Genomic DNA, 51,486 nt, shown 5'->3' with positions numbered 1-51,486 from the left:
TCATTCTAATCGCTTCCTTGAGTCCCAGATAGTTCAGTTCTGCTCTGTTTAAACCCCATTTTCATCAGCTCTGGAAATTCTTTGTTCAGGTTCCCCGTTTCTAAGCTATGGAAACCCTAGACCAGCTCTTAGGAGCTTCTCTCCAGGATGAGAATGGCTCAGTCTCGGGGCCAGGAGAGGGCACACAGGGAGGGCGCTGGCCTTGCACGCGGCCGACCTGGGTTTGACCCCGGGCATCCTGAATGGCCCCCGAGCCTACCAGGAGTGATCCCTGAGTGCAGAGCCAGGAGTCAGCCCTGAGCACTGCCGGGTGTGACCCAAACAAACAAGACCTGTGTTGGCCCAAACAACAGCAAGCTCCGTCAGGGATGGGAGCTGCTTCCCGACAGCTGTGGGCAAGGTGGGGGCTGGCCGGAGGCAGTTCGGGTGCTGGGGTGCACGCCTCACATGTGCAGTCCCCAAGTTCAATCCCTGGCACACAAGTTTCTCCAGCACCCCCAAGACATGCGAGCCATTGGTCAGAATCTCCAGGGACCCCTAAAGTATTGTTTGGGGGCCCCTGAAAGCTCTAAAAGGTAGCTGGTAAATGTGGAGAATTCCTGAAGATTTGAAAAACACAAGAACCAGAATAGCCCTGAGTGTGGCCTGGCTCCGGGGTGTGGGGAGCTGGGAAGCATTTGGGGAAGCCCGTGCTGATGGCAGCTGAGGCCCAGACCCCGCACCTGCCCCACCCGCTCCCGCAGCCCCTCTCAGCTGCCACCACACCTGACTCGGGGGGCCCCAGCTGCGTCTGTGGGGACTGAGGGCCACACAGCAGAGGGGGCGCATTTGGGGTCTGCTCTGGGGGCGGCCAGGAGAATCCAGAGCTTGGAGACGTTTGACTGAAGAGGATGACGGTGTGTGGGGACCAACGCGAATGAGCCGCCAGCAGCGGAGAGAAGCTCCGTGCTGCCACGCAAGCTCAGCTCCAGCCTCTCGATGGCTCTCGATGACTCAGCGACCTCAAGACAGAGTTCCACGCCTTTGCTTTCTGGAGCACGCACGTCACCGTTGGCTGACGGTCATCTGAAGGGCACGAGCAGCTCGAGCTTTCAGTGGACAGAGATGGCAGTTTGCTCCATGGAAGCTTACACTGGAACTAAAGGTGACTATTTCATGGCAGAGAGGTGCTGGGGCCCTGCCTGGTGACTGACCCACATGGGAGGGTGTGAGCCCAGGTGACCATCCCTCTGAGCTATCCCCCTGAGCCCAGGTGACTGTCCCTCTGAGCTATCCCACTGAGTCAGGTGACCATCCCTCTGAGGTATCCCACTGAGCCAGGTGACCATCCCTCTGAGCTATCCCACTGAGCCAGGTGACCGTCCCTCTGAGCTATCCCACTGAGCCAGGTGACCGTCCCTCTGAGCTATCCCACCGAGCCATTAGGGCCAGCAGGACTAGCGAGAAGGATCCAGGACGCCTGGTCCCTCGGCCGTGTCTCCTCGGTCTCCCGGAGCTGCAGGGAGGAGAGTGAGTAAGAACTCAGTCACCACTGGCTTTATTTTTAGAAACTGCAGCTCGAGATGAAAAGCGAATTCTCTGCAGTCCCAGGCGGCGAATGATGACTCGGCGCCTCTGATTTCCATGAAAGAAAGAGAGGCCGTGGTCAGGGCCTGGGCGTGGGGAAGCGCTCAGCCCGCATGGCACAGGCCTGGACCACAGATGCCCAGGTTGGTCACACGCGTGCACACACATGCACAGCGCGTACACATGCACAGACACAGGTACATAGTACACACGCATGCACACACATACCCACAGTAACTACACATGCACACACAGACACACAGTACACACACACATACACACACATACCATACCCCAGTACACACACACACCCACACCCACTACACACGCACACATACACACAGGTACACAGTACACACACATGCATACACACACATATACACATACACACAGTACCTACACATGTACAGACACAGACACATGGTACACACATACACACATACCATGCCCCAGTACACACACACATACACACACATACTCCCAGTACACACGCACACATACACACAGGTACACAGTACACACACGCATACACACACATATACACATACACACAGTACCTACACATGTACAGACACATGGTACACACATACACACATACCATGCCCCAGTACACACACACATACACACACATACTCCCAGTACACACGCACACATACACACAGGTACACAGTACACACACGCATACACACACATACATTCACACAGTACCTACACATGCACAGACACAGACACACAGTACACACATACACACAGGTACACACACATACATACACACAGGCACACAGGGCCCCCCTGCCCATCTCCCACTCGCCCCGGCTCCCTGAGGAGGTGGCTGTGTCTCTGCAGACGCCTCGGGGGCCCTGGGGGAGGTGTCCACACCCCATTTCTCCGTGGGGACCTCAAGCCTCTTGCCCAGGCCCCAGAACAAGCTCACATGGGGCATTTCGTGGCCCAGGCCGGCCCTGCCCTGCTCCGGCCACGCCCCAGCCCACTGGGGCCGCCTCCAGCCGACTCCCTCACCATCAGGACAGTGAGGCAGTGCCCGGGAGAGCCCCGGGGGGGGGGGGGGCGAGCTCCGCCCCTCCAGCCAGCCCGGTGGGTTGGAACCGCCGTGGTCCTGAAGCCACGACAGGGGAACACGCCGCCACCCTCGGGCCTGGGGAGGAGCAGGCAGGAACGCAGGGCCCAGGCCTTGCCCCAGGACCCCGGCAGTGCGCCTGTGGGCAGGGGTGGGGGGCTGCCTACCCTAGGGGGTCTCCTGGGAGACTGGCCACGCCAGCCTGCGGGGCAGCACCAAGGAAACTCTCGCGTGGGATGACTGAGGGGACCGCGTGGGGAGGACGGAGGTTCAGGGAGCCTTCGGTTGCGTTGGGGGCAGCAACTACTGCCCCGCAGCTGTGACCCCCAAGGCGACCCCACAGGCACCAGGCCTGACCTCACCCTCCCCCCCCACCCCGCTCCAGCGCCTCCCCGGGACCCCGCAGATGCCCAGAGAGAAAGGGGCCCTGGGGGTGACTGTCTCGGCCAGGGCAGGGGAGGGATGCAGGGCAGGCCCGGCGAGGCCCCCACAGCCTCGTGTCCCGCCTCTGCCTGCAGCTGCAGCCCCCAGCGAGCCTGGGCCCTCACGCCCGACTGACGCTGCCCAGCTGCGATGCCCCGGGCCAGCGAATAGGCCCACATCTCCCTGAACCAAAGCAAGTATTTGATTTTCCTTTGGGGTTCTGGGCCACGACCAGCAGTGTTAGGGGAGGTGCACAGGTGCGGGGGATCAGACCAGGCTGGGACACCTGCAAGGCAAGCACCCTAGCCCCGTCCTCCCTCCAGTGCCAACGCAGACATGTGTCACTGATAGACGACACATCGATCCAGCCAGCTATCTGCCCACCCGACCCTGCACTTTCACCTATCCACCTGTACATGCACCCATCCACTCACATACCCACCCACCCACCCACCCATCCACCCACCCAACCACCCACCCATCCACCCACCCACCCATCCACCCACCCATCCACCCACCCACCCATCCACCCACCCATCCACCCATCCACCCACCCACCCATCCATCCATCCATCCATCCACCCACCCACCCACCCATCCACCCATCCACCCATACATCCACCCACCCACCCATCCACCCACCCATCCACCCACCCATCCCTACATCCACTCACCTACCCATCCATCCATCCACCCATCTACCAATCCACCTATCCCTCCATCCGTCCATCCATCCATTCGTCCATCCATCCATCCACCCACCCACCCACCCACCCAACCATCCATCCACTCATCCACCCACCCATCCCTACATCCATTCACCTACCCATCCATCCATCCACCCATCCACCAATCCACCTATCCCTTCATCCGTCCATCCGTCCATTTGTCCATCCATCCATCCATCCATCCACCCACCCACCCACCCATCCCTACATCCACTCACCTACCCATCTATCCATCCACCCATCCACCCAACCATCCACCCACCCATCCCTACATCCACTCACCTACCCATCCATCCATCCACCCATCCACCAATCCACCTTCCCTCAGTCCATCCATCCATCCATCCATCCATCCATCCACCCACCCACCCACCCATCTCTTCATGCATCAACTTATCCACTCAGCCACCCCTCCAAACTGTCCCTCCACCCATCCATTCATCTCTTTACTCACCCATCCACCCACATGACCATCAAGCCCCACGCAGGCAGGGGAGGGGAGGGGAGGGCAAGGGAAGGGAGAGGAGGGGAGGGGAGGGGACGGGGAGCCTCTCCATTCCCCCCCCATCTCAGGAGCATGCATTAACCTGGGGCTGCTTGAGCTGCTTCTCTCCGCGCAGTGTGTGCCCACCTAGGTGTATGAAGGCCGCGCCGAGTCAGACCCTCGGACCCCCGAACCATGACTCTATCCTGAAGCACATCTGCAGCCCCCCGCCATTTCTCCCAAGGCTCCGTCTCACTCGGTGGGTCCCAGGGCCCAGCTCAGCGCAGCGAGGGGCTCACACAGCAGGGGGCATCCTCACTGACCCTCGCAGGGTCCCCATCCCTCTGGGCGAGCCGGGCTCACGGACGCACCCCTGTCCTTGTGCGCAGAGGGGCCGCTCCACTGGCCAACGCCTCCCACCCCAGCCCGCCGGGCCAGCCGCGCCCTCACCTCTGCATCAGAGACCCGGGCCTGCGACCCTCCGGGCCCCTCACCCCTGCCCACGAGGCCCCTGTGAGGAGGCAGAGAGTGGCGGGGTCCTGAGGTCAGGGGTCGGGGGTCAGGCCTGCAGAGGGACCTGGGACGGCGTTTCCCTGCCATGAGGGTTGGATCTGTGTGAGCAGGTGGAGACGCTGCTCACAGAACTCCCGAGCACAGTTGGGTGCGACACTGAGCACTGACCTTCCCCGGGGAGGCCGGGGCGGGGAAGGCAGGCAGGGAGGCTCCTTATGAGAGGAACACGGTCCCTGGGGTCGCAGAGTCGAAGGACGCCGTCCCCCTCCAGGCCCCGGGCGAGGCAGAGCAACCCGGGCCGCAGAACGAAGCGTTGCTGAGGGGCGGCTGGGAAGACCAAGGCCCACGTCCATGGAACCACGACCGGCTGAGTAAACAGACCGAGCGTGGGAGCCGGGACGTTCCCAGGCGGAGGAATCCAGACGCTCTGTGGCAGGGGCGCCCCCTCCCCACCGGGCTGGACACCCTCCCCCAGAGGAGGGGCAGCTCCAGGGGAGGCCCTGGCGGATAGCTGGGCAGGCGTCGGGGTGCGAGAGCCCATGGGCCCGAGAAGCTACCGGCTCCCCAGAGCGTGTGGCCGGGGTCGGCGCTGCTGCAACCACACAGCTGAGGGTCTCCCGCCAGGGCCCAGACACATGGGTGCGCGAACAGGGCGACCCTCGGGGTCCCGGTGGGTGGGTCGGCTGTGCCAGTGCCCAGCAGCGAGCCAGCACCTGCCCCTGCAGCGGAGGGACCTGGGGGTTGAGGAGAGGGACACCCCCTCCCCCCCTCAGGACACCCACCCACCGACCAGGGGCTCCCAACTGCAGAGGCTCAAGAGGGGCCCAGCAGACCCCCAGGGCGGGGGCCGGACAAAGGCAGGGGTGGGGGAGGGGGGTTAGCAGACTCTGCCTGCGCCTGGCTCTGTGGGAGCCGCCCACCTCCCAAGAGGGCGCTGCGTCCCCCCCACGCACCCTCAGGAGCCCTGGGAGTGGGGCCCTTGGGAGGGGGCCCTGGGGAGCGGCTGGGACCTTCCAGCTCTGGGACAGGACAGGTGAGCACTTCAGAAATGACCACAAAGTGCCGGAAGGCGAGACCACGGGCAACACTGACCTTAGGGAAGCCACAAAACACTCGTCATCACTCAACCACTAACATTATAATCACCCAACCACTAACATACACAATCACTCAACCACTAACACGCACAATCGCCCAACCGCTAACATCCACAGTCACTCAGCCACTGAAACACACATAATCACTAACCACTAACGACACATAATCAGGTGAAGGTGAGTTTAAATTTAAACACACACATACACATAATCGCTAAACCACTAAAATACACAATCCCTTAACCACTAAAATACACAATCCCTTAACCACTAAAGTACACACAATCACGAAACTAAAATACACACCGTCAGAAAGCACTAAAATACACACAATCAGGCCGGGTGGGGCAGCAGGAGGGAAACTGGGGGTTTTGGTGGTGGGAAATGTGCCCTGGTGAGGGATGGGTGTTGGAGCATTGTGTGCCTGAAACCCCAATCATGAGCAACTTTGTATCTGTGTATCTCACTGGCATTCAAGTTTTAAATTTTTTTTTAAATAAACCAAAAACACATAATCACAAAAACAATCACTTAGCCACTGAAACACAGCAGGCTACTACAATATAAACTCATTAAAACACACATGGCCACGAATCTGCGAATACTCACTGAGCCACTGAAATCCCTAAAGCACGTCAGCCCCTGGGCTGGGCGGGAGCCCTAAGCCTGGCCTGGAAGCACGGGGGTCTGCCTAGGGCCCACCGCCAGGCTGAGAGTGGCCGGGAGCAGCCTCCACGCTGACTTGGAACCTGCAGCGACCCACAGGATACCCAGGGCACCTCGATCTTCCCCGCCCACTGCCCGGGCCCTCACCCCCGAGGGCCCGACGGCTCCCGTCCATCCCAGCTGACCACCGCTGGCTGCCGCAGACAGACGCTGAGGGTCCGGGGCCCACCAGGCGGGGTCCCAGGTCCAGTCTGGGCAGGTGACCTCAGGAAAGAGGCCGTCCAGGGAGCTGGGGGGAGCAGAGAGACCAGGAGGCCACCCCTGAAGGCAGAAGGAGGGGACGGGGACACTGGACAGGGACACACAGGTGGCCGCAGGGACCTGCTGAGGAGGCCTTGGAGGAAACTGCCCCCTCCGCTCTCCGTGTCCTGCCCTGGGCACAGAGCTGGGCCCTGAGCCCCTGGGCGCTGGCTCCAGACAGCGGGTGACTGGCAGGGGTCACCTCTGTCTCCTCCTGTCACGTCAAGGCCTCCCCTTGGAGCTGACCGCCAGGGACAGGGCCGAGAAGGGCCGCAGGCTGGCACAGAAAGAGCTTCTTGCGGCAGTCAGGAGGGGCGCCCAGGGCTGGGCAGAGTCACGGGAGGGCCCCTGAGCACAGAGCACGGAGCAGCACCCCCAGCACCGCCAACTGTGGCCCCAACAAGCTGGGCTGGAGAGACAGGGAGGGAGAGGGCACTTGCTCGGCCTCCAGCACTGCATGGGGTCTCCAGGGGCTTCCCGGAGTGACCCCCAGCTCGGAGCCAGCACGGTGTGGCCCAGAGACCCCAAATATAAGAGCAGTAGCCCCGGATGGGAGACGTGTGTCCCGGGGAGCTCGGGGCCCTGTCCCCCAGACACGGCCTCCGCAGAGCCCAGCACGGAACTGTCCAGTCCCCAGTACCAGGACTGACCCCCAGGCCCCCACGCAAACACACACGAACACACCAGTCGGACCAGAAGCCACCCCGGTTTAAAAAGGTCGTGCTCACACACACAGCCCTGCTAAACCGGGACCACACCCACCCACACACACACACACACACACACACACACACACACTCTCTCTCACACACACTCACACACTCAGGGCCACGGTTCAGAGCCGCAGGGGCCTGGTCCAGTGAGATCCCCGACCAAGGAAGGACACTCCTCCCCCCTCAGACACGCTCCTGCACTTCCCCTCCCCCCTGCTTCCTCCCTGATCGTCCCTTTGCTGGAACATTCTTCCCCCCATCCCTGGCAGCTCTTGGCTGTCCCTGGACAATGGCCCCTGCCCTGCCGGTTGATTTCGGGTCCGTCTCCCACTCCAGTGGCAGCGGTGCGTCTCCGTGTCCTCCAGCCTTGGCTCAGCCCCGGCACAGAGTGGCAGCCAGGGCAGCTGTGCGGGAGCTCTAGAGCCTGCGGGGGACTGGCTGTACACACTCGGGCACTCCCCGATGCTCTGGACGCAGCCTCCCTGGGACCCCGGCTAAGCTCTGGTCGCCCGGGGGCCACAGACCCCACCTCCCATCAGCCGCACAGCAGCAGGCAGCGGGGAGCCCCCAGGGGTGTGTCTGTGCCAGGGACCAGAGTGTCACCACCTTCCCAGTCACCCCCAAACGTCCAAGGCTGCTCCCGTGGAAGGGGCACCCGCAGGCCAAGACCTGGCACCCCAGGACACAGGCTGCCCGCGCTCCCGGGGCCAGCACCCTGGCCAGCAGGCGGGGAAGGGCGGCCCCCACCTGGGCAGGCTGGGGAGCGGGGCTGGCCCTCAGGGGCCACGAGCATCACTGTCCCCTAGGCAAGGACAGCGAGACCCCAGCTCAGGGCAGCCCCACCCCACCCCCAGCCCGGGCAGGCGCTGCCGGCCACCAGCAGTGGGGGCTGAAGCCAGCTGCCGGCTCCCGCTGGGTCATCTCCATGGAGAACAGAAATCAAGTGATGAAATTGCTGTGTCCGCTCTGGGTGCAGCTGGGAGAGGGGGCAGCCCCCGGAAGTCCAGGCGGTCTGGGCCGGGGGTGCGTGAGCAGAGCAGCCCCCAGCTCCTGGGGAGGGGGCCGGGGGTGCACGAGCAGAGCAGCTCCCCGCTCCTGGGGAGGGGGGAGAGGTGCATGAACAGAGCAGCCCCCGGCTCCTGGGGAGGGGGCACTAGGACACTCTCCGGGTGAGTCAGGGGCCGAGGGGCGCTGTGACGCGCTGTGCAGCCAGCAGGGGTCGCTCTGGGCATGGCGCCTCTTCACCCCCCGGGAGGCTGAGTCTGCAGCCCCTCAGCCAAGGGGAGCGGGCTGGGAGGAAGGGCGGGGGCGGCGCGGAAGCAGGAGGGGGCGCGGCGGGGGCGCGCGGCGGGCGGGGCGCGGGGGCGCGCGGCGGGGGCGCGCGGCGGCGGGCGGGGCGCGCGCGCGCGGCTGCGCGCTGGTTGGCTGCTCCGCGGTGCTCCCGCCGCCGCCCCCTCCTCCCGCCCCCGCCCTCCGCGGCGGCCGCCCGGGAAAGTCCAGTAAAAGTCCAGGCGGCCGCCGCGCGCCATGGGCTCGGGCCCCTCCAGCTACCGGCCCAAGGCCGTCTACCTGGACATCGATGGACGCATCCAGAAGGTAGCGCCCCCCGCCGGGGCCGCGGGGGGCGTCCGGGGCCGGGCGGGATCGCTGGGGGCGTCCGGGGCCGGGCGGGAACGCGGGGGGCGTCCAGGCGCGCCCGCGACCCCCGCACCTCGCGTGGCGGCGGCAGGTGTCCCGCGGGGCGGGGCGCGCGGGTGTTTTTCCCGGCCCGCTCCTGTGGGCTGAGCCGGTCCCGAGCCCCTCACATCCGGGCTGACACCACACGCACACGGGTACACACACATGCACACACACGCACAGGCGCACACACGCACGGGCACACATGCACACACTCGTACATATGCACGCACTCACACACACATGCACACACGCGCGCGCACAGGCGCACACGCAGGGCCGGGCCGGCTGCTGCGGAGCGGGCGGGGGTCTCGGCGGGGGTCTTGGCGGCTGGACCTCGAGCTCCTAGGCCGGCCTCTCTGCAGCCCCCGCTCCAGACCTCGGCACCCCACGTCCAGGCGCGGACAGGCCCAGGCACACCCGCTTGGTTCGTGCCTCTCCCCACGAAGTCCCTGCCTCGTCCATAGCGTCCTCAATGGCAGGGGGACTGTGTGAGACCGGCCAGGTGTCTCTCTAGCACCCCCAGAAAGCCCCCTCGGGAAAGCTTTAATGAGGACTCAGCACCCCCCAAGCTCAGCCCGTGACCCAGCTCCAAAGCTCAGCTCTAGCTCTTGTTTAGCAGCCAGAAGCCAGGCAGGGGTGTGGAGATGCCCCACTCCAAAAGGCAGGGGTGCTGAGATGCCCCACTCCAAAAGGCAGGGGTGCAGAGATGCCCCTCCCCACCAGGCAGGGGTGTGGAGATGCCCCACTCCAAAAGGCAGGGGTGTGGAGATGCCCCACTCCAGAGGGCAGGGGTGCGGAGATGCCCCTCCCCACCAGACAGGGGTGCGGAGATGCCCCACTCCAAAAGGCAGGGGTGTGGAGATGCCCCACTCCAGAGGGCAGGGGTGCGGAGATGCCCCTCCCCACCAGACAGGGGTGCGGAGATGCCCCACTCCAGAGGGCAGGGGTGCGGAGATGCCCCTCCCCACCAGACAGGGGTGCGGAGATGCCCCACTCCAAAAGGCAGGGGTGTGGAGATGCCCCACTCCAGAGGGCAGAGGTGCAGAGATGCCCCTCCCCACCAGGCAGGGGTGCAGAGATGCCCCACTCCAAAAGGCAGGGGTGCAGAGATGCCCCTCCCCACCAGGCAGGGGTGCGGAGACGCCCCTCCCCATCGGCCGCCCGCTCCCAGAGCCCAGGACACCACATTGCCCGAGACAGAGTTCAGCTCCCAGGCCCTTCCCCCGCCCCGCTGGGTCCCTCTGGGGTGACAGGCGAAGGCTGTCACGGCTTTAATGGAATCACGGGGACTGGGAGGCCGGAGGACAGGGTCAGCCTGATTTGATCAGCGCCGGGCAGCTGGAGTGGCTCCGGGCTCAGGTCAGCCCAGGACTCTGACAGCAGCCCAGAGCGCAGGCCCTTAGCAGCCCGCCCGAGGGAGCACAGCACGGGGGTCCCTGTCCCAGTGTCTGTACATACACACAAGTGCACACACACAAACGCACACACATGCCACACATGTATGCATGCATGTACCCACACCACACACATGTACACATGCACACATACACACGCACACAGACACCACACAGATAATACGCACACACACATGCACACATACACACATGCACACACGCACCACACAGACACCACAAAGGTACACACGCACAGACACACACAGACACACAAGCAGACACACCACACAGACACACAGACATACATGCACAGACACACACGCACACACGCACACCACACAGACACACAGATACACCACACAGAGACACACACCACATAGCCATGCACATGCAAACACACACAAAAAGCATACCACACACACCCACAGAATGTAGATATGAGCATGCACACACAAATGTGTACACAGTCTGCAGAGCACACATTACAGGCATGCTGTATACATGAACACACCACACACTCAGACATGAACTTATGTGCATTCATGTGACTGATGTCATGTGCATGCACCCGTGCCACACAGGCATGCACACATGTGTGTTTCATGCATGCACACACATGTACAAAATACTGATGTGTACATACCCTGTGGTGGACAAGCTATGTGTATGCACATGCGCCACACACACGTGCAATCAAGGCACTAACGTGCATCCCACAGCAGGCACACACGGGCATACACGCACCAATAGCATGTGCCTCACCTGCATGCATGTGCACAGGCCCTAACATGTCCTTGCAGTGGGCATGTACATGCATGCACCATGCACACGCATGTGTGCCGCACGGCAGCTCCCACAGACTGATAAATGTGGGTTTCCGAGCCTTCCCTGAGGAGCAGGTTGGAGGTGGAGGGCCTGGGGGTGGGGCTGGGGGCGACACAGCCCTGCTGACAGCGGGTTCCGGAGCCTGATGTGGCCTTGCGCGGGGCGAGGCGGCCGTGGGGTCTGGAATCACTGCTGGTCCTGGCCCCTGGCGGGACTCCGTCCGTCCATCCTGGGCTCTGTGCCCTGCAGCTGGCCCTCACTGGCCTGGCCTGGCTGGGCCCCGGGGCCCGGCCCCTCCCGCCTATCCTACCCGCCACCCCCCCGGGGCAAAGACTCGGAGCAGATGCCGGGGTAGTACCCCGCGGGGCAGGGGACAGAGGGCACGGCCCCTCTCCCCACACCCAGGGTGAGATGTGATCGCCTGGGGGGTCTTGCTGCCCAGTCCTGCGTGGACGCCAGGAACGTGGACTCCCATGGCCCGGAGGCCTGTTTCCCCCAGATGCCTCTCCTCGCTGATGGCCATCAGGGCCTGGGACCAGTCACTGTCCCTGAGCCACAGGCGCCCGGAAGATCTGAAGGACACAGTCGAACCCTGGGCCAGGCCCAAGCCGCGATGCGTGAGCGCGTTTGCATGTGTGTATGCGCGTGTCCGTGTGTGCGCGTGTGTCCATGTGTGCCCACGAGTTGGGCGTGCACGTGTCCGAGCGCTGGGGCATGCACGTGCCCACATGTGCGTGTCCACCCAGCGTGTCCGTGCGCCTGCGGTGCCCATGTCACCTCCCAGCCCCCACCCTCCTCATGGCCCCTCCCGCTGCTGCTCGCTCTGGAACGTTCCAGGCCCCTGGGCTAATGTGGGTCACTAGTGCCCGGCGCCCGGAGGGGTGGAGAAGGGGTGAGCCCTGCCCCTGGGGTCTCTGCTTCCCCAGAGCACTGCGGGGTGAGTGTCCCCGCCCAGACTGTGGCTCTGGGCTCCCTGCCTGCCTGGGGGCTGGGGGCTCTGTGGGGATCCCCTGCCCGGGGCTGTCCTCGTGCAGAGGGGGGACCCCCGGCTCTGGCACCCCCAGCAGGCTTCCTCCGGGCCGGCCCACGCTGCCCCCCAACCCCGCAGTGCTGACCGGTCCCCCGGCCCCTCGGCTGTTGACCATGGTGGTGGAGGCACCCAGGGACCCACCCCCCAACTCGGACCCGGAGCCTGCCAGCCCACTCTGACCCCGCACCTACCCCTGTGGCCACATACTGAGTCTGCGGGGGCTGGGGGCACCAGTGGCCCCCCCAGGGCTTCCGTGTGGGTCTGTGGCTCAGTTCTGCCTTTGGGGAGGTTGTTCTGGAAATGTCTCTGGGCTTTCGGAGAGGCCCCTCGGGGCCACGCGTGTGGCTGGTCCGGGCCCCGGGGTTTGGGGAGCAGAGCTGGGGGACGCTGGGCTCCCTGCCCCCTGCCCCGCCGGGGCTGCTGGGTGCCCCGCCTCGCTCTCCCGGCACAGACCAGCCTGGGGGACGGCACACAGGCCCTGGGCACCCTCAGGGATGGGCAGTGCCCCGGCGCAGTCTAGAATGTTCCAGGGGGCCGGCCCTGGGCGCAGGTGCTCCCGTCCCTCTGGCCCTGGCCCACCTCAGGGAACCCATGGAGGCTGCACCTGAAGGCTGGGCGCAGGGCCCCCGGGGGGCCGGCTCTGGGCACCCAGCCCTCCTCCTGCCCTTCAGATATCGCTGTGACACTGGGTCACGGCTGCAGGGGCAGTGCCGGGGCGGGGCCAGGTGTCCCGAGGAGGTGTCATCCGGTGCAGACCCTACAGCAGTGCTGAGGCCACCGCCTGGCCTCCTCCCACCCCCGGGCACCCTGTTTGAAGGCCCAGGCGTCCACTACTTTCTGTGTCGGGGGCCACACCCGGTGGTGCTCAGGGATCACTCCTAGTGGACTCCGGGGTCATTGTGGGGTGCCAAGGATGGAACCCGGGCCAGTCAGTGCAAGGCCAGCGCCCTGCCCACTGCCCTGTTTCCAGCCCTGCCGCTGCCCTGTCTGTCCGGCCCTGCCCCTACCCTGTCTGTCCATCCCTGCCCCTGCCCTGTCTGTCCAGCCCTGTCCACTGCCCTGTCTGTCCATCCCTGCCCACTGCCCTGTCTGTCCCTCCCTATCTCTGCCCTGTCTGTCCATCCCTGTCCACTGCCCTGTCTGTCCATCCCTGCCCCTGCCCTGTCTGTCCATCCCTGTCCACTGCCCTGTCTTTCCATCCCTGTCCACTGCCCTGTCTGTCCATCCCTATCTCTGCCCTGTCTGTTCATCCCTGTCCACAGCCCTGTCTGTCCATCCCTGCCCCTGCCCTGTCTGTCCATCCCTGTCCACTGCCCTGTCTTTCCATCCCTGTCCACTGCCCTGTCTGTCCATCCCTGCCCCTGCCCTGTCTGTCCATCCCTGTCCACTGCTCTGTCTGTCCATCCCTGCCCCTGCCCTGTCTGTCCAGCCCTGTCCACTGCCCTGTCTGTCCATCCCTGCCCCTGCCCTGTATGTCCATCCCTGTCCACTGCCCTGTCTGTCCATCCCTATCTCTGCCCTGTCTGTCCATCCCCCCGTCCACTGCCCTGTCTGTCCATCCCTGCCCACTGCCCTGTCTGTCCATCCCTGCCCACTGCCCTGTCTGTCCATCCCTTCCACTGCCCTGTCTGTCCAGCCATGTCCACTGCCCTGTCTGTCCATCCCTGCCCACTGCCCTGTCTGTCCATCCCTGCCCACTGCCCTGTCTGTCCATCCCTGCCCACTGCCCTGTCTGTCCATCCCTTCCACTGCCCTGTCTGTCCAGCCATGTCCACTGCCCTGTCTGTCCATCCCTGCCCACTGCCCTGTCTGTCCGGCCCTACCCACTGCCCTCTCTGTCCATCCCTGTCCACTGCCCTGTCTGTCCATCCCTGCCTCTGCCCTGTCTGTCCATCCCTGTCCACTGCTGTCCCGGCCCTCCTCTCAGGGGCTTTTGTCTTTTTTTTTTTTTTTGCTTTTTGGGTCACACCCGGCGATGCACAGGGGTTACTCCTGGCTCTGCACTCAGGAATTACCCCTGGCGGTGCTCAGGGGACCATATGGGATGCTGGGAATCGAACCCGGGTCTGCCAGTGGCAAGGCAAACGCCCTACCCGCTGTGCTATTGCTCCAGCCCCGGGGGGGGGCTCTTGTCTTTATCCCTTCGTTGCTGAGGGTCTGGCCCAGGTGCTCAGGTGTTGCCCTGGACACTGCTGGGCAGTTGTTGGTCCACCTCAGCTCTGTGCCTGGGTTCCAGCCCTTTGTAAGGGTCAGATACGATTAGACCTGAGGGGTGCAGGGTCGAGAACGCTGGGTCCCAGCGACCCTGCCCTTGGCTGCCCCGAACTCCGAGGGCATGTCCAGGACGGCACTGCCCCCTCCCTCCTTGGCGCCTCCTGACCCCTGAGGCTTTACTCAGCGGCTCCCTCAGATGACCGTGACCCTGGACCCGGGGTCTACAGGAAAGTGCCCACAGAAAGTGACACCCAGCCCCAGGTTCCCGTGTCTGTGGCGTCTGTGGGTGAGAGTGTGACGCACGTACCCACATCGCGCTTGGTGTCAGCCGGCTTCCTGCCTCCCTGCACCGCTTCCTGGGCTCCCCCAGGAGGCGCCGAGCCTGGAGTGTGAGCACACGCATATGTGCCCACGTATGTGATGATGAAATAATGCACATACCTGCACACACATGCAGAGAGACATGCACATGGAGACATGCAGAGATGCACACCTGCACATGTATGCAGATACCTGTACACGTACACCCATGCTTTTATATATATATACACATGTGTGCACAGACATGCTAACGTACAAATACATGCACACAGAGGCATGTGCATGCAATACACACATGCAGGTATACGTGTGTGCACTCACACATGGAAATATGTGATCACACAGTGCCCACATGTACACATATACAGAGACGTACACATGCAGACATGGAGATACACATTCGCACACATCCAGAGACCCTTGTGCACATAGGGACACACAGAAACATATGCACACACATACACATTCTCATGAACATACATGCAAAGACACATGCACACAGACATTCAGAGATACATGTACACATTCTTACATACATGCAGAGACATGCACATAGACATGCAGGGACACATGCATGAAGACTGCTCACGTGTGCACAGTTGCAGAGACACATGCACAGAAACACATGGTCACACATACATGCAGACACGTGTGCACACACAAACATGCATGCTCATAGATATTTGCACATGCACATTGATACACCCAGACTTGTGCACACTCCCTCACAGAGATGTGTAGGCAGAGACATGCACGTGCACAGATTCCCGTGTGCACACATGCACACAGTCACACTCACTTGGACACACACACAGAGAGCTCACACCTCACCTCGCACTGTGTGTGCCGCTGTCCCTGAGCCTCCTCTATGTGCCATGTCTCTGCACGTGGGAGATGAGTGGGCTTCCTCTTAGGGATCCACAGCCAGCGTGCCAGACCGTGTGTGTGTGTGTGTGTGTGTGTGTGTGTGTTTGTGTGCGCGTGCACACGCTCCAGGAAGACACCTAACACTGCAGACCCACAGCAACATGCACCAGAGATCAGGTGGGACTCGACGAGCCTCCAGATCCCAGAGGGGGGAGGGGCTGCAAGCGAGGCAGGGCTCGGGTGGGTGTGGGCAGCGGGCCGTGCGTGAGCGTGTGCATACATAAATGAGTATATGTTAGTGTGTGTGCACGCGTGAGCTCGTGTGTGTGCGTGTGTGCGTGTGTGTGTGTGTGTGTGTGTGCGCTGCACGTGCTGGAGCCCTCGGGTCTCTGAGCTGGTCCAGGCTCTCTTCAGTGAAGGGAGGAGCAGGGACGCTGCTGCCGGACTCTTGGGCCTGCCCGTGCGTCTCTGTGGCCTCCTGAGTGTCCGGCCGCCCGTTCCCCCTGCCACGTCCTTCCCCTCAGCTGGCGGGACCTCAGGCGTGCAAAGCCGGGCACACAAAGACCCGCGACTTTCTCCCCCGTGAATAGGCATCAGCAGGGAAGCGTGGGATTGGGGCCTGGGTGTGTTTTGTGTGTAAACACGCGTGTGTCTCGGTGCTGAAAGGCCATAAGCATTCTCCTCTGAACCCCGGAGAGGAAAATGGCGAGTCTAGGCGGCGCCACGCTGAGGCCAGAGTGGGAGAGGCCGGGTCACAGCCCCCTGGGGTCACGCCATCCCAGGGTCACATCCTCCCGGGGTCACATCCTCCCAGGGTCACATCATCCGGGGGTCACGCCCTCCCGGGGTCATATCCTCCTGGGGTCAGCCCCCCTGGGGTCACAGCCCCCCGGGTCACAGCCCCTTGGGGTCACAGCCCCCGGGGGTCACGCCCTCCCGGGGCCATATCCTCCCGGGGTCACAGCCCCCCGGGTCACAGCCCCCTGGGGTCACAGCCCCCCAGGTCACAGCCCCCAGGGTCACGCCCTCCTTGTGAAGCCCGTCTGGGCGCGGAGCACCGGCGCTCTCCCCAGTTCTGGCCCCATCTCTGTGCCGCGTCTGCGCTGTGTCCCTGTGTCCGTCTGTCCCGTGTCCCCCCCCCCCCCCCCGTTGCCCTCTCCTTCCCCACCGCCTCACCTCCCGACCCTGCCTTTGTCCTCCGAGAGGACAGCCACCCTCCCCTCTGCCGGCTGCCGGGCAGTGCAGACAGCTGTGAGGCCCAGCCCCGCCCCCGCGCCAGGCTGACCTCTGACCCTGTACCGGCCGACCCCACCGTCCAGACCCCCTTCCTCTTCTCACAGGGCCGAGCCACACCGAGAGGCTCTGACACACGGAGGCCACCAAGGGGACGCCGACGAGCCCGGCCTCCCCAGAGAGAACGCGGCCGTGGGTCCTCCCATGCCCTGTGTGCCCGTGCAGGCCCGTGTTCATGCTGTGTGGGCCCATGTCCATGCCCGTGTGTGTCACCCCCATGCCCATGTGTGGCTGGGGTCGTGCCCATGTAGTGCACAGAACGCGAGTGTGTGTTTTGATTCTCCCCTGTATGTGTATTTGCATGTGTCCGTGTCTGTGTGTATCTTTGTGTCTGTGTGTACAATTACACATTTGTGCATGTGTCTACATATGTGTGCATGTCCACAGCTCATGCATTGTACATAGCGTGTCCATGTGTATAGGTGTGCATCTGAGTCTTGCGTATCTATGTACAGATATGCACATGTCCACAAATCTGTGTCTACATGTATGTGTATACATATCCACATATGTGCACTCAAATGTATATGCACATATCCATGAATCTGCATCTACATGCATGTGTGTATCCACATGTATGTGTGCATGTGTCCACATATCTGCATTCACTTGTATGTGTGCATGTGTCACATGTATGTGTGCACATGTCCACAAAGCTGTGTCCACATGTGTACATGTATCTGTGGCCACATGTATGTGTGCACATGTCCATGTATCTGTCCACATGTTTAGGTGTTTGCATGTGTTCGTGTATGTCTACGTTTGTATGTGTGTGTGTCCATTTATCTGTGCATGTCTTTGTGTGCTTGTGTATGCCCATGTATCTCTGCCTGTGTCTGTGTGCATCTGTGCATGTGTGTGTTCATATGTATGTGTGTGTTTCCATGTGTATATGTGTGTGCAAGGGGTTGTGTGTCCATGTGTGTACATTGTGTGCATGTATGCCTGTGTGTGTACACACCTGTGTGTTGTGTGCCTGTGTTTATCTGTATGTGTGTGTCATGGGTACCTGCCTGGTTGTCCACGCACAGTTGTGTGCAGGCATGTTCCTGTGTGCAGGCATGTGCTTCCTGTGCTCCCTCCACGTTCCTTCCTGTTTGCTCTCCCTCTCCTCCCAGTGGCAGCATCTGCAGAGCCTCAGCCTCCAGGACTGCCCGTCCCCGTCCTGCAGTGCCCGTCCTGCCCGTGCCCCGCTGGGTGGGCGCGCGTCCACCCGTCCCCTGCCCGTCCTGCAGTGCTGCTGGCCTCCCGGCTCTGTGCGTGTCAGACACAGCCGTCTTGGACGCTCCATTCCAGGCCTGTGTCATCATTCCCCAGGGCCAGTTCCCGGGGCTCAGACACGTCCTGCTGCCCCGGGGCTGGGTGCTGCCCGTCGCAGTCTCTCGGGCATCCTGGTGTCACAGGGAAGGGCAGGGCACAGGTCCCCCAGCTCGGCGGCCCTCAGCCCCCTCACCCGCCCCTCGGCCCCGAGGGGGACCGCTCCAGGCGGCCACACTGTGTCCAGCCTTGCTGCCCACCCCCAACTCTGCCTTCTGTGACCCCCACCAATCCCCAGTGCTCCCTGCTCTGTGCTCCGTCACCCCTCGGGCCCTCCCTGATGTCCGAGTGCAGGTGTGGCCTCCGGCTGGTCCCCGCGCAGCCCCAGAGCTGCTGTCCTGGTGCGGGACAGGTTCCGTGGGGACATCCACGTCCCACCGTCACCTCTCTGACCTCTGCTGCCATTGGCCTTTGACCTCCTGAAGCTCGAGTGGCAGCTGCAAGAAGGAGGGTGGGAACTCGGGGCAGCAGATGTGAGGACGCGGCCTGCGGGGCAGAGGAAGGGCACAGGAGAGGGTGCTGGCCCGCACGTGGCCGGCCGGCTTCCACCCTGCGCCCCGCTGGCCCTGAGCCCCTCCGAGAGTGCTCCCTGAGCGCCTCCAAGAGTGCTCCCTGGGCCCCTATGAGAGTGCTCCCTGGGCCCCTCCAAGAGTGCTCCCTGAACCCCGCTGGGTGTGCCCATTTGGGTTTCCAGAACTTTCTCGGCCATGAACGCTCCAGAGAGCAGAAGGCTCAGCGCCCTCTCATGTTCGAGGGATTGTGCTGGGGGCTGCACAGCCCGCTCACCCGCCATGCCCCATGGCACATGCTGCAGCTTGCAGGGGGTGGGGGGTGAGGGCAGTGCCCGGGGGTGCAGATACGGGGCGCGGCTCACGCCAGGGTGTGGCCCCTGGAAGAAGGCGGGGGCTGCTCCGAGCCCAGCCCCAGGAGGAAGGTACGTCAGGGACGGGTGCCCACTGTGGCCAGGAGGGGCCCTGCCCTCAGGCCCCCGAAGCTCCTGGGACCCGTCTGCCCCGCCCCCATCTCTGGGGCCAGCCCCGCCCCTGTCCAGGCCAGCCAGGCTCCCCTCCTCCTGGGAGCGTGAAGTGTCCGCCCAGTGGTCAGTGGGGCCACAGCCCCGGCTTGGGTGCCTACAGCGACTGCTTTGTGGGGCGGGGTGCTGGCGCGGTGGCCGGCGGGGGCACTGCCGGCCCTCACGCACCCCCCTGGCCCGCAGGTGGTCTTCAGCAAGTACTGCAACTCCAGCGACATCATGGACCTCTTCTGCATCGCCACGGGCCTGCCACGGTGAGCGCCGCTGGACGGACAGACAGAGGATGGGGTGACCAGGGGCGCCACCGCCACAAGGGCCAGAGGTCACTTGCACAGCATGGCCACCAGCCCTGCCCCCGTGTGCGCAGGGGCTGCCGTGATGTCCATTACATGGACAAGTTACAGGCACCATGCTTCGTACATGTGACTTGCATGTGCCACTGATCATGTGTTTGTGCCATTCATACATAGGCAATCACATACACTGTCACATTGCTCACATATGATTCTTCATGTGTCCGTGTTCGTGTCTTAGTGTATATCGCTCCTACGTTTGTTCATGTTACATCTGTGATGTTTATGTGTGGTTTTGATATCATCCATGTTCTAAATGGGATTGCATCTTAATCTATTACATACATCACTACACATACATCTTCACATCATATGTCACTACTCTGGATCTTGCATAGTATTGTTTGCATATGTCATTCATGTGATACGTGTGGTTACTCTATAGGACAGCTACTACATGCATTGCTTATGCAGTTGTTCATGTCACACATGTGGCTGTGTATGATATATGTGTTGTGTACATGGGGCTGTCACATGTATGACACCTACCCACATATTACATACAACTCTTCATGCTACATGTGGGTTTTATATCTGACATCCCCTGTCCATTATGTACATGTAGCTCTTCATGCTATACATGCGGCTGTCATACATGACACCTGCTACACATATGTATGTAAACTTCTCATGTTATGTGTGTGACAGACACGTGTAATGGCTGCTGCATGTATGACCCCGTAGAGCAACCTGGGCTCATTCGGGCATACTTAAGCCACAGCAGCCGAGGCGCAGGGTGTGGGCCGCCTGCCGTGGGGGCAGAGTGGAGGGGGCTGTTCGGTGGCGCCCTGGCGGCCCCCGGGGGTGGCGGTGGCAGCGCTCACGGGGGCTCTGTTGCAGGAACACCACCATCTCGCTGCTCACCACGGATGACGCCATGGTCTCCATCGACCCCACCATGCCCACCAACTCGGAACGGTGAGCAGCTCTTTCGGAGGGCGGGCGCCTGGCCTGTGCCTCTCGGCCACGGGAGGGCCACGGGGGGCAGTGACGGGGCTGCCACTTCCTCAGGCTCTGTCCAGAGGGGACGGTGCTGAGGCCCCAGGAGGCTCCCGGTGGCCCTTTAGCCCGAGAGGCAACTGGTAGTCGCACTCGGTTGCAGGAAGGGAAACCGAGGGAGGGGCTTCACGGCAGGAGCGAGCTCAGCCTCTGGACTCAGGCAGGGCTGTGCGCTCAGACCCGGCCCAGAGAGAGCCCGGTCACTGCCCAGGGGGGCCTGAGTCGGGGGACATGGTGCAGCCAGTCAGGCTGGGGGCATGAAGCCCTCAGGCCCCCGAAGCTCCTGGGACCCGTCTGCCCCGCCCCTGAAGCCCTCCCCCTGGGGCTGGAGGGCTGCCGTCCTGCCCTTAGGCACACCAGCACTCCTGCTAACCCCCGCACTCCTGCCGACCCCCGCATTCCCGCTGACCCCCACACTCCCGCTGAGCCCCGCACTCCCCCTGACCCTCCCACACTCCCCCTGACCCCCATACTCCCGCTGACCTCCCTGCACTCCCGCTGACCCCTGCACTCCCCCTGACCCCCCCACTCCCCCTGACCCCCGCACTCCCACTAACCCTCCGCACTCCCCCTGACCCCCCCCCGCACTCCCGCTGATGCCCAGCATGGGCCAAGTGGGCAGAGGGAAGAAGGTCTTTGCTGCCCAAGGACAGTGTGGGGGAGGGGCGGGGCTCTCTGCCGCCCGGTCACCCTGAGCTCAGTGTTGGGGACAGGCCATGCGCCCTTCCCTGCCGCCCCCCGCAGCAGTGCTGTGCCAGGCGGTCCTCGGGGCCTGCGGTGTCTGGGGCCCAGCCCTGCGCCCACCCCTGCAGCCACCCGACTGGAGACGGGCACTCCCTCAGCCTCGCATAGGTGGGCAGTGCACGGCCAGAGGAGGGCCCGCCTCCTTGAGCGCCTGGGGGCGGGGCAGTGCTGCGGGGTCTATTCCTGGGCCCCCCGGGAGCTTGACCAGGTTCCCCAACGCCCCCCCCCCCAGCGAGCCCTGAGCACAGAGCCGGGAGCAAGCCCTAAGACTGCCGGGCGTGGCCCCAAAACAAAACCAACAGAATGGGCGCTTCAGCGGGAGGGGTCCTTCTGAGCGGGGGCGGGAACAGTCCTCAGGCGCGTGGCCCCGAAGGCCCCTCACGCCGGCGTCTCTCTTGCAGCACCCCCTACAAGGTCAGGCCCGTGGCTGTGAAGCAGCTGACCGGTAAGACCCTCTGCGCATCCGAGACTAACCGCCAGCTTGTCGGGCTGAGAGGCGGGGCAGCGGCCGGCTCTGCCCTGCACAGGGCCAGCCTGGGTTTGGTCCTGGCCCCCCCCAGAGGGTCCCCAAGACCACCAGAGTGACCTCTGGGCCCAAGTTGTTCGTTTATGTCTAAAGACCTCTGTGAGCGTCAAGGTGACCCTGGATGCCCACTCACAGGCGGGACGGACCCTCGGTCCCAAACAGGGTGCACACCCGCCCGACATCCCCACAGAGCCCTGGGCGTCCCCAGCCCGCCCTGGGCATTTGTTTGCTGCTCCCAGGCGTGAATGGCGCCCCCCGTGCCTGTGTCTGCCACTCGGTTCTGGCCCGGGGCCTGGCGCCCAGCTCGAGGCCTGCAGCTTCGGGGAGATGGTGGCCGTCCATCTGCCGCTGGTTCTCCAGGCCTCCAGGGTGGCCACGGTGACAAGAGGGGCACGCGCCTCGGCCAGGGCCGCCCTTCACCTCTGGGGCACGACAGGACAGACCGTCTCCCCCTGAGTGTGCCCTCGGGCTCCCCGCCAGGGTCCCTAGCATTCTTGTCCCTTGACCTTTATGTGTGTCTGTGTGAACGCTCAGGGTCACTCCCTGCAGGGCTCGGGGTAGGACCTGGGCTGGCCACGTGCAAGGCCAGCAGCGCCAACTTCTCTTCCGCTAGTGATGCAGTGACTTTCTGTTTTGTTTTTTGTTGCATTGAATCGCAGTGAGATACAGTTACAAGCTTTCCTGCATGAGTTACAGTCACACAATGTAACTTTCTGATGGGCCCAGGGCACAAACGACTGGGCTTTCCCAGACAACCCTCTGGGCTTTGAGAAAGTTCTCCAAGGAGGACACACGGGTGCAACGGTGTGTGCAAGAGCCCCCGGCGGCGGGAGCCGATGTCCAGGTGTGGCCAACGGGCACTGGCCGGGGAGAGGCTCTCAGAGCCTACTCGGGCTGACCTGCCGGGCTGCCCCTCCCCTCCTGGGGGTCCCGCAGCTGCCCTCGCCCTCCGGCTCCGTGTCTGCTCCGCCTCGGGCTTGCTGGCCGGTTCCGCTGGCCGTCCCCGCGCAGCCCCCCCGCTGGTCTCGTCCCCGGTCTGTTCCCGGTCAGCTAGCCTGCCCTCGCGGCTTCCGGCCTCCCGCTGGACTTTGTCCCCTCCACAGCCTTGTTTTAGCCGCAGTTTTAGGGCCATTACCCAGGGGAAGCGCGCGGTTCCCAGCCCACCCTCCCGGGACGCGGCCTCTCCCGGTTCTGCCAAAGTCCGGAGTCCACGGAGGTTCCCGCCGTGTCCTGCAGCAGGCTGTCCTGTCCTGTGACCGCCGCCTCCTCCTGCCTCCCGCCCAGCACCGCCCGTCACTGTCCTTGCTTTTCCGGGTGTCTGTCCGTCTGTCCGCCCACCCTGGATCAGGCCATGGACGGCCTTTCCCTGCTGGCGTCCCCCTCCCAGTAGCGTGTGGTGAAGTCGGCCCCAGTCCCTGGCGGATCTCAGACTTGTTCCTCGCGACTGTCTGAGTGTGGGTCGAGGGGCTGGGGGGGCGCACAGGGCTCCAGGCTGGCTCCTGACTGTCTCGGGGTGCCCAGAGCCCCCCACCCCAGGCTGCCCTGCTCAGCCACTCTCCCCCGCTCCGAGGGGCACCACCTCCCACGGGCGAGGCAGGGCTTGATCCCAGCTCTGCGGAGACGGACACGACCCCCACTGGACTGGGCTGGCCCGAGTGGCTCATCTCTTCCCCGGTGAAGGATTTCTCGGTTGCTTCCACGTCCATAATGACAAACAAATCTGCAAACCCCCCTGTGAGTTTTAACATAGAAACAAGCGCCCCGTGCCGTTAGATAAATACAAGGAGCACACAGGTGACAGGTCAGGGTTCGTGCAGGGGTGGAGAGGGGCTGCAGGGCAGGGCCATCAACTCCGGCTCGATCCCCAGCACACGGAGGGTCCTCCAGGTACCCCCAGGAGTGACATGCTGAGCCCCAAGTTCCATCCTCAGCGTGGCGTGGCCCTGAGCACTGTAGGCTCATGACCCCTGAGCACTGTGGGTAGAGCCCATGACTCCTGAGCACTGTGAGTTCAGCCTCATGACCCCGAGCTCTGTGGGTGCAGCCTCATGACCCTGAGCACTGCAGATGGAGCCTCGTGACCCCTGAGCACTGTGGGTGGAACCTCGCACAGCAGGCCCCAGCGCCTGGTTTCCTGGCCTCTGTGTGGACAGTGCCGGGCCCCTCTGCTGGCTGCTCCCCACAACAGGCTCTGATTCCAAGGTGAGGCGCCGGCTGTGTGGGTCTGCAGGGTCTCCAGCAAGTGGTCCCAGGCACAGCCTTGGGAGTCCTGATCCACTCGTCAGACTCAGACTCTCGCTGGACTGGGGAGGACACGACCCTTGCTCGAACCCCAGGCACTGCTGTGGGTCACTCCTGAGCACGTCCCGAAGAGCATCTGAGCCCACGGTGTGACCCCGAAGTAGAACAAGCCATTTATTTTCCATTAAGAAGCCCAGAGCCGGGGGCTGGAGTGATAGCACAGCGGGGAGGGCGTTTGCCTTGCACGAGGCCGACCCGGGTTCGGTTCTCAGCATCCTATATGAGTCCCTCGAGCACCGCCAGGAGTGATTCCTGAGTGCAGAGCCAGGAGTGTGGCTACACGTCGAGGGGTGTGACCCAAAAAGAAAAATAAAATGAAGCAGCCCCGAGCCGGCCCCACCTGGCTCCACCCTGAACACCTGCCCCGGAGGTCGGAACTCACGGCCCCCCAGGTCTCACCCGCACCCCTGGGAGGGGCTCTGTGGGCCTGCAGCCCACCAGGCAGCGCCCAGCGTGACCTGCAGCCTCCTGGGGTCACGGGGAGGGTGAACCAGCCCCAGCTGGTTAGGCCGAGCCCAGAGCGTGGGCGCACGCCTTGGACCGGGAATGAAGTCCCGGCACGGCGCCCGCCAGGTCAGCCTGCCCGTGGGACGAGGCCACACGCGTGCCCTGAGCCCGTACACCGGGGCCCACGGAACTGCAAGCAGGAAGTCTCTCCCGGAGCACGGGGGACCCCACCCCACCCGGCCTGCGCTGCTGGACCACGCCTGGCCAGCGTCCCCCCACAGCCCCGTGACGCCCCTCTGCGATGGGCGGAAGGCCGGGCAGCGTCTGTGCCTTTAAGGGCCGCCCGTCCCGGCTCCTTCCTCCTGCTTTATGGGGCCATAAAGCTGCTGGTGGCCAGGGCTGGGCCCTGCTGTGTCCCTGCTGGAACGCGGCTGCAGGGAAAGTGCCCTGAGGTGAGTCCCCTCTGCTCCCCTGGACGTGGGGGGTGGGGGGCGCTGGCACCCTGCCTGGCTCTGGGCCCCCCGGGGGCCAAGGAATGAGCTACCCCCCTGCTATGGGGGCAGGGAGTGGGCTGGGCTTCGGGTGCTGGGGGAGGCGTGAGCCCCCCGCCGGCCCCGAGCAGGAGAGGCCCCCGCGCTGCCCGTGCCAGCACCGTGCCCGGGGGCCACACGCCCGCCCCGTGTGCCGGCCCCCCGCACGGCTACAGGGGAGTGAGGTGATGGCCATCTCCCTCCAAACCGCGACGGGCACGGGGGGCGGGGGGCGGGGGGGACGGTGACCCGCTGCCGCCCTGAGTGGAGTCGGGCAGGGCTGGGCCCGGGCCTGCAGCCTCACGTCCAGGGCCTGCCTGCGCTGCACTCGAGACGGCCAGGAGCACGGACAATTGCAGGAAGGGCCGGGCGGGCTGAGGCGGGGGTGGTTCCGTGCACACGCCGTGGGAGTCGGGGCCAGGCCCGCCTGCTCTGGGTGCGCGGGAGAGGCGCTCAGGGCCCCTGCGGGCGGTGCTGTGCCGAGTGGGGTCTGGGGGCCCCGGGGTATGATCCCACAGCACCCCGAGACCTGGACATTGGCCAGGCAGGGGCTCAGGGCGGGAGATGCTTCCTGGGTAGGGACCCCCAAAACAGGAGGCGGCCACAGGGCCTGCAGACCCAGCTCTCTCTGGGCACTCACCATGTGTGTCCACCTGGACACTCACTGACCGCCTGTCGCCTGGGCACTCACTGACCGCCTGTCCACCTGGGCACTCACTGACCGCATGTCCATCTGGACACTCACTGACCACCTGTCCACCTGGACACTCACTGACCGCCTGTCCACCTGGACACTCACTGACGGCCTGTCCACCTGGGCACTCACTGACCGCATGTCCATCTGGACACTCACTGACGCCTGTCCATCTGGACACTCACTGACCGCCTGTCACCTGGGCACTCACCAGCTGTCCACCTGGGCACTCACTGACCGCATGTCCATCTGGACACTCACTGACCACCTGTCCACCTGGACACTCACTGACCGCCTGTCCACCTGGACACTCACTGACCGCCTGTCCACCTGGGCACTCACTGACCGCATGTCCATCTGGACACTCACTGTGACCGCCTGTCCACCTGGACACCACTGAACGCCTGTCCATCTGGACACTGACCGCCTGTCCATTTGGGCACTCACTGACTACTTGCCCATCTAGGCACTCACTGACCATGTGTCCATCTGGGCACTCACTGACCGCGTGTCGATCTGGCCACTCACTGCGTGTCCAGATTGGCACTCACTGGTCGCATGTCCATCTGGGTGGTCACTGACCACGTGTGCATCTGGGCACTCACTGATCAAATGCCGGCCTGAGGCCCTGCTTGCCCCAGCCCTGGCCAGGCCGAGGACCAGAGCCTGCAGCCCTGTCCGTGACAGGCCACTCACTTGCCTGGGCAAGTAAGACGGAGGATATGGGCGTGTCCTGTCTTCCCAGAAGCCATAGATGTCCAGGGACTCATCGTGGAGCGGGGGCGGGGCTCCTAGTCAGAGTCCATCTCGCTATCACACACGCGCGCTGTCCAGCCCCTGGCCTCCCGTGAGGAGAGCTGCGGGCGTTCGAGGGACCTCCGCCAAGCCAGACCCCGTCTCCGGCCCACTCACATTGACACAAGGCTCCACGCATGGGGCCCGGGGCCAGCGTCTCCCTGTCCTTCCTCCGCCCGCTCCCGCCTGTCCCTGCCTGCTCAGTCCACGGTGCCTCCGCCCAGACGCGAGCGGTGGGCTCTGCGGGAAGGCGGGCGTGGCCTCGGGGCTGACCGGGGGCTCCCAGAGGGAGCCGTTGGAGGGGCCACTCCTGACAGTGCCAGGGGCCACCAGGAGAGCCCGGGGCCGTGTGAGGGGGCGCCCTTGGCCCTGTGCCAGTCCCCAGTCCTCGGAGCTGCTGGGCCCTGCTGTGCCCCACCCACCACGTGGGATCCAGTTTCCCTCGTCCTTCTGCCTTTTGCTCTAGAACTTTCCATGCACACACAGGGAGGTCACGTGGTGGGTTTCCCTGCCTTCCTCATGCGTGCTGGCCCTGCGGGGAAGCCCTGCCATTCCAAGGGGCATGTGTGTGTGCGCGCACACGTGTGTGTATGTGTGTGTGTGCGCGCGCGCACGTGTGTGTATGTGTGTGTGTACGCATGCGTGCATGGCCTCCCCTGTGCCACACACACCCCCAGCCCCATGCCCCTGCCAGCCCCATGTCCGTGGGGCTCAGTGCCCTGGGTTCAGGTTGCCCCGAGACCTCCCTGAGGCTCCGGCCTCGAGTCCTCGCAACTCTGTGCCCGGCTCTGGCGTTCGCCTTCACATCGGCCAGGGTCCCCGCGGCGCGGGTCTTCCTGTCCCTGCCTGTCCGTTTCTGCAGCCCCCTTTGTCCCCCTTCGCTGTCTTTCCACCCGAGAATCTGCTTCAGCCCCGGGTGGAAATGGCATCTTCCCGCAGCTGCACCTGGGCCCTGCGCTCTCCCACGCTCCCCACGCCCCCCATGCGCCCTCGCTGGGGCGTCACTGAGCCTCCAGCCTGAGAGAGAACAAGGGGTCGGTACGCGGCTGAGCTGGGCTGTCCCCGCAGCCCAGGGGCCCCTGCAGCCCGCTGGGAGTGACCCCTGAGCACCAAGGGACCGTGTCTGCCCTGCCTGGCTCTGCCCTGCCCGCCCGTGCCCTTCTCCCAGGCCGACTGGGGTGGGTTCTGCTGCTCTGTGGGGGTGCGGCCCAGGAACTGCCGCCCCTGCAGAATTCACACGCCTGATGCCAGGGTCTCCGGGGAACATCTCACTTGGAAGGGCCTTTCGGGGGGAGTGTCTGGTGCTGAGCCAGGTCCCGGGGGTGGGGGGTCGAGCCTGGGCAGGTGGGAGCTGGGCTCTGGGAATCTGCCCCACTGCCACCCCATAGGCTGCAGGCACACTGCTTCCCCTTACCAAGACCCCAGGACAGCCCGTTCACTGCCCGCACCCCTCCCGCGCCCTGCTCTGCCTGACGCTCCCTCCCCTGCCCCTCCTGCCTTCACCCTTTCACTCTGTGCTGACACCTGGGTCTCGCCTCTGCCCAAGGGAGGTCTCTGGGCCATGCCCGTGTCACTGGAGGCACCAGCCCCCCACCCCGGCCACCACTGAAAGGCCAGTCGCTCCTGGGAACCCCACATTGCTCCCTGCCTCCTCCCTCCCTCCCTCTCTCCCTCTCTCTCCCTCCTCTCTTCCTCTCTCTCCCTCTCTCTCCCTCCCCCCTCCCTCTCTCCCTCTCTCTCCCTCCCTTCCTCCCTCTCTCTCCCTCCCTTCCTCCCTCTCTCCCTCTCTCTCCCTCTCTCCCTCTCTCTCCCTCCCTCTCCCTCCCTCCCTCTCTCCCACTCCCTCTCTCCCTCTCTTTCCCTCCCTCTCTCCCTCTCTCTCCCTCCCTCTCTCCCTCTCTTCCACTCCCTCTCTTTCCCTCCCTCTCTCCCTCTCTCTCCCTCCCTCCCTCTCTCCCTCTCTCCCTCTCTTCCACTCCCTCTCTCTCTCTTTCCCTCCCTCTCTCCCTCTCTCCCTCCCTCCTCTCCCTCCCTCCTTCTCTCCCTCCCTCTTTCCCTCTGTCTCTCCCTCCCTCTCTCCCTCTGTCCCTCCCTCTGTCCCTCTCTCTCCTTCTCCCTCTCTCTCCCTCCCTCCCTCCCTCTCTCCCCACCATTTCTGGTGGGCCCCCCTTTCTCAGATCTCTGTAGACTGTGGATCTCCCGTGATGGGAGTGGCCATGAGTGGCCCTGGTCTGGTGGCATCTAAATGTCTCCTGAGACTTGGACACCAGCTCTTGGCTAAGGGATTTCCAAATCGATCAGCTGAGGTCCTGCAGGGGGCCTGTGAGACCGGCCCTCGGTGCTCCCTCCGCGCAGAGGGGACTGTGCTGGCAAGTTCCCGACACAGGGAGGCGCCGTTTCCCTTCTCTGCCCAGGGACTCAGCCCAGTGCTGGCGGACACAGGCCCAACTCAGGCCATTTAGGTCAGTGGAGAGTCAGAACAGGGCAGGGCCTGCGGGGAGCGAGAGACGCCAGTGAGGCCCGAGCCTGACAGACACAGCTGCCCTGTCAGCGGCAGGGCCCAGCGGGCGTGGGCTCCCTCCCGGCTCTGTGCTCGGGGCTGACTCCTGGCTCTGTGCTCGGGGCTCCCTCCCGGCTCTGTGCTCGGGGCTCACTCCCGGCTCTGTCCTCGGGTCACTCCTGGCTCTGTCCTTGGGTCACTGTCCCGGCTCTGTGCTCCGGGCTCAACTCCTGGCTCTGTGCTCGGGGCTCACTCCTGGCTCTGTCTTCGGGTCACTCCTGGCTCTGTCCTCGGGTCACTCCCGGCTCTGTGCTTGGGGCTCACTCCCGGCTCTGTGTTCGGGGCTTACTCCTGGCTCTGTGCTCGGAGCTCACTCCCGGCTCTGTGCTCGGGGCTTACTCCTGGCTCTGTGCTCAGGGCTGAATCCCGGCTCTGTGCTCGGGGTCACTCCTGCAGGGCTCAGGGCCTCCTCTGCAGTGCCAGGGACTGAACCTGGTTCGGGCACATGGGCACTAAGTGCCTCCCCCATCTGCCATGTCCAGCCAGACGTGGTTGAGGTGGGCGGCCGGGGAGTCCGTCCGGCCCGTCCTACCGTGAGGCTCCTTCATGTAAACCGGACCCGGCTCGGGCATCTGCATGTTCCCCCCTCTGGCTCCCGGAGACTGTTCGGACTGGGCACTGACAGGGCAGTTTGGTCTGATCACCTGCTTGGCGGAGGGGGAGCCAGGGTGCTCGGGGCTGCTCCCGGCTCAGTGCTCAGGGCGCCCTGCAGTCTGTGGTGGAAGCCCCACGCACAGCCGCCTCGGCCCCCTGCTGTCTCTGCCCAGGTTCAGTTTAGTTTTGTTGGTTTCAAGTGGGGGATAGGCAGGGCGGCCGGCCAGGGCACTGGGGCGGGGAGTCGCCCGGGCCCACCCCTGGGAGCTGGGCTGAGCCCCCAGAGCGGCCGGGCAGTGCAGACGCAGACAGGAAAACCAGAGCCTCCAGCTGCGACCTGCCCGCCGTCTGTCCGTCCGCCCACCACCCACAGCAGCCAACAGGGGACCCGTGTTTGCACCCAGACGTGCCTCGACCTCGAGCTGTCAGAGCTGTCGCCCTCAGAGGGCCCAGAGACCCTCCCCTGTGCAGAGCCTGGAGTCGGGGGAGGGTTGGGGCCCGGCGGGTGCGGCCTGAGCCAGGGTCACGGTCTGCCTCTCGCCCGCAGAGAAGGAGGAGCTGATGCAGAGCGCGCTGAGCCAGGTGGCCGAGCAGCTGTCCAGGTACTGCGGGGCCCCGCCCTGGCTACGGCCCAGACGCCCCCCTCAGGCCAGGGAAACGGGGGTGCAGAGCCAGGAGCGAACCCCGAGCAGCCCTGGGTGTCGCCCCCCCCAAGTAAGCTAAATGGGGACCAGAGAGCGCAGCGGGGAGGGCCCAGTCTTGCATGCAGCCGACCCGGGGTCAGCGCCCGGCACCCCATATGGTGCCCTGAGCACTGCCAGGAGTGAGCCCCGAGTGCAGCCAGGTGTGGCCCAAATCACAACAGAACTAAGTTGGGGGTGGCAGGGTAGTGTGCAGGGACTCCAGTGTTCAGGCCAGGGGGGCCCCAGGAGGGGTCTCTGCCAGGTGTGGGGACTGGGCAGGATCCGCAGATCTCAGTCCCACAGGCCCGTCCCCCAGGGCGCCCACCGGAGGGGTGTCCCTTCCCACGCTGCGTCCTGGCGCCCCTGAGCCCCCTCTCGCCACCCCCCGAGCAGAGCTTTCAAGATCAACGAGCTGAAAGCGGAGGTGGCCGACCACCTGGCCGGGCTGGAGAGACGCGTGCAGCGTGAGTGTGGGCGCAGCCCCTCCCCCGGGGGTGGGTTTGTCCAGCTGGGCCCCTGGAGCAGCAGGGGACCCGGGAGCAGCAGGGGGCAGGCGCCACTGCAGGGAGGCCCGGCCGGGCGGCGGGCAGGTGGGCCAGCAGCTGGACTTCCCTCCCCTGGCACTCCGGCCACTCAGCAAGCCAGGCCGGACACGGCCACTTCCAGCTGCTGCAGCCCCGACTCCCAGCCCCGCGCCTGCCCCACATTCGGCACCAAGCAGGTCCTAGGACCAGACCCATGTCCTTGAGCCACGAGCCGCCGGGCCCAACTGGCCCTGACCCAGACGTGGTCAGTTATCCCAGGAATCTGACCCCGGCCCACGCTGGCCTGAGTGCCGAGGGTTCGGGCCCCTCAGCCTAACGGGGTGTGTCTCTGCCTGAGACTGAGTGGGGCTGAGGAGACAGACGCGGGGCCTCATCCCCGGTGAGCCGCCCACACGGTGAGTCTGGCCCAGGACGGCACACAGCTGACCCGGGCTCCACCCCCGGCACCCCATACAGCCCCCCGAGCACCCCCAGGGTGACCCCAAGTGCAGGGCCGGGAGTCAGCACTGAACATGGCTGTGGGTGCGACCCAAAAGCAAACCCAAGAACGTGGGGGAATCCAGCTCGTTTTGGGGTGAGGAGGGTCCCACACTGGGGGGCCCAGCAGGAGGGCAGCAGGACTCGGGGATAAGGGGGCTCCGCCGGCTGTGCTCTGGGCCTGACAGTGGCCCCTGCAGGCCCCGAGACCCGCCCCCACCTTGCTTCTCTGGGGCGTGCAGACGCCTTTGCCCTGTATTCCCTGTGGGTGTGGAGAAAGGCGGAAGAATGGGGGCAGGCGGGATGGGCAGGTGGGTGGGGGGCGGGGCGCTGGCCACTGCCCGGGCTCCTGGCCCATGCCCCGGGTGACCCTCTCGTCTCTGCCTTGCCAGTGGAGGCCCTGAAAGCCGTGGAGATCGAGAAATGCAAGAGCGACATCAAGAAGATGAAGGAGGAGCTGGCGGCCCGCAGCAGCAGGTGGGCCCTGCGTGTGGGACACCGGCCCCTGCTCCCTCTGCAGACGGGCCGGGCCCCTCGAGACGGAGCCTGTGGGGCAGCTGCCGAGGCCGCCGCGGCAGGGTGGAACCACGTTCCGGTGGAAACACAGCGCGGAGGCGCAGGGTCAGGGACGCGCCGTGACGCTGACACTGACGGTGACAGACCTGGAGGTGGCAGACGCGGTGGCAGGCTGAGGTGGCGCCGAGGCTCGTGGGGGCTGGGGGCCGGAAGGGAAGCCGGGACACGGCCCGGGCCCTGGGCACAGGAGAGGCCGCTGGGCGCGGAGCCCCGGGGCCTGACTGCAGGTGCAGCCACAGCCCTCGCTGGGGACGTTAGTCGGGGCTTATTACGCAGAGGCGCCGTGAGCACAGGGAGACGGGAGTGACAGAGAGAGCGGGAGAGTGGGTGAGTCAGGAGCAGACCAGCGAGCGCTGAGGAGTGATGCTGAGTGCTGAGGGAGTGCTGAGTGCTGAGTACTGAGTGATGCTGAGTGCTGAGTACCGAGTGATGCTGAGTGCTGAGTACTGAGTGATGCTGAGTGCTGAGGGAGTGCTGAGTGCTGAGTGATGCTGAGTGCTGAGGGAGTGCTAAGTGCTGAGTACTGAGAGATGCTGAATACTGAGTTATGCTGAGTGCTGAGTGCTGAGTGCGTTGCAGTGACTGCGCCTCCTTCGGCAGTGTGGGCCGCCCCTCAAGACAGGACAGGAGCTGCCCTCGGTGCCTGGGCAGAGGCGGCTGCAGTGCAGTATCCTGGCCCCGACTCAGTTGGCTCAGGCAGCCTCACGCCAAGTTCCACCTGCCCGGCCGGGCCCTCAGCCCCTCAACCCCTCCGGGAGGCCCAACCCCTCGCCCAACCCCCAGCCTGAGGCCAGCGGTGCCCGCGGCCCGGACAGTGGCCCCCTCCCTCCTTCACGTCGACGGGCAACGAGAACAGTGGAAACGCCACAGAGCAGCGAGGAACACACGTGGTCTGCCACGAGGGCCTGAGACCCTCCAGCCCGGCCTGGGCCTCCCCGTCCATGCAGCCCCCGTGCCTCCTCCCTCTGTCCTGGGCCCCTCTGTCCATGTGCTCTGACGCCCCCTCTCACCCTGTCTCAGGGAGTTGGGCCAGTCCTGCTGTTCGGGGCTGCTCCCAGCTCAGTGCTCAGCTCAGAGCTCAGTGCTCAGCTCAGAACCCAGGGCTCCCCCGTGCCCAGCCCGCCTTGGGAGAACCACAGGACACGCAGGGACATGTCAGAAGCCCGTCGGGGTCGAGAGGGCGACACAGACCACTGGGTCCTGTCCTGTGGCTCTGTGCTGAGGGGCCACCACGCCCTGTGCTTCCAGAGAGGTGCCTGCCCACCTGGCCCAGGCTGCCCCTGGTGCTCCGTCAGACAGTGCTCCGGGCCAGAGCCAGGGGAGGGTGCTTGCCTTGCTCGCAGCCCCCCACCCCGGGGGCCCTCTCTGGTTCCCTGAGCCCAGCAGAGCCCATTTCTCGGAGGTTGGCGTGCTCAGACGGGTCAGGGTGCTGGGACAGGAGGGGCTGGGACCCCCGTGTGTGTGTCGGGGGACGTGGGAGACTGCCGGCCCCGGGCGTGGGTCTGGGCCCCACACTGGCCCTGCGGAGCCCTGCGAGAAGCCCGTGTCCCGTGTCCCCGTGTCCCCAGGACCAGCTGCCCCTGCAAGTACAGCTTCCTGGACGACACTAAGAGGCTGGCCCCACGCCGCGACGTCCTCACCTACCCCAAGGTAAGCCCAGGACGCGCTGGGCCCAGCCACGGCAGGGGGGGGGGGTCCCCGCCCGCTGACCCGCCGGCCGAGGCGGCTGCTCTGACCAGCGGCCCTTCTCATTGCGGGGGCTCCTCCAGGAGGCTGACCAGGCCCTGCAGCTGAACGTGAGGGCTGAGATGGGGGCTCCCGGGTGCCAGGGCGTGAGGGACACCCGGCAGGCTGCAGTCCCAGCCCCTCCCCACGGAGCCCCCGGCCAGGACTGGCCTGAGTGCAGAGCCCGGAGTCAGCCCTGAGCACATACACGAATCAGAAACAAATGAAACCCCAGAACCTGGCCCTGCCCCCACCCCCCCAGAACCTCCAGGCCCCGGGGCTCGCACTTCCTGTGCCCCCCCACGCGCCATGTCGTGGGGGGGGCAGGAAGCGCGCCTGAGCCCCGCCCCTCTGCCCCCAGTACCTGCTGTCTCCGGAGACCATCGAGGCCCTCCGCAAGCCCACCTTCGACGTGTGGCTCTGGGACCCCAACGAGGTGAGTGCCCAACCCCGGCCCTGCAGGGACCCGGGATCCCGGGACCACCCTCCTGGAAGCCTCCCCGCTCATGTGCTCCCCCACTGCTGGGGGGGGGCGGCCCACACACTGGCCTGTCCCAGCAGCAGGAAGGGGCCCGAGGCCAGGCGGCAGGGGCGTGGCGGGAGGGAAGCAGAGCCCCCGTGTCCCATCCCGGTGGGCTCCTCTCTGGGGTCACGACCCCCCAGCCGGCGCTGTCCTCGCGAGCGGCTCCCCCCAGATGCTGAGCTGCCTGGAGCACATGTACCACGACCTGGGCCTGGTCAGGGACTTCGACATCAACCCCATCACACTCAAGAGGTGGCTGGTGAGTAGGCGGGTGCAGGCACACACCAGGGCCCCGCGTCCCTCCGGAGCCTCGCTGCGCCCGGGTCTGGCACAGGCCCTGCCGCTGTGCGCCCTGGAAACAGTGTGTGTGCACGTGGATGCACGCGTGCAAAGGTGTGCATGTGTGTGAACACAGCATCTGCATGTAGGGGTAGGCGTGAATACATGTGGGCTCTCAGGGTGTGATTATGTGCTCATGTGAGCTGTGTGCAGGTGTGTGTTCGAGTGTGAGGGCATGTGTGCACCTGTTATACATGTGTGCACATGTGGATAGACCGTGTGTGTGTGCAGAGGAGTGTGCTTATATGCATATGGGTGCATGTGCAGGCAGGTGTGAGTGGGACAGGGTGAGACAGTTCACCGTGTGTGCATGTGGCAGATCCCATGTGTGTACATGTATGTGTGTGCATGTATGTGTACATGCGTGTGGCAGATCCCTGGTGTGTGCGTGCGAGTGGCAGATCGCCCAGCCTGAGTGTTGCTCGGAACCGAGTCGGAGAAGCCTGTGGCAGCCTTGTTGGCACCGGGACCCAGAGCCACGCAGGGCTGGGAGCCCCGAGGGGGGCCGGCCCCAAAGCACCCAGGGCCCGCTGTGCCCCTGGGGACCCCTCCCCACATTCAGGCCTCCCGTGAGCCTCTGCTTCCAACAAGGCCGAGCCAGCAGAAAGGGGTTCTGGGAGCCAGGAGGGGCCCCTGTGGAGGGGCAGGGGTGAGGCCAAGTGTGGGTGTCGCTGTCCGGGACAGGTGTGGAGGGGTGGGGCAGAGAGGAGAGGAGCAGGGTGTGGGTGGGGCTGAGCGCGGATGGGCGGGGCCGAGGCCGAGGCGAGCATAGATGGGCGGGGCCAGGAGGGATGGCCGGGGCTTGGAGGGGGGCAGAGCATGAGTGGGCGGGGCTTGGGACAGGGCTGAACATGGGGAGGCGGGGGCGGGAGGTGGGCGGGGCTGATCATAGCCGGAAGGGGCGGGGCCAGGCGAGGGGCGGGGCCGGTGGGGAGTTGGGGGGCCGCTGACCCAGGCATACGCTGCAGCCGCGCCCCCTCCCACAGGCCTGTGTGCAGGACAACTACAGGAACAACCCTTTTCACAACTTCCGGCACTGCTTCTGCGTCACCCAGATGATGTACAGCATGGTCTGGCTCTGTGGGCTGCAGGTGGGTGCCCCCAGCCTGGGGACAGCCTCCCGGGGACAGCGCCCCCGCCCAGTGAGGCCCTCCCGCCCCTGCCCGCCAGCCTCCCCCAAACAGCACGGGACCCCGCGGGCCCCCGGGGCCTCCCCACAGCCCCTCTGGGCCCTGGGCCCCGCCCCAGGACACACCCTCAGAGCCCCGCCCCGCCCCCAGGAGAAGCTGTCACAGATGGACATCCTGGTGCTCATGACTGCCGCCGTGTGTCACGACCTGGACCACCCTGGATTCAACAACACGTACGCAGGCACCCGTGCCCCTTGGCAGCCCCTGCGGGACAGGCCCCGGCCGTGAGGCCACTGTGCCCCAGGTGGGCACCACGTGCCCTCAGAACCCTGCCCCTGGGGCAGGGGTGTGGCCGGCCCCCCTGGGCTCCCCCACAGCCTCCCCAGCTCGTGACTGAGAGTGAGGCTGGGCGCTCCCGGCCCCCGGCTCCGAGCTCGGCCCGTGTCCTCCCGGGCAGGTGACAGCTGGGGCGCCGTCCGGTGCGACGCAGGGCCCTGGACCCGGGGTGTGCCCGCGTCCCCGTGCCCCCTGCCAGCTCCAGGCGGGGCTGAGCCGCTGCGCCCCGCCCAGGTACCAGATCAACGCCCGCACGGAGCTGGCCGTGCGCTACAACGACGCGTCGCCCCTGGAGAACCACCACTGCGCAGTGGCCTTCCGCATCCTGGCCCAGCCGCACTGCGACATCTTCTGCAGCCTGCAGCCCGAGCGCTTCCGGCAGCTCCGACAGGTGGGGCCCGCAGCCCGGCCGGGTCACGGGCATGGACGTGACGGAACCCCCTGGCCTGCCCCCTCTGCCCCGGGTCCCAGGACACGGAGCACAGGCAGCCCTGGAGCCAAACCCCTCTTCACCTCACCCCTGCCCCTGCTGTCCTCGGCAGGACTTGTGACCAGGGACAGAGCAGGCAGGACACAGGGTGGCCTGGAACACGTGCAGTGGGCCGTGGGTGGGGTCCCCGTGTGGAGTGTGGGGGGTACGGGTAGGGTCCCCGTGTGAACACGTGTGGACGCGGGCTGTCCCCAGGGCATGATCACGCTTATCCTGGCCACGGACATGGCGCGGCATGCGGAGATCATGGATGCGTTCAAGGAGAAGCTGGAGAATTTCGACTTCAGCAACGAGGAGCACAGGACGCTGGTGAGATGCGTCCCTCGGGGCGGCCCGCGGGGTGCAGGGGACCCCCGGGCAGAGCACAGGGAAGGGCAGGGCCACAGCACCCGGCCCGCCTGGGACCCCGACTCCAGAGAGAAGGTGCGGTGGGTCCCGGCACCCCCCCGGGACCACCTGACCCAGAGCGGGAGGGGGCCTGTGCTCCGGTCAGCCCTGGAGCTCTCCAGGGGGACAGAGCAGGGACAGCATGTTGGGACAGACAGAGGCGGGCCGCTGGAGGGGCCGGGAGGGGCCAGGAGAGACAGTGTGTGGGGCGTGGTCATCCTCCTTGCTGTGTGTGTGGGGGGGGGGGTGGATGGGACGGAAACGGCAGCCGCATACCCCCCAGGCAGTTTCCCACGGGGACGGGCAGGGGCAGGGGCACTGTCCACCCCCACGGGGCCTTTTATAGGCCCTGAGCCCCGATTTGGGTCACGGAGGGTCCCCTGCACCCTGTCCCACCTGCCCTGGCCCTGGCCCTGCCTCCCCGTTCACAGCCGAGAGATGGCATTGGCGCCAGACCCTGAGGCCTACAGGAGTGTGACTGGGGGGAGGGTCAGTGCCCCCTGCAACCCCCAGCTTCCCAACTGACCTCTGACCCCTCGCATGCCCTCACAGCTCAAGATGATTCTGATCAAATGCTGCGACATCTCCAACGAGGTGCGGCCCATGGAGGTGGCCGAGCCCTGGGTGGACTGCCTGCTGGAGGAGTACTTCATGCAGGTGAGCCGCCTGGCCCTGCCACCCGGCCCCCGGCCCCATGCCCGCCACCCAGCCCCACCACCCAGCCCCACCACCCGGCCCCCGGCCACATGCCCGCCACCCGGCCCTCGCCACGCAGCCCCCAGCCCCACGTCCGTTGCAAGGCCCGCGGCCACAAAGCACAGAGCCTGTGCAGTGTTGGGTTCACCCTGCCCTGCCCCACCCGCCCTTGCGGCTGCGGCTCCTGGATCCCGCTGTGGCCGCGTGCACATATGCCCCTCCCCACCCACCCCACCCCGCACTGACAGGCGTCCTCCCTCCCACTGCTGCAGATGGGCACGGCTCGGTCCGTGGCTGGGCAGGTGCCACTGGGCAGACGTGCCCCAGGCTTGCGGGCCCTGCACACCTGAGCCGGCATGGGTAGCGCGGGCGGGCGGGCAGGCGGGGCGGGCGGGCACCACCCCCAGGAAGGACTTCCACGGCCCCCGGGGTGGGAGACACGGGCCTCACAGGCCAGGCCCAGGCTGGGCCCAAAGCGGAAAGAGAGGAGGGGCAGAGACAGGAGCCTCGGGGACGCCGGACCACAGGGGGTCAGGTGTGGGGCGTGGCAGCCGCACAGCTGGGGACTGCCCAGAAGGCCGGTCAGCCTGGCTCCCGCCCCGCCCCCGCCCGCAGCCACACATACTGGCTCGCACTGGGGGCCTCAGCCCTCCCCGACTCACTCTAATGCTGACCCTGCGTTGGCAGAGTGACCGGGAGAAGTCGGAGGGGCTTCCCGTGGCCCCTTTCATGGACCGGGACAAGGTGACCAAAGCCACAGCGCAGATCGGCTTCCTCGAGTTCGTCCTGATCCCCATGTTCGAGACTGTGACCAAGGTGAGCGGCCGGCACGGACAGCGCAGGGCACCCAGACCCCACACGCATGCACAGGCCATCACGGAACTCCCACATGTGCACACTCACTTACACGCCTGTCCTGTGCAGGTACGGTCACTCAGACCCACGTGCCACACGTATGCACACATCTGGCCATGTGCACGCACACACATGCTGTGCAGGAGCAGGTACATTCAGCCACATGTGCACACTCACATGCTCTCACACGCCTGTTTGTGCACACTCGCCCCCACTGCATGCACACGTGTGTCCACACTCTGAGGATCTGTGTACCGAACACCGAGCGCCCACAGCCCTCTGCCTTCCCGGACGTCCCCTGTCCAGGGCCACTGCCAGGACCCCTTTGTCATCAGAACCCCCACAGCCCTCCCAGGCAGGAGATGCCCCCGGGCCGTGGGACAGGGCGGGGGCAGAGCGGGGACTCTCCGGGCTGGGGGTACTGACGGGGGGCCGGGAGGGTGACCCAGCAGGGCTGCTCCCCACCCCTGCCCGGCCTTGGTCCCAGCTCTTCCCCGCAGTCGGGGACCTCATGCTGCGGCCGCTGTGGGAGTCCCGGGGCCGGTACGAGCTGCTGAAGCAGATGGATGACGCGGCCCAGGAGGTGAGTGGCCCAGCAACGTGGGGGACCAGCCCCTCCTGTGGCCAGCAGCCCCCCACCCCCACCCCCTGTGGCCGGGCTCCAGCCCCCGAGCGAGCACTGCCCTGCCCAACCCGGCACGCAGCTTCAGTGCCCCATTCCTAGAGCCCCCCAGGCCCCTGCCCGATGCCCTCTGCCCATCACGCCCCCAGGGCCTCGCTTGGCCACTGGCCACGTCTCACTGCGCCCCGCGAGGGTCTGCTCTCCGGGTCTCACCGCCTGCCCTGGGTCCAGGGTGCCAAAGGTCTGCGCAGGGGACGCCCCGCACTCCCCCTGGAGGAGCAGAGCGAGGCCAGCCCACACTTGGAAGGCCCAAGGGCTGCGGGGACCCTCGGGGCAGCCCCAGAGGGGCAGACGGTGCCCGCCGCAGCAGTGGGGGGCCCCCAGCCCCCTCCCCGTGCCGGCTGTTCCGGAAAACTCACGCTGTGTGCCAGACCCCTGTGCTGAGGCCGGCAGGGCTCCTCCCGCCCGGGCACCAGGCAGCTCAGCGCCTGCCCGCACCCCCTCTGCCCCTCAGAAGAAGGCGAAGTCCCCAGCTTCCGGGGGTGCCAACCCGTCCGGAGAGAAGAGCCAGGGGAAGAGCCAGGAAGGGGACACGCTCTCCAACTGACCCTCCGAGTGTGGCCAGACGGTGCGACAGAGCAGACTCAGGTGGGTGCCGGGGCAGAGGCGGGCCAGGACCCGGCCCTGGGGTTGACCGCTCAGCTCACTCTCGCTCTCACTCCTGCATGCTCTCCCCTCCCCCCTCCTCCTGGGCTTCCTCACCTGCCCCTTCCTGCGGCAGAGGGCACACAGCACCCTTGGCTGTGGGGGTCCCGGGTGGGGTCGTGCTCTGGCCTCAGCGAGCACAGGCCTGCTGCAGTGCAGGGGACCCCCTCCCCCGCCTCCCCCACGGCGGTCACTTCTGTGGCCTCGTCACTCAGCAGGTCTGCACACACAGCACATGCGGCCTGTGAGTCGGTGCTGTTCTGGAAAGTTCCACGGGCCGCACACCCACAGCGGTCTCCTTCCCGCGCAGGTGGGGCTCCCGTTCTGGCCTGCGGCCATGCGGGATGCCTGGGCCAGGAAGACACAGGCTGGACGATGCCTCCTAAGACCCATCCTGTTCACCGACACGAGAAAGGCGCCACGATTCTGTACAGAATTTTTATTTTTAAATGGTCTTAAATCATCTATTCTTATACAGACACGGGTGCTGACCTTTTTCTTTCCTAGAGGGCCCTTCGCCCGGGTGGGCCTTAGGCCGGACAGTGCCAGGGCCCTGTCCCACATCCACGAAGGGGACAGAGGCCGGGGTCATGAGGGCACCTGCAGGAAAGCCAGGACTGGCCAGGGACCCGGAGGCTGCGGGTCTGCCGTCCTCCTTGGGGACACTCGGGACCCTCGGAGAGCAGCCCCTTGCCCGGCTACTCCCTTCCAGAACGGCTGGCTTTGGAGAGGTCCAGGGCCATTGACCCTGAAGCCAGTGCGTGGCGTCATGGCAGGGCCAGGGCAGCCCAGACAGGGTGGACAGCGGTGACCCCTGCCGACCCCATGCTGTTGCTTGGTCCTGGGCAGAGGCACCGGGCAGCCCCCAGCTCCCACAGGGACCTGCTCGTCCTCTCCCCACCCCCACGCCAGACAGGCAGTGGTGACACGCTGTCCCCTTCCCTGGAGGGCCCGTGGCTGGGCAGAAGCACCTAGACCCAAACTTGCCTGAGCTGCCCTTCGACTGGGGGTGCCTGTGTCAGGCGCCTGACCCCACCCCTCCCCGCTCTGAGCACTGGACTAGAGATGGCCAGGCTGGGAAGGGCCCTCGGGGGCCCAGAATGGCTGCGATGGGAAGCCCATGGCCACGCAGCTCAGGAGTCGCTCCTGGTGATGCCGGAAGACCCTGTGCCGTGCTGGGGACTGAGCCAGGTCAGGCGTAGGCAGGCGAGTGCCTGGGCCTTGCTACCCCTGGCCCCTGACTGAGGCACCCAGAGATCCCGGGGGGCCGGGCAGCCACTTCTACTCGGCTCCCGGCACGGGGCGGAGGGGCGCAGGCAGGCCTCCAGGGGCCCAAGTGTGGGGTCCACTGCCCTCCCTACAGGGGCCGTGGACAGCAGGGCAAGCGCCTGGGGACCCACAGGGATGTCCCTGTCTCTCACTGGGCCCTCCGGCACACGCTCAGCCAGCACTGTCCCAGCAGCCTGGGCAGCCCCGTGCCCGTCCACCTGGTAGCTGCCGCGGTTAGGGACACGCTGCAGGGTCAGCCCTCCACCCCCAGCCTGGCACATGGGGCGCTGCAGCTAGCCCGGAGGCAGGGTGGGCCAGTCCCATGGGGACCATAACTGCCACCAGCAGCTGGGGACACACATGAGCCAGCAGAGGCCACATCAGATGCGGAGCAAGTGTGGCACCAGGAGAGCCCTGCCCACCTTTACCCAGGACAGGGGAGTGGCCAGCCCCACTGCTGTCCCCGCAGGGAAGCCCCGGACCAGCCAGTGCAGGGACGGGCTGGGGGCCACAGGGCACCTGTCAGGCTGGGCTGGGACGGGGCTGGGGGCCGCAGGGCGCCCGTCGGGCTGGGCTGGGCCAGGCTGAGGGCTGCAGGGCACCCATCGGGCTGGGCTGGGGGCCGCTTTGGCTCAGGCTCACATGAGGCCCCCCCCTCAGCCTGGACGGTATCAGGTACCACGGGCTCATGACCAGCAGGACGGCCTTGGCCGCAGAGCAGCGAGTGCGGGTCTGGGCAGCTGGCCGGGGAGTGACCGAGGGGGGACAGGCAGCAGCTCCTCTGAGGCCACAGCTGCAAGGACCTGACCCTAACAGGCCTCCAGAGGCCCACGATGAGTGTCCTGTCCTGTCGCTGGCCGGAGGGGCTGCAGGGGGTGTCCTGCTTTCACACCTGAGTGTTTATTCCCAGAAGCGGGCGGCCACACCGAGATCCCGCACAGGCCAGGGCTCAGGGCCAGCGCTCGGCTGCCCGCCCGCGGGCATGGGCCACGACACCGTCTGGGGGCGCTCACAGTCACGCAGGCACCTGGCTCGGACACACGCGCCCGCACGGCCACCTTGGGAAGCGGCCACGTGCAATGGCCAGTCTGTCCCAGACCATCACACCGCGGCGCTCCCCTGGCCACAGCTGCCCACGCAGTCCCACCCGCAGCTCGGCTGCTTCGGCCCCAGGGGCTGGCCGCTGTCGTGGGGGTCCCAGCCCTCCCCGGACCACTGTGTTCTCACTTCCCAGGGGGGCTAGTGTCCAGCCGGGCTGAGTCCTCACTGGTGCCTCTATCCAGAGCCCACGGCTGCTTGTCCCTCCAGGCCCCGACACCGCCCGTCTCTGGCCGCTGCACCTCTCCCCGCCGTGGGATGTTCTGGGCCCCGGGTCCCTAGGAGCAGCCCAGGGCCGTATCCCCCGCGCGCGGCTGCTTGGCCGGCCCGCTATCCGCCGCCCGCCGCTTCCTCTGCAGCAGCCGCTGCTCCTTCCGGTGCAGGTACGCGGCCACGTTGTCACACGCAGCCTTGTACAGGCCCTGGAGGCCGGGGCTCTCGCCCGCGGAGCCTGCAGGACAGGGACGGTCACCACGGGGCCGGTGGGGGGGGGGGCCGCCCCGCCCCACTCACCGCCCAGCTCGGCTCGGCCCCGCCCCACTCACCGCCCAGCTCGGCCCAGTGTGAGCGCAGGAGGCCAGACACGCGGCTCAGCACGGCGTCGTCGGGGACCAGCTGCGGAGGACAGGACGCGGTCAGGCCTCGGGCCGCACCCACCGCACCGGCCGGGCCTGGGCGCGCCCCTCACCTGCCACTGGCCGCCCACCGGCCTGCAGAGCAGCAGGGGGGCCTCCTCGGCGTCCTGCAGCACCCACAGCCCCCGGCCCTCCTCCAGGCCCAGGTCCCATGCGCGGTGCTGCAGCGGGAGCCGCTGCCAGAAGGCCAGCCGCCGGCCGGCGCCGTCCAGCCGGAAGATGGACACGGCGGGAAGGCTGTGCGAGAGGGGAGGCTGGGGCGGGCGGGGAGGGGACAGGGCTGGGGGGAGGGGCTGGGGACAGCAACCAATGCAGTCTCGGGACCCCTGGGCGGACGGCACTCACCCCTCACACAGCAGCGCCACACAGCCCTCCTGGCGCCAGTACACCAGCCTGGAGGCGGCCACCCGCTGCAGGGGAGAGTGGGCACATGGGCAGGAGCCGGCCAGAGCCGCCCACGCAGCACCCCAACCCCAAGGCTCTCCGCGTGAGCTGACCGGGCTCAGTGTCCAGGCCGCGTCCCAGGAAACTGCTCCTCAGGACGGCCCTTACACAAGCAGGGACAGGGGGAGGCCTCCTACCAGGGGCCCCAGGCTCCGGTCCCCTCCCGCAGGGCAGGGCAGGGCAGGGGGCCGAGCAGCGGCTACCTGGGGCTCCTGCAGGCCGGCCAGGGGGCAGCAGTGCAGTTCGCGGCCTCGGCGGAACTCCCAGAGCCTGAGGGTGCCGTCCTGCAGTGGGGGTCGGCATGGGGGTCAGCACGGGGTCAGCACCAGCTCCAGGGCACCAGAGAAAGGAGGGCGGGGCGGGGGCTCCACAAAGGCTGGTAAAACGAGCACTGTGAGCAGGCCCACAGCAGGACACGTGTGCACACGCGTGCTCAGGCCCAGAGCAGGACATGTGCGCACGCACACGCACACACGACTTCCTGGGTGGGCCCGAGTCCCAAACTAGGGGGGCGGGGAGGGCAGTGGACACCCATGTGCGGCCCCCACCACCCAAACCCCCCAGACCTCCTTTCTCTGGTGCCCTGGAGCTGGTGCCGACCCCGTGCTGATCCCCATGCCGACCCCCACTGCAGGACGGCACCCCCAGGGCCAGAAAACAGGGGTCACAGCACAGCTAGTGCCCGGGCCGGGGAAGGCCAGGAGCACTGGGCGCGGAGCCCACGTACCCCAGAGGATGACAGCAGCAGCTCGGGCCAGTCGGGGGGAACCAGGATGCGGCTCACAAACCTGCAGGGAGGGGGGTTGTGGGGGCTGCAGGGAGGGGCTGAGCCCCGCCCCACAGCACCTCCCGGGGGACAGGAGTGTTCCAGGGACCCCCCAGCACAGCAGGGTCCCACACTTCCATGACACAGGGGCAGTGCCCCGCCCACTCACTCGGTGTGCCCCAGGCAGAAGGCCTCGATGCTGTGCGGGGCCGCGGCCCAGCTGACCCGGATCTTCTCATCCCGGTCAGCCGTGAGGACGTAGCAGTCATCGGGACTGACGGCCTGTGTGGGGGAGATGGATGGTCCCCAGCAGGGTTCGGGGGTCACCCCCTGCCCACTGGCCTCTCTTGGCCCCCGCACCTTGTCCCCTGGCCACAGGAAGCCTGACAGACTCGACCCCGGGCCCCATCCGGGTGCCCACCTACCACGTCCAGCAGCATGGACAGGTGGCCGAGCTCCAGGTGGCCGGGGGCACCCGGGTCCCCGACGGGGAAGGAGTACACGTCCCCCGACTTGTCGGCCACCAGGACCTTCTCCTCGGACACCGTGAAGCTCAGGGCCGTGCAGCGCCGCGCCACGCTCCTGGGGGGACCACCGTCAACCGTGGGCTGCAGGCCGGGGCACAGGGGCCCGGCACCCCCGGGCAGCTCATGGCCCCGCCCACAGAAGGCAGAAGGGAAGGAAGACAGCGGGCGACCCCAGGAGGACCAGGGCTCCTGGCGCTGCTGACCGCCATGGACAGAGGCAAGGCCAGCGTGGAAGCCATCCCTCCATCACTGGGGCACCCGCTGCCCGCACCGCCCAGCTCCTTTCCCTGGGGACAGTCTTCAGGCGCCCGCCAGAAATGACAGGTCACGGCTTCCCCCAGGGACAGAGTGCCCCAAAGTCCCAAAGGGACGGAAGTGGCCGAACGGTCCCGGGGAACCCGGGGCACGGGGACGGAGCTGCACCGGACTCTGGCCAGCAGCTGACCAAGTGCTCTGCCAGCAGGTGGGGGAGCAACGCCCCCCCCCTCCCCAGGGCTCACTAGAGGGTTGAAGGGAAGCCCCGCCTCGGCCTCAGCTACCCGTGCAACGTTCCCTACCTCACACTCAGGCACTGCCACGGGTTCGTTCGGAAAAGAACCAGGCGCTTACTGTCATCGGTCAGGGCGAAGTAGCTGCCCGACGCAGAGAAGGTGCAGGCCAGGATGGTGTCGCTCCCTCTGTCTGCAAGCTGGCCGTCCTCCCTGGGCAGAGAGGAAGATGACAAGGCCGCAGCCTGGCGCTACAGACGGTCCCCCAGCACCGCCAGAACCGATCCCCAAGCACAGAGCCAGGAGTAAGCCTGAGCACTGAGGGGTGTGGCTCAAAAACGAAACAACACAGAGAAGTGGCCAGATATGGCCTCGAAGCGCGGGTGCCCTGGGTGCAGTCTTGGCCTGACCCCAGCTACGGCATATGGATGCCTGGAAGCCTGGAAGGGCCCCTCCGGAAGCCGGCCCACCCACCCACTCAGCACTGCTTCCCACGGCGGGGCAGCTGTAGAATAACATGGGGTTTGTCCTTTCAGCCTTGCCGCAGGGAACTTAGTTTACCTTAAAGCAACGTCCTCTCTGTATGGACACAGAAAGACTGTTAATAATATGCTTTGTAACTTGGGAGCTGATTGACTCCAATTATATTTACTCCTGGGCATCTGTTTTATCAACTCAGTTGCCCTTAGTTCCTAGCACCCCAAAGGCAGGGTCCCGACAAGGAATGAAATGGACCCAGGGCAAGCTGTGAGCTACCCTGGCATAGAAACGGGCCAGGCCAAAGCGCCACAATACTCAACTGTAAGTTGAGAGCATGGTCACAGACAAATGCTGTCATGATCCAAAAGTAACGACGAGACTAGGACCCTGCTGGGGTTTGGAAGACTCACCTGGCCTGAGGACTGTGGTCTGGAATATATAGTGAATGTCCTCAGGAAGAACCAAACTTTAAGTCTGATATATCTCTTACTCTCCTCATACAGAATGACATTGCTAGAAATAGTAGATTTACTACAATTAAGTGGCTTACTAGCTGAGGAAGGAAAAAAGTGACACACCCGGCATGGGATCTCCTAATAATCTGGAGATAATCCTATAAAAAGATCCTCCTAATAACACAATCTCCTCAGATGAGATTGTGTTAATCTCCTGGAGGAGTGATCTTACCCCTCTTTGTTGATGTGTTAATGTTCAACCCACCTTTGTGTCACCACCCTATGTGACTGCTATATAAACTAAGACAGTAAGAGAAAAAGGAGAAGACACAGAAGCGAGGGAGAAGACACAGAAGCAGAGCACAGAGAGAATGAGAATCAGGGAGTCATCGGAGCCAGAAGCAGGGGAAAGAAAGCACAAAGCGAGTGAGAATCAGAGTCAGAGTCAGAAGTGAGCGCGAGCGGGGCTCCAGAGACTGAAGCAGATGGGCTCCAGAGAGAGATAGGAAGAGAGATCAGAAGAGACCAGAGGAGAGATGACAGAGACAGAGAGAGGTCGGAAGAGACCAGAGAAGAGACTACAGAGACAGAGATAGAGAGACAGAAGAGAGCACAGCGGCACACACAGAAGCAGAGCACAAGGAGGAGCCATATGCTCAGGGAACCCTATGGGACCCTACGGGACCCGTCCATACAGCAGCTCGAGAGCACGGAACGCAAGCGGCGAGAGAGGGAGAGAGCACCGCCCTGAGAGCCCGCAAACACAACACACACATCACTCCCTTCCTCGCGCACCTCTGTATTTTTTACAGGCAACCATTGTGCACGAACACAGAAGGTGCTAAAAAAAACCCATATTCCTCCTGCCCTCTCCAGGGCGCAGACCCCCAGAGCCCCTCCGCACTCACCCCTGACTCTCACGGGGCTTCTCTGCGGTCCTGCAGTCGTACGTGAAAGGGACGTCGCTGAAACTGCAAAACAAACAGCAGGGAGTGTGAAAGGGGCAGGCTGCTCCCCAAACAGCTCCAACAGGCCTGAGGTCAAGGGTCTCGCCCACCGCTGGGAACTGCCCTGGGGTCCTCACGTCAGGGGCCAACTCAGGAGCTTGTTTTGCTCTAGGGAGATTCATGGTACCCAGCTGCAGCGCCACACATGCACACACAAACGCATACACATGTGCATACACATGTGCATACGTTCACGGCCGCACCATTCCCAAGTCAGAATCTGGAAAGAACCCGGTGTCCGAGAACAGAGGAGTGGGTACGGAAAACTCTGGCCCGTACACATAGCGAACACCCGCTGGCCATGGGAAAAGACAGAACCGTGTCATTTGCTGTGGCGCAGATGGAACTGCAGAGTCTTGTGCCGAGTGAGGTCTCAGAGGGACAGGGACTGGCAGAACTGTCTCCCGCGCAGGATATGAAGAATCAGCAGAGGAACGACGAGTGCCCAAGGCATGGCCAGAGAGGGCAGAGGGGAGGGGAGGCCTCTTCTGCACGTGCCAACCCAGGTCCCACCCCATTCCCCCCCACGTGGTTCCCCGAGCACCGCCAAGTGTGACTCCTGAGTGCAGAGCAGGAGTAAGCCCTGAGCACTGTAGGGTATGTCCCCCAAACAAAAAAGACAAAGGACAATGGGACAGTGGTGGAGGGAGTGGAAAGTCTGGTGAAGGGGGTGCTGCTGGGGGCCGTTCCCTTAAGCCACAGTCCCTGAAAATGAGCGGGTAGGGGCCCGGGAAGGGCCAGGGTCAGCCAGGCACGGGCCTCTCTCTCTCCAGCCCCTGGGCCACCTTCCGCACGGACAGCGAGCACTATCCCCACACCACGCCGCGCCTAGACTCCAGGCTCCAGCAGACTGGACAGCGGCTGGCCCGGACCCCCGGCCCCCGCAGCCGGGTCGCACACAGGGCCGAGGGGCGGCCTGGAGCCACGGCTAGACGTTGGCCCGAACGTCCAGGACAGGCCGTGGGACGAGGGAGGCTGCACACGGCGTGAGCCCGGCCCGCGGCCAGCTGACGCCGGGGACTGAGCAGTGGCCGCCGCCGCGCTGTCCACGCACCGGGCGCGTGCGGCGCGGACACGGCACCCGGACGCCCAGCTCGCCCGGCTCGCCCGGCCGGGCTGCGGCGCCTCACCTGCTCGCAGTGGACGTGGCCAGGAAGCGGCTGCCCCCGCGCACCACCAGCTGCTGCCCGCACAGCGCCAGCCCCGCCGAGCCCGCCATGGCCCGGCCGCCCCGCCCACGTGCGCCGCGCGCTCTTCTGGCGCCGAGAGATGACGTCACGCGGCGCGCGGGTGACGCCGCCCCGGGCGGGCGGGCGCCCGCGCTGGGGACGCGCTGCCGCCGACCTGACGCCTGCGCGTTGTGGCGGGTCGAGTCCTGGAACGTTTAGTTCTTGTTTGTCTCTCTTTCAGCCACGCCCGGCGGGGTCGGATCACTCCCCGCTCCGTGCCCGAGGTCACTCCTGGCTCCGTGCTCGGGGTCACTTCCGGCGGGGGCGGGGTCACGCCCAGCTCCGTGCTCGGGGTCTCTCCCGCCGGGGTCGGGTTCACGCCTGGCTCTGTGCTCAGGGTCACTTCTGGGAGGGTTGGGGTCACTCGCGGCTCTGTGCTAAGGTCGCTCCCGGCGGGGTCAGGGTCTCCTCCTGGCTCTGTGCGCAGTCACTTCCGGCGGGGTCAGGGTTACTCCTGGCTCTGTGCTCAGGGTCACCTCTGGGAGGGTTGGAGTCACTCGCGGCTCTGTGCTCAGGTCGCTCCCGGCGGGGTCGGGGTCGCCTCCTGGCTCTGTGCGCAGAGTCACTTCCGGCGGGGTCAGGGTTACTCCTGGCTCTGTGCTCAGGGTCGCCTCTGGGGGCTCGGGGACATACGGGGGCAAGAGCTAGAGCCAGCGCATGTAAGGTGAGCGCCCTGTCGCTGGGACTGTTGCTCCGGCTCCTCGTGAAACGTTTGCCGGCCGGGTCAGGAGGTGCCACTGCCAGCCTTGGCCCCGGGCGGGCGGTGACGCAGACCCGGGCCCGGCCCTCACCCAGGCCCCTTCTCAGCTGCCCCCGCCAGGCACCGAGGACAAGAGCGTCAGGGGTGCGGCGGGGAAGCGTCAGTACACATGTCACAGGTTAGACTGAGGCAGGGAGGAGGGGCCCGTGTCCTGCTCGAGGCCTCCCTCTGCACGCACTGCTTAGAGCCCAGGAGACCCTCCCCCACTGCAGGGATGGGCAGCCCGCAGCGTGCTGAGCACTGTGGGGGCTGCAGCTGGGCAGGAGCACTCACTGCTGACCTGGGAGCTACCCCCTGCGCAGAGGCCCACCCACTGCTGCCCAGCCCAGGGCCAGCTGGGAGGTGTTGCCCACGCCCCACCCTGCCTCTCACCACATCCCCTCTGCCCTGTGCGTGGAAAGAAAAGTGGCAGCGAGCTGTGAGCAGAGGCAGGAAGCGCACCCGGGCCAGCAGGAGGACACAAGCTTGAGGTGTTGGGCCACTGCGGAGACAGGGACACAGCTCTGGGGGATGGAGAGCAAACATGTGACCCTAAGAATCCCAGGGCGGGCCGAGATGGTACCCAAGCAGCCAGCCCTGTTTCGGCCCCAGCACCACTCAGAGCTCCTGAGCACTGCTAGGAGAGCCCAGAGCACAGCCAGAATCGGACCTCAAGGGAGCACTCGGGGGCTTAGCACGTACTTTGGATGCAGGAGGCATCCCCAACACCATCTGGTCCCTCAGACCCTGCCCAGGAACGACAGCCCGCCCCCCTCAACTATCCTGCTGCCCCAGGACTAGCCCCCCAGCACCAGCAGGGGGTGGCACCAAAAAAGGAGAAAAGAGAATTCGGCTGCAGAGAGAGAAAGAAGCTTGTAGCCGGAGCAGCCAGTGCAGCTGGGCAGGGCGGGCGGGGCCTCTCCTGAGACGTCCATTCGTCCATGAATAGTAAAACGGCCTCGAGAATTCCTTAAAGGAACAAGGACACGCCAAGAAAAAAGATCCTGCCAGAGAGTAGTGATCTTCCTACAACCAAAGACGTTGAGGTCTGTAATCCCTGCAACAAAGAATCCAAAATAGCCATCTGGAGGGAATTCAGTGAGTTACAATGAAACAAGGCTAATTCCATAAGGTCAGGGTAGCAATGAATCGAATAGCCTTTATCAAAGAGATGGAAGTGATAAAAATAGGGATGAGTAATAGTACAGCTGATAGGGCATTTGCCTTGCACACAGCAGGCTGTAGTATATCCCCAGCATCCCATATGGTCCCCTGGGCTGCCAGGAGTGACCCGTGACCTCATAGCCCTCACAGGAATAAGCCCTGAGCACCAAAGGGTGAGGCCCCACAGCAAACAAAACCATAAAAAGGAAATTCTGCAACTGAGATCAATAGAATGAAAGGAAAAATACAATAAGCACCACCAGTAGAACTGATCAAGTGAAAGAATTTGTGAATTGGAAAATAACCTATGGTTCGCTCTCCCACAGATGAGACCCTGAGCGGCCGCACACCACGGCTCCTCCACTCCTAAGAACCATCATCCTGGAGGCCCACTAACTACTTCCAGTACCCAGCAGCTTCTTGCAGAAATGCCTCTAGACTGTGAACTAAGCTACAGCCCCATGATGCCCTGGTAGGGGAAAGGTTTTTCTCTCTCGGCCTTTCCTCTCTCCAGCGACGTGGTGACCACCATCTTTTAGAGCCCACTAATTGGAGGTACGAGCTTGCAGTGACTCGACTTCTGGCAGAAATCTCTCTGGATTTAATTACTAAACTACACAGCCTCATATGCTCTTCATTCTCAGCAATGGAAAACATATCAAATGATGCCTTTTCGGCAGGGCTGATTGTTGGCGGAAAATTCCAAATAATAGTGTGTTTTCTGTTGAAATATTGAATGTAATCAAAGTAAAGAAAGAGTAAAGTGAAAATCATCAGCCACACAGGCGGGAGGTGGGGGTGGGAGGGGGGTATACTGGGGTTCTTGGTGGTGGAACATGTACACCGGTGAAGGGATGGGTGTTTGATCATTGTATGACTGAGACTTAAACCTGAAAGCTTCGTAACTTTTCTCATGGTGATTCAATAAAATAAAAAATAAATAAATAAATAAAAATAAGAATCTAAGGGACTGGAGAGATAGTTCAGGAAAAAGGCAGTTGCCTTGCACAC

The 51,486-nt window shown here is 64.9% G+C and overlaps 2 protein-coding genes across 6 annotated transcripts; one reads left to right on the top strand and one right to left on the bottom strand.

Annotated features, from left to right (window-relative positions):
- The first annotated feature begins 9,026 nt into the window (after positions 1–9,026).
- Positions 9,027–40,653, top strand: PDE9A (phosphodiesterase 9A). Of its 4 annotated transcripts, none has more exons than XM_055125702.1 (19): positions 9,027–9,164; positions 19,726–19,796; positions 20,736–20,813; positions 22,040–22,083; positions 30,633–30,687; positions 31,162–31,232; positions 32,183–32,267; positions 33,935–34,016; positions 34,453–34,527; positions 34,787–34,873; positions 35,940–36,044; positions 36,234–36,316; positions 36,654–36,810; positions 37,105–37,218; positions 37,849–37,953; positions 38,680–38,808; positions 39,335–39,430; positions 39,987–40,117; positions 40,485–40,653. In XM_055125702.1, exons 1-18 carry the CDS (start codon positions 9,096–9,098, stop codon positions 40,074–40,076), a joined length of 1,596 nt encoding a protein of 531 aa, XP_054981677.1. In that variant the 5' UTR covers positions 9,027–9,095; the 3' UTR covers positions 40,077–40,117; positions 40,485–40,653. The 4 variants fall into 4 exon arrangements, with proteins under 4 accessions (XP_054981677.1, XP_004602558.2, XP_054981679.1 ...); XM_004602501.2 differs by having other exon boundaries at positions 39,984–40,117; XM_055125704.1 differs by lacking the exon at positions 40,485–40,653 and having other exon boundaries at positions 39,348–39,430.
- A 137-nt stretch (positions 40,654–40,790) lies between these two features.
- On the bottom strand, positions 40,791–48,595 carry WDR4 (WD repeat domain 4). Of its 2 annotated transcripts, XM_004602500.2 has the most exons (11): positions 48,474–48,595; positions 47,245–47,307; positions 45,471–45,614; positions 44,812–44,968; positions 44,556–44,668; positions 44,348–44,408; positions 43,824–43,904; positions 43,522–43,586; positions 43,230–43,413; positions 43,087–43,156; positions 40,791–42,992 (listed from the first exon to the last, which is right to left on the bottom strand). In XM_004602500.2, the coding sequence occupies exons 1-11, from the start codon at positions 48,560–48,562 to the stop codon at positions 42,820–42,822; spliced, it is 1,200 nt and encodes a 399-aa protein (XP_004602557.2). In that variant the 5' UTR covers positions 48,563–48,595; the 3' UTR covers positions 40,791–42,819. The 2 variants fall into 2 exon arrangements, with proteins under 2 accessions (XP_004602557.2, XP_054981680.1); XM_055125705.1 differs by lacking the exon at positions 48,474–48,595 and having other exon boundaries at positions 45,523–45,614; positions 47,245–47,292.
- Between the last annotated feature and the right edge of the window lie 2,891 nt (positions 48,596–51,486).

This window comes from Sorex araneus, chromosome 2, assembly GCF_027595985.1.
Source record: "Sorex araneus isolate mSorAra2 chromosome 2, mSorAra2.pri, whole genome shotgun sequence".
NCBI classification, from domain to species: domain Eukaryota; kingdom Metazoa; phylum Chordata; class Mammalia; order Eulipotyphla; family Soricidae; genus Sorex; species Sorex araneus.
The sequence above is the reverse complement of the archived record's forward strand: the minus strand, read 5'-3'. Positions and strand labels throughout refer to the sequence as shown.

What these genes read in the sequence shown, in the direction of transcription:
- WDR4 (XM_004602500.2), bottom strand. Translation starts at nt 48,562, where the DNA reads ATGGCGGGCTCGGCGGGGCTGGCGCTGTGCGGGCAGCAGCTGGTGGTG. An exon ending in AAGCCCCGTGAGAGTCAGGG is followed by an intron (nt 45,615 to 47,244) that starts GTGAGTGCGGAG and finishes CTCTCTGCCCAG; the next exon opens with GGAGGACGGCCAGCTTGCAG. An exon ending in TGCTGCTGTCATCCTCTGGG is followed by an intron (nt 43,905 to 44,347) that starts GTACGTGGGCTC and finishes CCCCCACTGCAG; the next exon opens with GACGGCACCCTCAGGCTCTG.
- PDE9A (XM_004602501.2), top strand. Translation starts at nt 9,096, where the DNA reads ATGGGCTCGGGCCCCTCCAGCTACCGGCCCAAGGCCGTCTACCTGGAC. An exon ending in GGCTGTGAAGCAGCTGACCG is followed by an intron (nt 22,084 to 30,632) that starts GTAAGACCCTCT and finishes TCTCGCCCGCAG; the next exon opens with AGAAGGAGGAGCTGATGCAG. An exon ending in TGGATGACGCGGCCCAGGAG is followed by an intron (nt 39,431 to 39,983) that starts GTGAGTGGCCCA and finishes TCTGCCCCTCAG; the next exon opens with AAGAAGGCGAAGTCCCCAGC.